This window comes from Strix uralensis, chromosome 4 (assembly GCF_047716275.1).
Source record: "Strix uralensis isolate ZFMK-TIS-50842 chromosome 4, bStrUra1, whole genome shotgun sequence".
NCBI lineage: Eukaryota > Metazoa > Chordata > Aves > Strigiformes > Strigidae > Strix > Strix uralensis.
Genome location: NC_133975.1, coordinates 114,013,200 through 114,075,990, shown reverse-complemented (window position 1 = coordinate 114,075,990; position 62,791 = coordinate 114,013,200). Strand labels below are relative to the sequence as shown.

The 62,791-nt window shown below is 34.9% G+C and overlaps 1 protein-coding gene across 1 annotated transcript; it reads left to right on the top strand.

Moving 5' to 3' along the window:
* The first annotated feature begins 4,952 nt into the window (after positions 1-4,952).
* On the top strand, positions 4,953-61,644 carry EFCAB11 (EF-hand calcium binding domain 11). Its single transcript, XM_074864970.1, has 4 exons — positions 4,953-5,070; positions 8,387-8,488; positions 9,854-9,944; positions 61,545-61,644. Exons 1-4 carry the CDS (start codon positions 4,953-4,955, stop codon positions 61,642-61,644), a joined length of 411 nt encoding a protein of 136 aa, XP_074721071.1.
* The last annotated feature ends 1,147 nt before the right edge of the window (positions 61,645-62,791 follow it).

Here is a 62,791-nt window from a genome sequence, read left to right as displayed (position 1 = left end):
GCCTCTCATAATTCCTCTCTATATAATGACTTAGCTGAGAATTAATGATGCCCAATGTTTTTTCAAGAAAAAAATTCAAGATCTTGCAGAAACAAATTTAGTGTAATTTGCTTTCTAGAAGTCTGTACCATATATTCTAAGTTTACAAAAAGACTTTTCATAATAAGCACTCAAAACATAGAAGTAGGAAAAATTGAAATGAATGCAGTCCATTTTCAGCTACTGTAACAGAGTAGATGAACAGAGTTCTGACAAATGCAACTAATCTTCAATAGTTGTTTTCAACAGCATAGTTTATTCAGCAAGTGCCTATTTTATTTTTCCCATAACAGTTACTCAAAGTAAAAAATATTAGGTCAGGTTTGTTGTTTTTTAATGCAAATCACTTGGTTTCTATAGATTTTTGAAGCGTGTGATGAAGATAACAAAGGCTATTGAAACAGAGAGGATTTTAAAGTTGCTGTAGTAATGTTGTTTGGTTATAAACTTTCAAAGGTATTTCTTTTTCATTTATGTTCTGAAGACTCAGCTTATATAGATGTCTCACTATTGAGACTCTGTGTACTGACTGGTACACACTAATTGGAGTGGATTACTGTAGGTTTGGTAAACAGAAATACCTACAGATTCTTAGTCATTTTGTTATGTGGGGGTATTTATTTCAAAAGAAAATAATCAAACCCCTGCCTTTCCTGCTGCAGACTGTGATGGGCGGAAGGATGCATTGTATTTCATAAGTGCACAAGATGTGTGAAATAAGTGACTTACTGAGCTTGTTATTGATCAGTTATTGGTTTTATTAGTGGTACACCCCACTTCTTTACTCAGTGGTTTCAGTAGATGTGAAACTACAGCATGTCCTAAAAATAAACATGTATTCTCAAAAATCTAGCTATTTTTGGTTTCAAGTAGCAGTTGGGCATTTTTAGTTTTGACTAATATAATTCTGTAGCTGTTCAAAAATCTTAACAAAAGAAAGTTTATTGGGAGAAATCCTGCGTTGTACTCACAGGCAGATACAGGACAAATTGTATGGCTTAATGTAGTTCTGTGTTTCTATTCTAGTACGCAAGTGGTCTCAAAAAGAGTATGGAGAACACACATGTAGGATTTCAGAATAAATACACCTGTGTCTGTGAGTCTGTCTTTCTCAAGGCATGTTGATACAAGCTTGACCAATATACTATAAAGTATATTTAGCGTAGAAATGATGATTCATCTTTCTTCTCTGGTTCGAGCAATCTTCTTCCCCAAGGACCACTTGTGACTATTTTTTTTTACTTAAATACATATTTTAGGAAAGTAGTCTTAACAAGGTGATAAACAAAATTTCGTCTATGATCATTTAAAGTAAAAAAAACAGAAGTATTTTATTAAACTGTGAATGCAGTCATCTCTGATACATTTCAGCTGTGGGTAAACATTTTCTCAATGAACTAGGGCCAGATCTGAAAATAATTTAGACTTCTAAAGTGAGTCTTAACTGCTAAATTATGAGTCCGAAGATGCTCAGCTTCCCCTTATCTATCTTCTCCTATTTTTTCTTTTACCTTTATGTAAAAATTAGCTGTTCTGTTAAATTCCCTGAATGTTTCTTCCAGTAGGAGTACTCAAAACATGCTCAAGGCATTCAAACAAGAGCAGGTTCTGTGTATAAGTCACTGATGGCTCCTTCTTGGAAAGAGAATAGAAGTGGAGGACTCTCGGGTAGAAAGGAGGTGCAGGTTTAGTTATTTCTTTCTGAAAAGGTGCCAAGTCACACCTGCTGGGTCTCTAGGCAGTGCCGTGACCACCTGGCTGTAGACCATTTTGTCTGTGCAGCTGCACAAAAATTAATTAAAAACTTTTGTTCCAGGACTGATTCTGTCATCTAGTGGTTTTGCTAGCTGCTTAAGTGGGCCCAGTTCTAGCAACTGTTGGTCTTTACCCGGTGACTGCTCATTGTGAAGTACTAAAAGATCCCTTGGTAGACAGATACTTTTCTTTGTGCCTTTGCTAACATGCATTATCTATGGTTTATGGCACAGCCACACCTTTTGCTTTTGTTGATAGTTATGCCTTGTAAGTGTTCCTTTCAACATTCTGATAGTACTTAATTTAGTTCTGAGAAACACAACTTTCTCTGTGCACCAAACACAGAAGTTACAATACTAAAAGTTGAGTGTTAGGATCCAGTTCTTGGACATGTTATCGTGCATTTTGCTTTGTTGTCAAAATGATTAAAATCATTTAGTAACAGCCCTTGTATTTCTTTGGAAGTCACGAAGAACAGCTCTGGCAAGGAGAATACTTTTCCAAGAAATAGGGAATGGTATGCACGCTACCTCTTAAGGTGAAACTGTTTCCTCAACTACACTGCATACTAACATAACTTTTCAGTAGAAATGGCAGTTACTTAGCATCATCAACTGCAATCAAGCAACTGCATTTTCAGTAAATTGTTGCTGCATCTTTTTTTTTGGTCGTTTTCATTTATTCTATAAATTAAAAGTAATACTAACTTTACCCACTAGATGTCATTAACGAACTCTTCACTGGACAAGGTGGGCCCTAGGAATTTAAATCACATTCCTACTCGCTTTTTCAAAATTCGTTATGGCAATTCTATATTATTTTTAATAAAATATTTTTGTGTGGCTATTAAGAGAGATTCTGAACTTACTACTGTTTAAAATTAAGCCTTCTGAAACAAATAACTGGGAAACATGAAAAGAGATATTAACCAGATTGTTGGACTGATATATGTGTATATTTGATATTAGCATATAAAAACCATAATTTCTGGGAACTAGCAGCATTGTGGGAATCATGTTTTTGAGACACGCTTTTTTTCTCTGAAGGCTTGGTTCAGTGATCCTCTTTTCCCCCAAATTATTTGCATCGATCTAAAATGCTCTCATAATTCAACAAAAATGTTCAGCTACCTAACTGCACATTCAGGTGTTAAGTATTTCAAATGAAAAGGGTATGCAGGAATACTAGTAGTCATGAAAATAGGTTGTTTCCACAGCTGAAGTTTCATTCCTGGTAGTGTTACATTTAGATCTAATTAAAAGCACTCTCTATACTGTGCCTTGGAGGCCAGGCCCCCCAAAATGTCCAGTGTTTTCCCTGACCCAACTCTGTACCTTCACATCAGGACACTGATGGTCAGCATCTGCTGCTGAACAAGATGCCAATAGCAGGGCACCCTGACACCCAGAGTACGCAAGGGCAGTCTGAGCTCAGGGCTGCTTACAACTTCCAGCTGCTCTTCTGGCACATCTTACCAAAGCTTTCTAAAAGGGACTCCCTAGTCTATTTGTATGCCTGTCACAGTCTATGTGAAAAGTGTTGCAGGCCAAACGGAACATACAGTCTTAGGTTAACTAGTCACTGCATGTTTGGCTTGTCCGTTCTGCAGAATGGAGTACACTTAGGTTGCACTAGAAGCTGCTAACATGTCATCTCCTCTCATGTGAGTTGTCTCAGTGCTGCAACTGTCGTCCCCAAATCTGTGTCTTTCACCTGGTGTGCAATGAGCTGAAAAACACAGAGAGTCGAGATATATGTTTAATCCATATCTGCACAGAGATGGGTGCTAGGTGGTAATTCCACAAAGGCAGCACACCGCACACAGGGAAGTGATGTATTTATACACTTCAAACTACACAAATAGGTGTTTAATGTGATGACCGATTAGTTTCTTATCATTTTGTTCCTCACTGGTTAACAACCTGCCTCGTCTCAATTTTATTATTCTGTGCAAACTTGAAGGGTGGGGGTCTTATCTGAGTAGGGGACTTTTTCTCATCAAGAGGTGTGGTTTTCACATTATAATGAGCTAAATTAATCTAAAGGACACAACTTGGGCAGTCTTTATGGTATCTCTGAGCACATGACCAAGGGAGGTTTCCTTGTTCCTGAATTCAAGGTTCTGTCCTTTTATCTCTTCATTTTGCAAAGCTCTACTATCTTTGAGCCTATTATCCCCTCCCAAGGCCTTGTCCTATGCAATGTTTCTTTTTGTTTTAATCTTTAATCTTTCATCACAACTATGTGCAGTCTTGTATTCTAATAACATAGACGCGAAAGTTTGGACTCTGCACACTCAGTCATGCTAAAAGGCTGTATAAATATAGCCCAAAGTGGACCTCTGTGCTTTCTTGGATATACACTCCCTTTCTGTTCAGTACATTGTTCAAAGATCTTTTCCAGTGATCTCTTGGTCACCTCCTAATTCAGTTCTGAAAAGTCAATTTTCTTTTTTGTTTTCATCATGTTACTTAGCTTTTTATTTTGTACTATTAATGAATATTGGTAACAAACTAATATTAGTGAGTATTAGTGAATCTTGGTAAAACACTAATCAACATGTAAGTATGAATCCTGTGTTCCTATCAGATAAAATTGTGAGGTAAGATCCTATTGAAAGACAATAAAGGAGATACATAGTACATAAAATGAGACAGTAGTGGGTTGGTTTCAGGATAATTGTAGAAGCTGGATGATGCAAAGAGATTTTTTAATTTCCTACTATTTTTTTTATTCTCTACCTTTTTATTAAAGTTTTTATGTTAGACAGGTTTACCAAATGAATTTTGATCAATCTAGGTTTCAGGAAATAGTTGGTCTCCAATTGAAACAGAAAGTTCTTTCCTTGTTTAAAGGAAATGACAAATTTGAGGGCTGATGCTCCAAAAGTTAATTTTGAATATTACAGTTCCTTTGTGCGTAGTTGAACTCCAATCTGTATAAAGTTAAGCATGTTTGTTTAAGCTTACTTAGTTTAAGATTAGAATATTGATTAGAATTCTATTAGGACTACATATATACTTAGTTTACTGGATGAAAAAGAGGTGGGGTTTTTTTAATTAGAATAAAATACTTTCTTATGCCCCAGATGTTACTGTTGTGTAATATCTATTATTATGAGATCAGTATTTAGTGAAATCACATACTATTGATATAAAATGGAAATTGTACAGGAGTTCAGATTTATCAGTTCTGTAGAAAACCATTGTGGCATATATTCTGTGTTCCAAGTGGAGGTGGGTTCAGTAATGTCTTCTGTGAGACCACAAAATTCAGGTACTATGCAAACACCTACCAGGCCATGATTTCTACTCCTTTTTCATTCATAAATTTAAAAAATCTCAATCTTAGACTCTCAAGAGTTTTGAAGAACCCAGTGAAGACTAATGATAATGTATGCAGCTGATAATAAGATTCAACAAGGCTATGTGCTGGGTCCTGCACTTGGGTCACAACAACCCCATGCAACCCTACAGACCTGGGGAAGAGGGCCTGGAAAGCTGCCTGGCGGAAAAGACCCTGGGGGGTGTTGGTTGACAGCCGGCTCAGTACAAGCCAGCAGTGTGTCCAGGTGGCCAAGAAGGCCAATAGCATCCTGGCTTGTGTCAGGAATAGTGTGGCCAGAAGGACTAGGGAAGTGATCGTCTCCCTGGCACTGGTGAGGCCGCACCTCGATTACTGTGTGCAGTTTTGGGCCCCTCACTGCAAAAGGGACATTGAATTACTCGAGTGTGTCCAAAGAAGGGCAACGAAGCTGGTGAAGGGTCTGGAGCACACGTTGTACAAGGAGCGGCTGAGGGAACTGGGGTTGTTTAGTCTGGAGAAAAGGAGGCTCAGGGGAGACCTTATCACTCTCTAACAACTACTTGAAAGGAGACTGTAGCAAGGTGGGTGTTGGTCTCTTCTCCCAGGAAACCCAGCAAATGAGTGAAAGGACAAGAGGAAATGGCCTCAAGTTACACCAGGGGAGGTTTAGACTGGATATTAGGAAAAATTCCTCCACTGAGAAAGGACTGTCAAGCATTGGAACAGGCTGCCCAGGGAAGTGATTGAGTCACCATCCCTGGAGGTATTTAGAAGAGGTGCAGATGTGGCACTTAGGGACATAATTTGGTGGTGGACTTGGCAGTGTCAGGTTAATGGTTGGACTCAATGATCTTAAAGGTCTTCTCCAACCTGAATGATTCTATTATTTTACTCTATGATTCTATAAATGAGCTGACCACAGCTATTAAAGGGGATCATATTATTTCATTAAGTTTTGTGGTATTTTTAGTGCTTGTATGTTACATTTCGCTTGAACTTATTCTTGCTTCTCAAAGAGGCATTTCTTAATAACATTATATAGATTAGTGATAGAGAAAAGTAATTAGTAAATTTTGGTGTTCAAATTGGTAAGTGATGAAAAAGATTCTATCAATTTTTTTATACTGTTCCACTGTTTACTTGGGTAAATACTGCAGTCTTATACTACAGTTCAATAAATATCTCCTTTGGTAACAAGCCTTTCATTTATATAGTTCTGCTTGGTTTTTTCTTGTCCTTGACCTTATCAATTATGCCAATACATTTGTGGGGTCATGTGGCAAGTCTTATTGAAGAACTGATTCATATGAAAAATGAAGTGGCAAAAAATTGTGATTGCTTTTATCAATAAGTTCCCTCATCCCTTTCGCCACATGGCCCCACAAGTGTTTGTATCAATACATTCAAAGGGCATTGTGGAGGCTTGTTCTGTTTATTCTAGCATTGATGCCAAAACCCATGTTCATTAAACCACACCACAACAAATACAAAATAAAGATTTTACTCAGATCTCTTTTCAAGAGAACAACCACATATGAATACCTGAACCAAAAATAGTGAACTAAGATATAAAGATAGATTATGGATTTGATAATACCTAATTGGCTTGAATATTTTTTTAAGATGACCTTTTTGTGTGTTGAGGTAGCTTTACAACCTGTTCTAGTAGCACATAAATTGCCAACTCTCAAGATCAATGAATAGGTGGCACTCTATTATAGGAGTCATTCTATAAATGGAAAATCATATACTATAATTTTCTGGGTTTGTATGTTAGTCTGAAAGAGAAAAAATAAATGGATGGAAAGCTTATGTTGCTTTTTATGGTTTAACTTCCATAGTTATCCAATTGAATAATCCAATTTAAACATAAAGAGTTTAGATTTAGATTACATATAAGGAAGAAATTCTTTACTGTGAGGGTGGTGAGACACTGGAACAGGTTGCCCAGAGAAGCTGAGGATGCCCCCAGCCTGGAAGTGTTCAAGGCCAGGTTGGACGGGGCTTTGAGCAACCTGGTCTAGTGGAAGGTGTCCCTGCCCATGGCAGGGGCGTTGAAACTGGATGATCTTTAAGGTCCCTTCCAACCCAAACCAATCTATGATTCTGTGAATGGAAAGCTGTTCAAGCAGACAAGTTCAGTACGTTTAGGTAACCTCTGTTAAAGAAATTGAGCATGTACAGAACCTAGCAGTTGAAAGCAGCAAGCCTTTGTAATCCTGGAAACTGAGACTGTAACAGTTGTTAATAGATGATTTTTCAAGAAGAAATAAGGAAAAAAAACACTGGAAATCTGTAAACTTGGAGTTTAAGATTTGTATTGAGACAGCAGGTGGAGCTGAAGGAGTTGTGCTTTTGAACCACTGCATAAAGAATAGGATATGAATGAATCAAAAGAAAAAGAAGTGCAGAGCTTTTGTTATATTATTTGATAAAGAAAAATTCCTGCAGGATACAGTCATGTTGCCTTCTAAAGAAAACTAAATCGTTTAAAATGAGCAGAAAGCATATATTAGAAAGTTATGAGAAAAGAATATTTGTCTGTGTTTAAATATTCAACTGAAGTGGGAATTTTTGCGAAAAAAATATCTGCAGAATTTTTATATCAAGATTTCTGCATGTTTCATGGGGAGGCCTGAAGTTTTGGGGGTCAGATTTTTGTTTCTTAATTTTTACGTTTTACTTTGATTTTAGAAGAAATGGTCAACTAAGAACTTACAAACTAGGTTTGCATTTCAATTTCCTTCATTTTCAGTTCATTAAAAGGATAAGATAAATGTACAAGTAAAGACTTCCATATAGTATACATGAGGAATAACCAATCCAGTTTTACATTCAATTTTATTATGAATTTCATGGGAATCTAAATCTGAGGTTATGGATTATTTCAGAGTTCTCTCACTGCTGGGGATGATGCCAGATAGATTGTTTGTACAGCGTGGACCTTTATTCATGGCATGCAAGTGCTATTGACTTAGAAAAGCCCATGTTTCTCTCCAGTGCAAAGAAACATGAGATGGCAGGTAACAAGAAGAAAAAAGTGGAAGTAAACAGAAGCATTATATTCAAGTATAGAAAAGATGTGAGAAAATTTAAGCAGTGTTGATATGTTTGCATTATTATCATCTGACTTTGAAGGCTGTTATTACAGTTTTATTTTTATATTTATTTATATAATTAAAATTAGTAAATAAATAATTAATAGACTACAGTCACATATATTTTTAAGGAGAAAAAAACCTGACTTTTTTTTGCAGGGACATTATTTGTTTTTACATTTTTCTAGGTGTATTATTTGAGAAGTGTTTATATCTTATGAGTGCAAAGAAGGCTGCACAGTTATACAGTAATGAAACAAGGAAAATGTTTACAGCTTTTGATGTGCAAGGTAAGTTTTTTCTCCTAAATATTTTGAGTATTAATTTAATTCTGAAACAGTTAAGCAAAACAGAACACCTGGAGGAAATAAAAAGAAGTTAAGATGAGGTGTTCTGGATGCTTCAAAGTTAAGTACAACAGCACCAGACTAACAAAGGTCTTGATGGTGTTACTAAAAATAAAGCCAGGGTCCCTAGGCTACGGCGTTCTAGATGGTAGCTCTGTATTGTCTGCTGTACTATGAGCTCCTCCAGCTGTTAAAAGAAATCTCTAGCCATTCACCCTACTACTTGCTGTTACTGCCTCTTGTTATTTCTCTGTTACTCATACTCATGTATATCCACTCATTTATGCCACATATTTTACGGATTTCTGTCCCTGGTGATGGCTATAGATATTTTTTACTTCTCATGGTAGGCCAAGAAAGGGAAACCAAATCAACAAGAATTTTTTCTTGTTCTTGTTGGGAAGTAGATGTGGTGATTCTTTTTTGTTCCTGCTAGACAGCAGAGGATCTCCCATCACCAAACTGAAAAAACGAAAGCTTCATCAGGAGCCTATGAACTGATGAGCATTCAGATGATTCTTTGCCTTTTTCTTCCTGACCTGGGATAGGACTACGGTCCTTGAAAAAAGGGAAAGTGAAACATATGGGAGATCAGATGTTGGGATTATCAGACAAGCATCCACTCAGCTTTTTGCCATGAACTAAAAGTAGCTTTTGAAGTGTTATTTTTAGTGAGTTATTTCAAAGAACTTAACTGTTTCAAGCACTGTGCTTTCGTTTGTCTTGCTATTTGCTGCACACAATCTGCAATAGCCCTGTTTGAGATGCTTTATTTTCCAGTTGGATCTGGAAATTAATTCATAACCCAAGTGATTGATCAGTTGATATTATTCTGATATAATATATTCACGACCTTAAGTCTGCAGCAGCATTAAACTCAAGGAGAATTTTTTTATGAAAGAACATTTTTGAAACACAATGCTCAGTGTAACAAAGATGTCAATGAAAACGATAGATTTGAAATGTAATTTTGCATATTTTAGAGTCTATGTTTTCAAAGTTTTACAAATCTGAAATTTTCAATTCAAAATGTCTACTTTTAAAATTAAAACTTAAATAAGAGTTGTAGAAGTAGGCACAGTAACAGAGTTCACGGTGGCAAAAAGGAATTGTCAGTATAAAATCTTTCGTAGGCTCTTCATCTATATAATGTAGCTATCCTAAAATGTTTTGTGAATAACTTAAAAAGTGTATCATCATTTCAGAAATGTGAATTGATTGGCTCACATGCAAACATAATTGTACTAAGTAGTTTAAAAAAACCCTTAATTTATATTATTTTTCTCTTGCATAATCTTGATTTAAAAGATAGAAGATTTTTGACTTTTGAAGACTTCAAGAGAGCCTTCAGTTCTGTTTCTCCGAAGTTATCTGAAAAAATCAGAGTTGAAGTCTTCAGGTAAGATTAACAAAGAGATCGTTATTCCTGGATAGCAGGCTTTTTGTTGCATATATTTCAGTTAATTGAAATTATTAGATTCTATCATGCAGCTGAAGATACAAGCTTCAGCACACTACTGTTTCAGTGCCTTTAATGATAAATATTATCAATATAGATAGTATGTGTAAATAATATAATAATTAATATATTACTATACAATGAATAGACATTGTAGAAATAGAAATACTAAAAATAACTATAATTAAAATATTAAATATTATCTGATACAGAAAGTAATTTGTTGCCTGTACTGTTTCTTAAGAAGCCTAAAATTATTTACTTTTACATTTTCCTCTTATGATCAGGAAATCGACATTCAAGAGCTGTATCTTGAAAAATTCAGTTAAACTGTAGTGCATATTGCAAGGCAGTAGTTGTGAGGTTTCTTGCGAGATTGGCTTAGAAGTGAAAGGGTAAAATTTTAAGTGTAATTTGCAGATCATAAAAACTTGATCTTACCTGTGGAGTTGCCAGTAAATATTATTTTAAAAATGTTTTTGAAAACATTGCATTTCAAAGTGTAAAACTTTCTTTTCGGATGTGAATGATTTGACTGGATGTAGCTGAGTCATTGAGGGAAGTCCTTCACTTCGGAAGACATGGCATCAGATACCCTGCTGAGCACCATCTTTAAAATGTGGTGTTGGATTTTGGATTGTTTTTCTTTTTTGCAGTTATCTGGAGTCATGGCAGACTCCAAGCATTATAACAGAACAGGAATTGGTCTGTACATCTTTCAAGCAGCTGCCATGCAATAACAAAATCAAAGTGTAGAGTGACTAATGTCTTAGATGATGCTCTTGTGTTTTTGCACTAAAGATGCAATATATTTGGGGGAGAGTAATTAATTTAAGAATGCCTGTAAAGTTATGTGTTATATTTTTCTTAATGTCCAAGTGATTTACTATCACTGTTGGTATATTTTCAAGAAATTAATAGGAGAATGTGGGTAGAATAACTTGAGGTGTTATCCTTTTAAAATATTTTATTTTAAGGACTACTATGAAGGGCCTAACGTCCAATTTTTATGTCCAGTGATTAAAATGTTTTTCTTGAATATTAATGCTTTCTAGGTCAGAAAAGCATATGTAGTTGCTGTTCATATTGTTTTATTTTGCATTTTTACATATATTTTTTCATTATCTTTCTAATTTGAAAAATTGTCAGGCAAGTTCAGATTTAGCTTTACATTGTAAAATAGTTCTGAAAACTTTTGGCCCATCTTTCTGTCAATGAACTCCCTAATTTCAAACTTAAATTATAATCATGATGAAGGAAAGTTCAACCAAATGTTATGGTATACTATGCATCTAGTAAAGAAGACATGTCACAGGCAACACTAGCTCTAATGCTAGCATATTAGTCTATAAATATCACAGTCCGGCAAATGAAACTTGTAATTGCATTTTTATGAATGAGGTATGGAACCTGAAGAGAAACATAGAAAAATTTCATTTTTCAGGAAGTTTAGATATTTCTTTGCCTACTCTTGAAATAAATTGCACAATAGAATTGTGTAATACAGATTTGTTTTACAACTGAACAGGCCAAATCTGCATGGAACTCCTCAGAATTGTAATTTGAAATCAAAGTCCTAAATCCTCTTTTAGGTGCACATCGTTTTTGGATATTTCTTTTAGCTCTTGTTATATATGTTGAACTTTATGTAGGGAAACAGAGCTAAGACTTTTGTCCTAAATTGAACTGTACAATTGGATTAAAACCATATGACAAGAAAGCCTGAGGAAATATTTTGGACATAGCTATTTGTCAGAAGCTTCAATGTATTTGTGACACAAAATCTGTATTACAATGTATTGCTAAAACAAATAGTATATAATTTCATATTTGTAGATATATTTCTTGTTCTTCCCTCTTTTTAGTACAGAAATCAAAAATAAGTTTGGGGACTGAACATAGTTTTAAAATATTTCTTTTGTGTAAAGTAAAATAATTTACAATGCATATACATGTAAGATGTTTAGAATCTTTAGGTCTGATGACTCTGATCAAGTGTGAGTTCCAAAACTACATCTATATTAGCAATTAATACAGCACATAGGGCTCAGGTCTGTAGACCAAGAAGTTTATGCTGGGGACCCAATATCTGTATGACATGCATTGAGGGAGTTACTTGGACTAATTCTAATCTGGTCAACAGATTGAATGATCACTAGAAATTGGAGTGCTTTGGGTGCATGCCAGGAGCACATCTTCCAGTTTAATTTCATCTGGAAGGAATGCAGTTTGTATATTGTGACCACTGTGATGTTACCCATAGTACAATCAGTGGGAGAGACTGGGAGATTCAACTAAAAAGAGCATTCCAAATCTTAAGTAAAACATAGTGATATATTAAGACAAGGGAAAAAAAAAGCTCAACTGATATATTTCAGAGCTTTATGAAATTGTTATCTGAAAAGGGTTTTTTATGTTTATTTATAACATTTTTACTTTGGTAGAAATGCTATCTCCAAACCATGTCAAGTACTGGTGGGTTCCTTTAATTTGGAAGGTTGCATGTATATATTCATGTATATATTTTCTTATACTTTAAATGTAGTAAAATGTTACAGAATAAGGTAGGTCTGGTTAGTGTCACAAAGGCTAAAAGGAAAGGGAAGGGAAGAAAAAAGAAGGGAAGTAGGAAAAATAGTTAAAGGCACATACATAAAGGCACATACAATAGCTTTGCTACTTACCATGCAGAGCAGGGAATTATTTTCTGCTATAGAGTGTAACTCTCAACATATTCTTAGACATAAAAATGAAAACAAGGGTATTCAAGCTACAGAGAACGCAAGAAAGAAAGAATATGAGTAACTGATTTACATTAAGAATGAAGGGCCCCACTAAAGTAATTTAGCTTTCAAATCAAGTAGACTTGATTTGTAGGTGTGCAAAATGCTCATAATGAGGCATCCATACATGTTGAACTGGTTTTAACAAACTTAAGTCTTGTCAATGGAATTCTTGTATTTATCATTCATATATTCTATTAATATTAAAATAGTCTTAAAATGTTTAATATAATATAGTAAGAAGCTAAGGAATAATGGATTATTTTTCTAACCTACCTGTAAACGACTGTCATGCTCAGAATCTTTTTATGGCTACAAAGGAGACACACCCGATACATAAAGCCAATATTTATTCGTACTGTATACTGAAATCTTAGCAGTCTAGTGAAAGAATTATTAGTACAGTTTTAATAACTGCAAAAAAAAAAAAAAGAAGGAAAAGTAAAATAAATAATACTATGCTACAAAAAGTCTCAGTAGAGTTAAATATGTTCTACACCTCCTAACACCTACCTCTTTTGCCACTGTTATTCTCAGCCTTCCATTGTCCCCCTCAGTCCTGAGGTTGACAGGTTCAATGCAGGCATGGTAGGGTGAATTGCCATTATCCTGACTTCTTCACCAGAAGGAGTATGATATCCATATTGATGTTTTCTTCTCTCTCACTCTAGCATCCACTTGGGTCATTTTTATGTGTTTTCCAACACAATTTGCACCTTCCTCTTTCTTCACTGGTCTGCAAGCCCACATTGCATCCAAATTTACTATATATGGCAGATATTACGTATTTTAGATACTCATTCTTTGCTCTCTTCGTCATCCATAAAACCACTTTTGTCCAGCTCCTGTGTCTGCATTTCTTTAACTGACCACTGATGAGTTTTTTATAGTCTTGGTCCTCCAGTGTTAGTCTGTGCCCTGTATCTTAACATCCCATGCCTGTACTCCTCTACTCTATATGCTGTGTCTTTACATCTGAAGGCCTCTGCTATCATGCCAGATCTATATTTCTCTACATCATTATCTTAAACTCGTAAGTATTTCATTTTACATAGAAGAAATTCTTGTTACTACTGTATGTATAAAGCTATGTTTATACTGTATAAAGATAAGAAGAACAAATTAGACATAGCCACCTGGTCCTTAAAAGAACTGCTGTTACAGATAAACCAAGTAAAATCTCCAGGCAGGTCAAGCAAGTTCAGACAGTCTGACAAGCCTCAGTCCTCAAGACCTTGCAAACTCAGTACAAACTCAGTTTGTGGCCTGTTATTAACACTGGCTGTACTGTATTAGCTGGAATACAGGGATATGAAACATACAGTTAATATCTCTGCTTTACTTTAACATTGTATATTCTTTTATAAATGTGTAAAGATGTAGTGAAATAATTTGAATTGTTAATAGAGCTTCAGGATGGAGTGGTGATGTTAAATGCTCTATTTTATGAAAGAATAAAGATACATCATTCAGTAGTGTTTCTAAGTATAGTAAGTGGGTGGCTTGTTTGTTTTTTATTTTTTAAATTCCGTGGGAATAAGACCAAACATAAATATATTTTCATCTCATACTGATAAAATAATATTTAATGTGGACGTTCTTTCTCCCAAGGGATTGTTTTCTTACAAATGTCAGTTATATACTGCACTTAGCTGATGCTAAAGTTTGCAAAATGTGGGTGAGTTTTCAGTTTATATTTGATTGTATTAACTGACCATACTCTTGCCTGAACAGTAGCGTAATATTTTTGTTTCTGAGCTAATATTGCAGTTATATTGAACAAAATGCTCAAGTGCTTATGATGCACCTGGTGTGCACCTGATTAAACTGCCATCGTACCATAAAACTCAACATTCTTGACACAGGAGTTGCAGAAGTACCTGCTAACGTAAATGGTGTGATGATGTGTTCCTTCATGATGGGGTTCTTTGTAATGGGTAGCACACACAAGAATTTCTTTATAATAGTGCTGCTGTTCTGCATGTAGCTGCATGGATATGAAATATGACAAGGCCTTTGCAATAATAATTTGTGATAAATGTCTGTTTGTAAGCAAACATGTTGTCCTTTAAAGTGGGATTCAAATTCCTAAAAAAAATATTTCAAGTACTGTTTTCCTTATTTCTTGTGAATATGAATGTCATATTCAAATTATACAATATTATTAATTACTGCTGCTGAGAAAATATTTGTCTTAGCTGTACCATTTGTTTAGAAAAAATAGGTTATTTGTATGCTAAATCCTTAGACCATGATAATGGAAATAGTGACAGAAGTAAGCTGAAAACCAATCACATGTGAATGTGTGTGAACCTATAAATGATGAAAAATGACTTACAAACCAAAAGTGGACAGAAAAGTCTCATACAGTTTTTAAAGCTAGCAAGCATAAATCAGATCTTCAGGAAGAAAAGAAGGCGTTCATGATCTGCATTTTATGCTGCTGTGCCTTTAGATTGATAGGATCACACACTAGATGTATATTAGTACTTTTGTATGTATTGGTACTTTCCATACAAAAAATGACCTAATTGTCTCGTATTTCTTTCATGTAATTATCTAGTAATGAGAAAATAACCTGTTTTTCAGAGTCACCCCATGGAAGAAATCTTATGCTCTTTTATGCAAGTTTGATTTATAGACATGTACTGCAGAGCACAGTGAATATGAGACATTCATCTTCTTATGGCTAGTTGCCATGGAAACATAGTACACAGTACAATGTCATTCCAGCTCTGGTGATGCCTGCAGTAGTTTATTCCTTTGTTGTTCTTGTTTCTTAAGCAACTGTCTTGCAGCCTTTCATATTATCACACTTCATCACCTATAAAAGTCTTTTTCCTTATCTCTTGAGAGCCATCTCTAATAGAAAAGATACATTTTTTTGTCTATCCATGCATATCAGTATATGTACTTTTTTTTTCAAATCATGGGTTAAAAGCTTGTACCATGCCAACAAATAATATACCATTGCCCTAAAGCTGGTAAAAAAAGATGGTAAACCAGACTGAACATCAAAGTGTAAAGGACTGCCTCAGCATCTTTATTTACTATCTCCTATCAGGGACTGGAGTTAAAAATGTTTTGCTGTAACCAGTATCTCACTCCAGGAAGACGGAAAGTAAAAATAATGCAACAGATTCTCCTACCTGTCCTTAGCTGGCATTTGTGAAGCCGACAAAAATCCCATAGTGGTCTTATAATACGGACTCTGTTTCACCCTTGTGAGATAAGAAATGAGAGGAACTGAAAAAAAAAAAAAAAAAGAAAATGAGATCCTCATAATTAATCCAAAAAAGTATTAAGGGTGTTCAGGGGGAAAAGAGTCAGATTGAATGATTTTTATATTGAGAAGCTGTACCCTAACACAAGTTCTTCTTTTTCAAGACAGTACCTATTTCATGATTTGTTGTACAGATACACAATTAAGGCTGTATGTGTCCCAGGTTTTACATAAGTGTGGTGATTGCGAGAAAACATTATGGTTGAAATCATTTTGTAGAGAACCTTGAGTTAACACCTGAAGATAGGTGTATCGTTTGGGTAATACTAATAGTCTGGTTTGTTTTTTCTATCTGTAACTCTGTTACCAATTTTGAAATCCAATTATTTTAACAAAATACTTTGCTACTTGTGGTGGGTTCACCCTGGCCAGCAATTAAGCACCCACCCAGTCACTCACTACCTGCCCCTATAGTGGGGTGGGGGAGAATATCAGAAGAGCAAGACCAAGAAAACTCATGGGTTGAGATAAGGACACTTTAATAAGTGAAGCAAAGCTGCGCATGCAAGCAAAACAGAATATGGAATTTATTCACTGCTTCTCATCATCAGGCAGATGTTTAGCCACTTCCTGGAAAGCTGCATGCCTAATGGTTAGTTGGGGTGATAAACACCATAACCACAAACATCCCCTCCTTCCTCGTCCTTTTCCCAAGCTTTTATTGCTTAGCATGATGTCATAGAATCATAGAATGGTTTGGGTTGGAAGGGACCTTTAAAGATCCTCTAGTCCAATCTCCCTGCCATGGCCAGGGACATCTTTCACTAGATCAGGTTGTTCAAAGACCCATCCAACCTGACCTTGAACTCTTCCAATGATGGGGCGTGAACAACTTCTCTGGGCAACGTGTTCCAGTGTCTCACCACCCTCATTGTAAAAAAATTTCTTCCTTATAGCCAATCTAAATCTACCCTCTTTCATTTTAAAACTACTGCCTGTCACTACAGGCCTTGGTGAAAAGCCTCTCTCCATCTTTATATAAAGCCCCTTTTATATACTGCAAGGCCACAGAAAGGTCTCCCTGGAGCCTTCTATTCTCCAGGCTGAATGACCTCAACTCTCTCAGCCTTTCTTTTATTGCAATAACAGGTGATATCACAAGTCTCTTTACAGGATGAGCAACAAATTTCATATGGTATGGAACATCCCTTTGTTCAGTCTGGGTAAGATGTCCCATCTGCATCCCCTCCTAAATTCTTGCCCACCTCCAGCCTACTCACAAGGGGAACAGAGTAGGAAAAAGAAAGCCTGGAGGCTGTGCAAGCACTGCTCAGCAGTAGCCAAAACACTGGTGTGTTATCGACACTGTTGGAGTCACAGATCCCAAACACAGCACCATTTGTGCTACTGTGGAGAAAATTAACTCCATCCCAGCCAGACCTTGTACACTACTGCAAATTAAAATTAGTCATTCGCTCTAACACTTTTCTAATAAAAAACATCACTAGCTAAATCCTGAAGGAACTGGGCATACTGTTCCTATGGAGCAGCAGGCCGTTATACATCTATTTCACATCTAGTAAAAGCATGGAGCTTTCACTATAAATAAATCTGACAGCAAATCATCCTAATAAAAATTTTAAATAGAATTTCTAGCAGATATGACACAGGTCTATCTATTTTCCCAATCCCACAGAAAATTCATTTAAAATTTTGAACTTTTTTGTGTATCACTTTATCTGAAGAGAAAGGTACTGCTAAAACAATTGACATAAGTACACATATAAATTTTTGCAGAGCAAAACCTAGCATGCAAATGTGATACAATATGCCACACATTTACATGCTCATGGCTTCTAAATTGTTCATCATGCTTTTTTCTAATTTGGGAAAAAATATTACATTAAATAAATCTTAAAGTATTTTTAAAAGTTAGTAATTTAAATTTAAGTTCATTTAAAAATCTATGCTTTTTCTATTTTTGAGGATATGTCCAAACAAGTATTTGCAATTATGTTAACAAATTTAAATAAGACACTGGTTTATGCCTCTTAGTTGTCACTCCTGCCATTCACACTGACCTTCTTTCATTGGTCCTTGAAGTGCAGGTAAATTGTTTTAACATAAAACATTCTTAGTTCACATGAATCCATTTTATTTTGCATTGCCATGGAGTAGGGATATGCACGTGGTCAGTTACCATAATACATCCATGGTAATATAACTTATTAAAATGCGTTAATGCCACAATAAGTGCTTAGCTGGTCATATCCTCAGGGCTCTCTTTTAAAGACAGTTTCTTTCAGATGGGATAAAACTGTGACATATAATTAAAAATATTAGAATGTGGCAGCTATAAAATAGACCAAATTCACAACATAAAAAATTAATATTTTTTTATTATGAATGACACCTGGGATAATAGCAGCACAGATATCTTTTTTTCTCACCTACCAATATGCCTCAAATGTGAATCAGTTCTTTTAGCAGTAACTTATATTTATTCATGGAGGTAGGGACTACCTACACAGATGCTGATTATTTTTTAATTACACTGGATGAGAGAAACTGGGAAAAAGACTGACCCCACCAAACTAATTTCAAATAAACTATTAAACAGCCATTAGATGACAACAGTTCTTGTTCATTTTCATCCAAAGCTGAACCTCTGCCCTGAAGGGGAAAATGTTCCTTAAGCTCTTTCAGAGCATATTTTTTATCAAAAGTAGATTTTTCCCCAGTGTTAAAAATAAAAGGTGTTTTTTTTTTTCAAATAAACTGCATCTTCTATTTGAAGTGTAATTTGTGATGTATGCTGATAGACTGAAAACCAGATATGTTTGGATTTATTTTACTTTAATCGATAGAATAGAATAGAATAGAATAGAATAGAATAGAATAGAATAGAATAGAATAGAATAGAATAGAATAGAGTAGAATTTTTCAGTTGGAAGGGACCTACAATGATCATCTAGTCCAACTGCCTGACCAATTTGGGGATGACCAAAAGTTAAAGTATGTTTTTACAGGCTGTGTCCAAATGCCTCTTCAACACTGAGAGGCTTGGGGTATCAACCACCTTTCTATGAAGCCTATTCTGGTGTTTGATCACCCTCTTGGTAAAGAAATGCTTCCTAAAGTCCAGTCTAAACCTCCACTGGTGCAGCTTTGAACCATTCCCACATGTCCTGTCACTGGATCCCAGGGAGAAGAGCTCAGCACCTCCCTCTCCAGTTGCCCACCTCAGAAAGCTGTAGAGAGCAATGAGGTCACCCCTCAGCCTCACTTTCTCCAAATTAGACAAGCCCAAAGTCCTTAGCCACTCCTCATAGGACATTCCTTCCACCCCTTTCACCAGCTTTGTTGCTCTCCTCTGGACACCTTCAAGGACCTTCACCTCCTTCTCACATTGTGGGGTCCAGAACTACACACAGTAGTCAAGGTGAGGCCTCAACGATGCTGAATATAGCAGAGTAATCACCTCTTCTGACCAGCTGGTTATGCTGTGTTTGATGCACCCCACCAAAGATTGTCTAGTGTGACTATTTGGTGGTGCAACAATATAGCTAAAAGAGTGACTGAGAGCATTTCACTGATGTGCTCTGGATAAAATTCCAAAGTGTTGAATTGTTGGTAATTTGTATCAACAGGTTTTGTTAACTTCATAACCAGTTCTTTTAATGAACTCTTTCTATGGATTTGTGGTCTGTATGCCTTTCCTTGCTTTTTTCCCTTACGAATACAGTGCTTCTAAATGTAAGAAAGAGCATATGTGGCTTTCACACAGAACTTCAGTACAATTTCCAGGGAGTTGGTACAGAGAAAGCTCTATTCAATCCATTGATTCAGTGGAGTCAAGAGGATTCCATTTCCTGTCATTGTGGTCAATTTTTAGATATTCCAAATAAAATGCTGTCCATTTAGGATCCTTTGTTAATATGATCCTTGAGTGCTCACAGTACTTACCTGCCATATATTCTGGAGGAACATACCCTTTTGTGTTATTATTTTGTTTGAATAGAGCTTTCTGTGAAAAGGCTTTAATTGCCCCACTCTAGACTTCCTTCTCTCAGACACGACCAGAAATTGTGGCTTCTGATTTCTTCACTCTGTGTTTGCATACTGCAGCAGTTGTAGGAAAGGTAATTGATTCACACTAAATTCTCTTTTCCTTTGCAAAAAGATCTTTCATGGCAGTTTCTCACCCCATTGGTCTTTGGTTTCTAGACTCTTAAACTCCTATAATTTCTAATTCTTTCATCCCATCCCACCTCATCCCTATGAATTCATAGCCATTTTTTCCCTATTTTCTTTCTTTGTCTATGTTGGTTATTAACTAGGAATAGGAAAAAATCTTGTTAATGAGTAAAGTGCTCCATAATTATTCTTTATTTGTAGCATCTGACGATGCCCACTGTGATAGGCAGGTAATGGGGGAGAAAACTGTTTATTTGTCAGATATGCTGTTGTTATTCACGTATTTCTGTAGAACAACATTCTTTTTCCTAGGAATCATGTCATACTTTTTAGAAACTTTTCAATAATTCAAACTATTAGTTTCCCATATGAAACTCATAGTTCCATTTCAACAAGGAACTCTCCCTGTCCAGGTTCTGTATCCTAGAGTTGTATAACAGCTGTAATTGCATTCTCTGCATCGTACATAGACTCTCCTAATCAATTCTTTTTATTTATTTATTTTCATAGCCTAGACAAGGCTGTTGAAGGTTTAAGTTTTCAATTCTATCATCACTTGATATAGCATCTGAGTAACCTGATGTCACCTCTTCTCATTATTATTTATATTTGTATCCAGACAGATATTAACAAGACGAATGAAGCAGAAGTCTTCTGTCAAAATCTGATGTACCCCCAATGCTCTATATCCTCTGTTAGGACTAGTTGGCATGACATAATCTTTCTATCTTGATAAGGGAAATGTATGTATATGCTGTATGAGTATCGTGGCTGTATTCAACCTACTCCCAATTCTTACATGTGTTTAACAAACACTAAATGTCTGAGAAATTCATTCAGCAATTTTGATCATGGTTGTTTCTCTTTCAGGATGTTTTCCTCCAAGTTAATAATCAAGTACTGGTAGGCTTTAGAGCTTTAAAGCACATTGCTGATGTCTAGACTCTTGGTTAGCTCAGAAGCAGAAATTCCTCTCCTCTTTACCTTCCCCAACTCCAAATTTCTGCTAACAATCTAGAATTCACCAAGACTTCCTAGCTAGATAGGGTTGGGGTTTTTATCCACTGGGGAGTGGATACAGTTAAAGTGCTTTCTTTATGGAGTTTGATTAAACATTTGAATCTTATAGGAATTATGAAAGAATTGTTTTGGAAAGTGCAAACCAACTCCAAAAAACCAAAAGTTTTTCTGGGTTATGATGTTTCAATCAGTCACTTGAGTGACTGCCTACTGAAAGTCTGTTGTCTGAATTATGTAAGTAGAAGGCATCAGAATACGTGTTCACTTTGCAAGGAGTAGTTTACATTCCTGGGGTTGCTCAGACACATGCGGAGGTCATATTTCTTACACTCAAAAAAGCATAGGAAAACAAATTCAGATCTTCCTATCAAGGTAACCCATCACTCCATTTTGCCAAGTAGCCTGCAGAAACAGGTAAAGAAATTATTTCAAGTCCTCATGATTTGAAGTCTTATTCTCCAAGCTAGTTATGAGTCTCTGCTGAAAGTAAGCCAGATTCCATACTTAGAATGCAGTTTTACTGTTGAGAAATTGATCAATGATCTCTGTAAATTTAACTGGTAAGTACATTTGGCAAAGCAAAAATAACAATCCTTTTATAACTATTTTGTATTAAGTATTTTTAAATTTTTTAAAGTATCTTCCTAGTCAGCCTGTCTACTGTGTTTTATGTGTATGTCTTTGTCCCCTGATTATAAACTTCTAGCATTGTTGATTTCTTTTGGAATCAAATAATTTTAGAGAATGAGTGAATGAACAATCCTTGTTCTCTCGAGAGATAGTGTTGATTTGTCTTGTCTACTGTAACTGACAGTGTCTCTTGCTTCATCTAATAAATACTAAGCTGTCTGTCTTACACATCTAAATCACAAACTTGGCAGCAAATTCTCTTCTTCCTTCTATTGGTCTTTATCTGTTGTTTTTTTCTCCCATGAGTAACATTAACACGGTGTATGCACTACAATGCCAAATGCAGTGTTAATTCTTTACCTAAGTTAGTGAATATAAATACGTAGTGGCATTGTCTTCTGCTTATGCATAAATATACATAATATGCTGTGACTAGAATTTCTGAGCAAGAGTGTTATTCCAATTCAAGAACCTAATAAATTTTTCCTTATATTAATTCTATAGTAAAAAATAATACTTCTGAAAAAAATTAAACAGTTTATTGTAATTTTAAAGGGCATATCAAATTGTATTTGAAAGAATTATATTAACTATTTACTCTTTTCCTCCTGGCTTCTTAAGTTGGAAGGTTAATAAATTCTTCAGCCTAACTTTTTCATGCTGACAAACTGTGCTTCATAAACACTTCAAATAGAGTTTTGTCTGGAGTTATCTAGTAATAAAGGTCAGTAAGGAGTCACTGATGCATTTAATTAACAAGACTGTAATTAACTAACTTTTTCTCCAGCTCTCACCTTAGTGTTGTCCTTTTTTCTGAAGATTGATTTTAGTAAATGTGTTACGCTTATTTTCATATATGTATATAGACAGCCATTCTGGTTTACAGACTCATTCCTCTGATTTTCATACTTTTAAAATCCTGACAGCTTGGGACTTGAAGCTTTTCACAGTTGGCCCCTTCTGGTAGTGAATTTCCTTTTGCATTTTCTGATGTCCTTCATTTAGAAGAAAGTCATACATCACATATGCCTAAAGATAACTGAGGAGGGTATGAATTTTAGTGACTATAGCTTCTGAACTGAAGTGACTAATATTACTGGTGTTCAGAGATCATTGGTTTCCCCCAAGCAGTGTCAGTAGTTAGAATTTAATGAGTTTGGAAAATACTGTTCTTACACATCAACTGTTCTCAGTAGTAATGGCTTGTAACAGTTTGGACATTTTTGTCTTCTATATTTTTTTATACTTTCACTTTTAGGGGTGGAAAACCTAAGCGTCTACACAGAAGTTGGAAATAACTTTTTTCTGTTCCTCCATTAATAATACCTCTGACAGTGCTTGAAGATAGTTTTGATTTAAGAGGTCAGTCTTTATTGTATAGTTCAGTGCAAAGTTAGAGGCCTTTTGAAGGTATCGTGTATATGCCAACATGTAGAAGAAAAACAAGAACGAGTAGCTGAAGTGAATTACAACATGCTGCCTACTCTGGAGTAGGGAGACACCTTGACTTTTCATTCTATATAGTGACTTTTGATCAATACTTCCTCTGGTTTTTATCTCATTATATACCATTCTGGTTTTCTAGGGAAGTCAGTCTTATGCATTCACACTTTCTGTCTGTCCTACCTTATTTATTTTTAATACATTGACTAGTTTCAACCGAACTGGAGACAAATAGAAATCTAAACCATCCTAAGTTTCTAGAACTTAAAATTTTAGTAACATGTGTTGTTTTCCAGCTGAGGCAGAAAACGTGCTATTTATTCATTCTGAGAAATAGATTATCTCTTAAGCCTGTATTTACTAATTTCTTACATATATGGAGTTTTTAAACATACACAAAGTTTCAGTCAGTTGTGGCATATACTGCTGCTTACACAGCCAAAAAACAAGGAAAAGGAAAAGGGTGAGAAGCATGAAGAGCACTGGAAGTACTGTAAAGTGAGAAGTCACTGAAGAATCAGGTTATTGTGGAAGGTAGATGAAGCAAATCTATCAAAGGCTAGATTCATTATTTCTCTACTCATTAAACATCTTTTTTCTGTTCCTCTAATTTTTTTTTAAAGAGAAAATTGGATTGATGCTGACAGCATCTGTTATTTGGCAAGGCTAATTCCTTAGGACATTATTAACCCCTTTCTACCCTGCCATAACCCTGTCTGGCTTTTTGAAGAGAATTTATTATAATATTCCATGACTCTGACACAATGTAAGAGAACCAAAATTAATAGAGTTAGGGGAGGCTGAAGGACAGCAGGTGGTTGAATTTCTTTCATATTCTATAATAGTTTATAACCAAGTTTTTTCAATTTTTAGTGTTAATATGAACCCTTAAAAGTAAACACATGTGATGTCTATATAGTAAGTCTTAAAAATCTTTCAGAGGAAGCTTACTAAAGTTAACCTGTTTGCGATTCTGTGTAGGTTTCAAGAAACATACAGGACCAAAGTCTCCCATTTCCCAGTTGCTGAAGTAATCGGTTTATCCAAGACATTCTGCATTTTAAGTCCTACATTTTCTCCTCTTCACTACATCGAATTTACACTTTTCTTTACCTCCAAGACCCAGCATGTTTGTGAAACAAGGTCCACCTTAGATGCTAACTCATGTTGTCTTTTGCCCTTCCTGCAGGTCCATTTTTGGTAGCCTCTCTCTCTCTTTTATTCTTGATTTCATGCCTCTGCTCAAGCTAACAGATACATTTCTTCGTACAGAATATTTCCTGTATCATCTTTTTTTTTTTTAATTGTATAAAGATAAAAATGAAAAAAGAGCATCAACGTTGAGTATTACAACTATAGTGGCTGTTTAGGAATTTTTTTTTAAATTGTATAGATATTTTTAGGCAAGTTACTCCGAAGAAGGTGTGAAAAAAAGTGGAAATCAACAGCAACATTGAATGGGATAAAGTATTGTAAATGAATGACACAAATAGAAAGTAGGATGTGTTCACAGATAAATGAATGTATGTCCTGATGTTATGCATGTTGCTTAGCAACAGGCAGTAAAAGTGTGGATGAACAAGTAAGTACAAAAAGTAATTAAAGGAAGGAGGCATGCGCATGGCATGGTACAGTATAATAACCAGGAATACAAAAATGATGAGAAAATCAAAGATGGAGAAAAACAGATTTAAAGAATATTAAGAGTAATATTGAAACTTTTTTTATTCTTTGTAGACTGATTTTTTCCCTGTAACATTAGCTAAAAAAAAAATAGGCAGAAACTTCCTCTGTAATAATGCCTTAACATAATATAGCTTACCCTAAGGAAACACAAATTTAAAAATGTGAATTGACTATAAAGAAAAATGTAAAAAAACCACCACAAAATAATAAATTTAAAATATAAGAAAAGTTCATTCTGCAACGTAGAATTAACACAGATTTTTAATTATTTCCCTTACTTAGTAAATGAGCATTTGAAATAATACCATTCCCTTTAGCAAGAATCCTATTTGCCCACAGGTTCTGCCTCTGAATCACTTCTCAAAAGAATGTGTTCATGTCGTTGCTTTTAAAGCTTCATTTTCTAATGCTTAGACAAAGTTCTTTATAGTACAGTTTTTCACTTAACTGTCTTCAAATATGGTTTGGAATTTATGAATAATTTTTAATAAAAATCTATCAAAATAAATATTAGGCTTTTTTTTTTTCTCTGCTCCATTGAATTAGAAGGTTATGCTAAGGGTGTCTAACATAGATCAATGGATGTGTTTAGAATGGTTGTCTTGTAAGAGGAGTGAGAGGATCTGTGGCTTATGTACCTGCCAAAGGTTATTGCATACTCTTCTGCAAATTGCTGTGCCTCAGTTCCTCAGTTTTTTCATCACAAAATGGCATTTCTTACCAGCCACACTGAGCACATTAATATCACAGTCATAAATGCTTTTATAAAGTTTCACTAGTCGTACAGTGATCATGTCATAATGGAGGACTGCAAAATATTATTGTAATGTATGCCTGAATATACATACTCAGTGACAATTATTGAAAAATGAACTACTCAACAATAGAGATCAGACTAAATTAAGTTCTGGTCTGTTGTTCAGATGTAGCTTTTTATATTTGTTATGGCTATAATAATTTGAATGATGAGTTGAATAAAGTGAGGGGCTGAAATCTAAAATTGATAGGAAGGACTCTACAGAAGACATTTGGAAATCGGCACCCAAAAATATGGGATAATTTGGAATCCCAAGAACATTGAGATTCTATTCTCCTACTCAGCAGGAAATTGTGACATCATTACAGTGCTCCAATTTCATATACAAGGATAAAAGTTGTTAATAGATGTAAATATATATACACATATATATGTATATCCTGTTAGTGATTGTAGGATAGATTCCAACTCTAATCACAAGCTATTTGAATACTATTATACCTGTACTTAATTCTTTTGAAAATCTGGAAAAACTATGTTTACAAAGTTTGTATTAAAAGAGTATTAAAGTTGCAGAATCAAGCAATCGAAGATGGATTTGCTGCATGGTTTTGTCTGAGCCACTTGGAGATTATGCATTTTGAAGGGTCTTCAGTTATGTGACTACATATTGCTTTCTTTTCTTTTTTAAAGAAAGCATTCCTGTTTCATTGTTTCATTCAGAGTCATCAAGTGAGAATGTTCAATTAATGAGTACCTACTCAGTGTTATTGCTGAGTGCATGGCCTTGTGCCTCATTTAATCCATACCATTCAGACTCTACAAAAGTTAATTCAGGTGTGATTAATCAAACTGTACATCCATTTTCATATTTCTGTATCCTCTGGTACTGCACCACCAGTAAGCATTAAGACTTCCAGAGTCATAGACTGTGTTTCTTGAGAGTGTAATCTTTAAAAAAAAAAACAGCTAGGTGATAGAAGCTTCTTTGTGACAGCAAAAGATAGGAGAGTTAATTTATCTTTAAAGGTATGTAATAGAAGGATATTCAGGTCTAAACTTGCAAGAAGATCCCACTGTCAACTAGGCTTTTTAAAAACCTAGTCCCACATTGCATATGAAATTTATTTGATAGCTTCTGGTGGCTGTTCCAGTGGTTTCTTCGCTCCATTGTTTACCTTTGCCTCACTGTCTGTCTTCCACTTAGCTAGGTCACAGTGAACAGCAATATATACAGTTTTCCGGAGTACCAATGTACAAGAAAGTCTCAGGGCTCTTAGGATATGACAGATTTAAATGTGAAGCAGAACACTTTAAGCAGAACAGTCATATTATTATTTGATTTTATTGGATATAACTTAACGTGCTGTGTTACTGACACTGAAATGAAAATCTACTTTAACTAAAATCAGCAATAAACTATGTAATACTATACTAAACTAAGTTGGCCATTGGTCTTTAAGTACTCTGTGTAAAAAGGAATGCCCCCAAAAGATCAGTGAAAAAACCAAATTATTCCTCTTATCCAGGACACAATATTACCTAAAACCAAAAGAAAATCCTTTGTCAGTAGTAATACTTCTTGCTTTCCTTTCTCAGTCTTGATACTGTTTGCAAGCCACTGGTGATTCCAGTTCTGTGATTAAAACCAGGTCCTGAAATCCTGTTTGTAAGTACTTGCATATATCTCTGCTACCTCTTTGCACATGGAACACCTGTTCCTAAACCTGTCAGGAACAGGAACAGTTCAGCAACAGCAAGGTTATTGTTCCTCTTTTCAGCCATGAAAGCAAAAGAGTAACGAATGGAAGACCAAACTGAAGAAGATCTAAGACTCTCTGGTCACAGTTCACAGCTAGTTTATAGTGAGAAAAGAAAGATTTAAATGAACATTTAAAACTGATTGAAGTTCTCCAATGTTTATCAGTGTTCTAACAAAAACATTATGAACATGTATATCAGTATCAACTTCTGCTGGGAGCCAAAAGTAAGTAATAAGTATCTTTCCTCTTACTGTTTCTGTTGGCCTTTTTAAAGGTGCAATATCAGTGAGTAAGTGTCATTTTCCTTCATATTTTATAATTGGTTCCTATGAGGAAAATCGACTACTTTGTGTGGCATGTGCTTTAAAAGTAGAAGTGTAAAGTACTTATATTCTTACAACATGTAGGTCTGCCTTGATTCAGCAGCAGTGAAATAAACAAAATGAATACTTTAATCAATCTGACTTGCTGAGCACTTGAAACAATGAACTCTGTATATAAACATAGCACCAATAAGTCTCCCAGAGGAGGCAGCTCAAGTCTGTAGAATAACTGTATGAGAATGTTTAGAAAACAGAAAAATTAGATCCAGTAGGTTCCAAAATACTTTCAATCCAAAAATTGTTAAATTCTGTACCAAGATGATGCTGAGATTAATCTTAGCTTGTACATCTCCATTTTTATTTTTTTGTAGATTTTTTTTTTAATTAGAAAATTATTTTCAATGTGCAACTTGCCTTTAATGAAGATGCTATTTAAATGGTGGTGGAAAGACAACAAAACACTTTTTTACTGTAAGGGTGGTCAAACCCTGGAACAGGTTGCCCAGAGAGTTTGTGGAGTCTCCATCTGTAGAGATATTCAGGAACAAACTTGAGATGATCCTGGACAACCTAGCTGTCAAGGAGGTTGGACTAGATGATCTCAAGAGGTCCTTTCCAACCTTAATGATTCTGTGGTGACATTGAATTAAAAGATAGGTGTGTCTGTTCTCAAGAAAGATTCTGGTTCCAAAGTACTCCATAAATATTAACTGAAGTCAAGCTTCCAAGATTTTTGAAGGCTTTTTAGAATAACCTTTTGGAGAAACTTCAACAATGTTAGCTATCAGTTAAGATGTATTTCTGTACAATGGTGAATGAGAATAAAAGAGTAAGAAAAATTAGGCCATTTTTAATTTTCAAAAGGCTTGTAAGGAAATGCCTAAGGGTTTTAAAATCCAGTATCAGAGATGAACAATCAAGTAGCAATACTTACAAATGACATAATGTTATTTACTTTAGTTATTCACAGACAAAGTTTTGAGCAGTCAGAGGCTGCCAGTAAAGCTAGGAGGAATGACTGATAATTGCCCAATGGTTGATAAGAGCTATGTTCCACAATAAAGCTAATACAAATTAGAATGTATAATTCTTGGGTTTCAAATATCTTTTATCAAATTAAGAGAAGTGCTAATGTTGAGTTTTCACTGGAAATGTGAAATTAATTTCAAAGACCACTGAAATATTCAATAAGACTGGGATAGAAAAAATACCAAGTATAGAAATGTGTGAATCAAAGGCTATGTTCTGCCTTTGAACACTAGCTTTCTCCAGCTTAAAAAGAACTTAAGGAGACAGGAGCAAACCAGGTTAGACTTCCACATGAGAGGAGACTGCAAAGTTGGGGACTCTAGTTTAGGAAGCAGGTAAGTATTAGAATACATAGTACCAGTTCCTATTATGGATGTAAAATGTTATCATTCCATTTTACATCTGATGAGGGTAGTAAAGCAAAGGGATAGTAATAGAACACAATGAAAGAAATTAATTTTTCTGAAAGGATATAGTTTTTGATACTTGTTTTGTCTCAGGCCAGAGAATAGTTGTCTAAAGAATGCATTCCATGAGCGATAACCCAAAGTCTAAAGCTTAGCTGTATTCAAGAAGTTGAGACAGTTATATGAATAGTAAGATTATTTGCAGTTACATTAGTTATTGGCAGTTACATTGACAGAGGCAGCTTCACAGCCACCAAGCAAGAACTGGCAAAAGCAAGCTAGGGGAAGAGTGTCTGGAAAGCTGCCCAGTGGAAAAGGACCTGGGGATGTTGGTCAACAGCCGGCTCAATATGAGCCAGCAGTGTGCCCAGGTGGCCAAGAAGACCAATAGTGTGGCCAGCAGGACTAAGGAAGTGATCATCCCCCTGTACTTGGCACTGGTGAGGCCGCACCTCAAATACTGTGTTCAGTTTTGGACCCCTCACTACAAGAAAGACATTGAGGTTCTCGAGTGTGTCCAAAAAGGGCAACAAAGCTGGTGAAGGGTCTGGAGCACAAGTCTTGTGAGGAGCAGCTGAGGGAACTGGGGTTGTTTAGCCTGGAGAAAAGGAGGCTCAGGGGAGACCTCATCGTTCTCTAAAACTACCTGAAAGGAGGTTGTAGCGAGGGGGGTGTCGGTCTCTTCTCCCAGGTAACAAGTGATAGGATGATAGGACGAGAGGAAATGGCCTCAAGTTACACCAGGGAAGGTTTAGATTGGATGTTAGGAAAAATTCCTCCACTGAGAAAGGACTGTCAAGCATTGGAACAGGCTGCCCAGGGAAGTGATTGAGTCACCATCACTGGAGGTATTTAGAAGAGGTGCAGATGTGGCACTTAGGGACATAATTTAGTGGTGGAGTTAGCAGTGTTACGTTTACAGCTGGACTTGATGACCTTAAAGGTCTTTTCCAACCTAAACGATTCTATAATTATACATGTTATAATTATAGATTTCAGAAAATCATTGGGAAATTATCATTGAATTGAGGTGTTTCCTTTTAGGTTTTGCAGTTATTAATTCAAGGCTTCATTTTATTAAATATTTTTGTGATTTGTCAGTGCTGGTACAGTATGTCAATGACACTAAGATGGGCAAAATAACAAAGAACAATGGTGAAAAGGCAGTTAGAGGGTGACCATCGTAACAAATTATCAAGAAAAATAGTGAACTACCTGTTATTTTAAAATAAATATTGGTTACTTTAACTACATAGAGGTTAATTGACTCAATGCAGCCAATTAAAAAATAAAATTGAGTCACTGTAGTACCTGAAGTCACACTAGATTTGCTAATGATTGCTTTTAACTTTAAATTGTATTAATCTGTGAAAAACTATCTAAATAACCATTAGTCATATTACCTGTTCAAATAGCAGAAGACAACTAATTCTGTTTGTATTGCTTTTAGGACCATTTGTGATCAGTTGGATTAGCTCTATGAGAACCCTCAGACAGCCTATATGGGTACCCGTAATAATGTACCAAGCTACTAAGCACATCCATATGCATACCTCACCATTCTCAGAGAATGTCTTCAGGCTGCTCCTAAGGCTGTTGTTGCAGGCTCACAGGATGATGTAGACATACATAGCCAAGACCTCTACTAGCAGCAGCACTGTAAATGACGCTAGTGTGTCAGTCCAGTGAGATGCAGAATGTATCATTTCTAGATCTGGGTCAAAACCAACCATCTGCTTTAAATTCAAGGTCCCATACCAACAATGAGGCATAATTGCCACTGAGAGTTCACATCTCATCTAGCATGGACAAAAGGAGTGAAATTTAATTATAGTTTTAATAATGCTGTTTGCTTAATGAGTTTCTGAAGTGTCTGGTGTTCTTGTTTGGCTCGAAACTGAGCTTTCTAAAGCATTACAACATGCTGCTAGGGTTTCTTTGTAAATTACAGTAAAGACCATGCTTTTTACAGCTACCATTTAGAGTCAATCTGAACTACCAGACAATATATCCAGGCTCTTCACATTCTCAAACGGAATTATGCCAGAGCTGAGGGAAATGGGAAGTGAAATAAATATGGGCTTTAGTTCTCAATTGAGAGATCAAAAGCTGAATCACGGAAATGAGACATATAGAAGATAACACAGAAAATCTGTAGGTGAAACAGAAACTGAACACAAAGTTTATGGCTGTAGGTGGGTATAGTGATCCCAAAGTCATTCTCCTTTCCTTGGACAGGTCTTTTTTCCCCCTCATTTCTGTTGCAACTATTTTATGAACCGTTTCAACTTCCATTTTCTAATATTGTGAAGAAGACATTCAGTATCATAGTTCTGTTACTGAATGTGCATGGGTCTATGTTCTTTAGCAAAAGAAAACAAATTCAGACCTACTGCATGGCTACTGCCATCTTTCTGAAATAATTACATGGTTTTTATATTTTGCCTCAGGTTCTCTGTGTGCCTCACCTTCATTAACTCTGCTCAGAAAGCAAAGTAAAGTGCAAACTGAAATTACTGCACCATAGCTGCTAAAGTTAGGCAAAGTTTGCAATTTTGTCATTGGAGACCAGTTACTAGCCTGCAGTTAGTCTTGCTATCCAGTTACATATAGGTGAGCACTGAACAAACACAGAAACACCGAAGACCAGAGTAAAACTAAATAATTACCTGCTTGTTATGCTAACATTGAAGAAGTAGAGTTAAAGCTAGCCTCTTTCTCCTTCCATCTCTCAACACCAATTAGTAATAAAACATGGTTCTCTCCAGGGAGTCCTGAGTCTTAAAACATGCTTTGGCAGGGTTATAGGTGATATGGTAATTATTTAAAGATGAATCAATTATGGACACTGGGGCTGTAGGCAACACATCACTTTGACTCATACTTCAGTATTTGCCCAATTTTAATTAAAACAATTGGTCATATAATGCCCATGATATGAATAGATTCCAGAGTTTTTTAACAAGAAGTAAAACTGAGATAACTTGATCTTTGAGCTCTAGAGGTCAAAAATGTAACCTTTTTGTAGAGCTCATTAAAATGAACATGATAGATATGTGCAACTATGTAAGAAGTTCGGAAGACTGTCAGTAAAGAGACTTTCTTTAAATAGAAGCCCCTACCTACCCTATATGTGTATTTTTTTATGATTACCAGCCAATACTAATTATCTTACCCACCTCTTCTCTTTACTAAAGATATATAAGCAGCAGTAGGAGTTTTGCAAGATACCTGAGAAAAAGAGGGAGCCTGAAGCAGTTTCTTTTACATGTGCTGGATATGACTGAGGATCTTGAGTTTAATATGTGAAATTTCTAGTCCATGTAAGTCCATCGATATCTTGCATTTATGCTTTTTTTTTTCCTGTAAAATAAATATTGTGAATGTTAAGGTTCCCCAGAAGCATTACCGTTGAAATCTTTAAACGGTTAAAATTGAAGAACTTGTATGGAATCTGCAGACCCTGATAATGACTAAAAATCTGTGCTCTGGTTTTGAAAATTAAAAACATAATGCTATTAAAGATCAAAAGAATGTCAGTGTTTCACAACCATGGTAGTATACTTTTCCATAGATGCTGGTAATATGCAAAAGTTTACTGAATAATAGCTTAAATCGAGTAATATTTTATTGTAGGAATGGGTCATACAAATCAAGGAAAATAATTCACAGCTCTTGTTTCTTTGTAATCAAATTCAATATTCCAAAATAATTCCATAATCTCAAATTAGCCAAACTCAGGCATCTCCTTATCTTAGATATTCAAGATTTTGCATGAACATACAGAGAGATCATATTTATATGAACATATAGAGAGATTGTATTTAAAATAAGATGAAATCAGGTTTGATTCAACTGAATGATGTACTATAGATTCCACTGTATGCTGTTCTACGCTGCATATTTCTTGTGCCTCAAGCCTAGGCTGGAGGAGCCCACTGTAGCAGTGAGAAAATCATGCCAATTTTACCACTTGATTCCTGTGTTTTCATAGCTTTCAACCCCTAGTTTCTTTGCTGAGACTGCCATTGAAGTTGTAGGTGGTAGGTTTTTGGCAGAATCACTAGTCTGTAGGGAACTAGACTAACACTATCACTGGGTAATCACTGGTTTTAACAATTTTAAGAATTTATAGAGCTTATATCAGATGTGATCTGGTAAATTGAAGGCGAAGTCCTCTGTCCAATTATAAATCTCTTCCAAGTCAGTCCAGTTCCCCAAAATATACAATTATTCAAAGTACTTACTGGTACGAAGCATGGAAAAAAAGACAGAAATTCCATACCCCATATTCTATTTTAACATGATCACCTAATATTTGTTACATGTGAAGGAACATGTGTGCATGTTCTCTTTGAGCTTGTATTATGTTTTCAGAAGTGATTGCACTGAAGTGTTTTATATTTGATGCTGTTTCACCTTAGTAGAGGTAAATGTAAAATTAAAACAGTAAAGAAAATTACAAATTGCACAATGTTCACATTTTGAATTAAACATATGTATACTTCAGGAGATTTTAAATATTGTTTTTTAAGGATATATATGGATACTCTTCTTGAAACATTACTGTATTCAAAATATTGTAGTATTTTTAATCTCCTCCCCACCCCAACCAACATCTACAGAAATTGAGATCAACATAGTAGGTGGGTTATTTTATAAATCAGTTCAGTTCTTCAACTTCAGAAAACAGCAGTTTTCAAGTTAATGCTTTCCTCATATAACCTATTATATTAATCCAAAATCTTGAATTTTATGTAAATAGTAAACACCATTACTGGCCTAGGTTTATAGCAGTCTGAGGCATACTCATGTTTTCTTAAAATACCAAGTTTTTAAATGTGTTTGTTAGGATCTCTATTGCTGACTAACCTTAACAAATAGTAACAATAAATAATAGGAGCTGTTCAGCATTGCTTCTCTTCGTTCACCAAAAATGTCAGCTCTAAGAATAAATATACCAGGGAGATGTCTGCCTGTAGCATTTCTGTCCAGCAGACTTAATCATCAACATGTACATACGCTCAGATAAATGGTTGACTCCATGACAATTATGAATTCCTGTTGGCTCTGTGGGACAGGATTTCATCCAAAGAGATGAAATGGAGTTCTAATTTGGTCACTTGTGTTCTCAGCAACATCTCTTTAACCTGGAAAGATCTCTCCCAATTTATTTTTGTTTTAATTTCTGTGGCAGTTTCTAATGCTTCAGAGGTCAGCAGACAAGAAGGTCTTTCATGCAGGAAATGCTTTCTCCAATTGTTAAATCATGATTAGTGGAGGCAAAAATTAGCATGTTCTCAACAGAGTCTCTCAGGTGGTTTTTTTGGACTTCTTTTGCCAAAAATGGAAATGACATTTTGTAAAGTACTTCCTTTTGGTGCAAGTTCCAGTTAGACATTTCATTATGTAAGTCCAGATTAATAAAAGAATACTACATATTTTTACTATATAGTTCCAATTGGTCGGTCTAGTTTCTGCCACCTTTTACTCCCTTCCTGCTCTATTATTTACTTTTATTCACTTACTCCCATAGCTTGCTTGAGATTTAACAGGTTTCTTCCTCGCAAATTAATCCTAACTGTTATTGTATCTTCTTACTGAGTGGTCTTCTGTCAATGTACCTAGCTCCAAAGAGCTAAGAATATATGCCTACAAAAATAGATTTGCCTATCCTTCTCTTCAAAAGCAAGAGACTCCTTAACATGCTTACCACATCTATAAAAAAGGATCCACAAAACAGGTCCATTCAACTATTGCTGCATTCTGTTTCTTCCTTGATTTGACATTTCTCTATGTCCTCCAATTTGTAAAAGCCAAACAATGGATTTATATATCATAATGACTAAGGTAATCTATTTAAATGCTTTTCCTAAAAAGCTGCCTCATTAATGGTTAAAACCAGGAAACCTGTCGGTGCACATGCAGTTCGGCAGCATTCCTAAAATCTTACTGAAAGTATTGCTTTGCTAAAATTGTTTACTATAAAATCAGTGAACTCATGTTTCTGGTGAAGCACAGCTATCTAAATATAAATAGACTGGCATGTGGTTTATATAGATATGCTACAATTTGATTCTGTTCCTGAAGAAGCTGTCAATATTAATATCCTCAGAATTTACATAAACAGATACAAGAGTTCTAGATCTTATCCCTGCATGTGTAATCTTGATTATTTTTTTCTGTTATTTCAAATGCGTATAAGAAAGCAATATTGAAGTGTTCATTTTATTTGTGTGGAGGTAACTCAAAAACTAAGCTGGCATTTAGTTTTTGATATGTTAGTAACTTGAAATTATTTATGTTTAAAAAATCTTATGAAGATTTGAACATGTGATTCATTGCCAGTAGACCACTGTTGTTCTTTGTGAAACTGTTTTTTTACATATTCTGTTACACACATGAAATATATTTTTCAGATGTGTGATTATTGCAGCACACTTCTTTCCATGCCTTCCTTATATTTACATCAAAAGTTTCCCCTCACTTGGGTGTATCAGGCATTTATGACTAGGATTGGTTGTTTTTTTTTTTACTTAGTTGAAAATGCAAGCAACATGTTTCTCCTAGAAAACATATTTAGTGAAATTACAGTCTTGTTTGCCATATGGTGATTCATACAGATGGATGATTATTATGCAAATCTTTTGATTAGTGAGTTTCTGCTATTCTAGGAATCATTTGCTTTGTATGTGTTGGCTTTGTACACATTTAGTTCCATTCTTAGGATGATCTGGAACTGTGCCAAATCTTTGATAATCTTGGTGATACTGTTTTTCACAACTTTAAACTTTTTCTTGACTTTATGGCTTATTCCATTTTCTTTTTTCATCAGGCAAAAGAATTAGCTTTTACTTCAATTTACCATATGAGATATATAATGCAACAAGCATCACTCCATGCTGAATGAAATCAGTAGCAAAATTTGCATCTTTCCATCATATATTCTGCCTCCATGTTATAGGCATGTAAGATTGGTGAGGGGACCTGTCAAATAAAATAGTTCATTTCATATGCAATGTTTCGTATGCAAACAGGATCTAGTCTGATGTTTCCTACCAGCTTCTCTCCAAATAGCAAGTTTTGTGGTTGAGCACTGGACAGATTGATATATAATGCTACCGGGTTTTTTTATTTCTACATGGTTCATAAAGATTTTGGATAGGAACTGTATCTTCAGCTCTTCCTTATGAACATGGAACTTGAAAACTGTATGTGAAAAGAAAATGCTACTTTTTGTAGCTAGCCATTCTGTTAACTTTAGATTCCGTAGATACAGGGGGCTAAGGTCTGTGAGTGATGGAAAGCATTCAGTGTATGTTTAAGTAAGTCCCTTATGTATATTACATAATATACTCTGTATTCTGATTTGTTCAGGCTCACATAAAAATCAGCGTTTTTTCCACTGCCTCGAGCAGGCTTAATATTAATAAAAATTAAAGTATTCCTAAATGATATAGTTGAGGTGCATGGACAGGAGCATCAGACCTCTTATTTCTTCAGAGAGCTGAGATCCAAGGAGATAAGAGAGATGTCATTTAGGCTCTCCCACAGGATGATAATGCTGCATATCATAGTATGTGTTCCAGGAGTCGATTTTTGTAAATTAAGCTAATCTTTTATCTTTGCCACAAAACATTCTAATGAAGGAGTCTACTAAACCAAAATTTAGGTTTTTAAATGTTTTATTTCCACAATATTTTGATGTTGTGAAAATATTTCAGACACAAACAGAATAAAATTATACTGTTTTAATTTAACAGTATAAAATGTTATAAAGTGATATTCCTTAACTATATAATTCAAGGTTATAGTGAAGGAGATGGTTTCCAAGAGTAAAATAATATTTTATGATCAAAGCTGTTGCCTTTCATCCATTTATCTAAATCAGCTCATTAAAACGTGTAATGAATATATAGATACCTATCCCATACAAAGCAGCTCTTCTTCAAAGGTTATTGAAAATAAAGCAGTTTTATCTATATCTAAGGTAAAAACCTAAATTGTCTAACTGTAAAGCCGAGCTGAGTAATTTACTTCATCAGAGGCATTACTGGTTGGAAATTTTGGCGCCCGTTATGCGTCAAGGAAGACTAGATGGTTATAGCAAGCCATTTTAGATTTAATCCCTTTAATCTGTTAATCATCTGTCTGTAATCAGTTGAATTTTAGATTTTTTTAAGCCACTACAAGGTAAAAGAACAATTTCACTGTTGTCAGATGGAGAATCATTTGAAACACTATGTTTCTGTATTTTGAAAAAATGTTTTTTTCTTTTCACTAGTTAAGACTTTGATACAGTAAGAAATGTTTTTTGCTACGTGTAAACCATTATACCTATATGAAATAATGCTCTTAATTAACTTTTGAAAATGTGTTTAAATGCATGGTAATCTAAATAGTGGAAATGTTCCAGAAGTGGTTCCTACTTTGAGAAACAACAGAGACATCTTTGGACCTTCTTTTTCAGTCTGACTTTGTATGTGAAGAATTTCATTGTTTAATACTAAATATTTAACTCTTTGCTCTCTCTCTCTCTCTTGAATTTTTCACTGTATCAAAATGAGATGTTTGCTTTAGTAAAGACCTTCTAAATGGCCTGTCCACAACAGTAAGCAGATAGGGCAACAGCTGACAAATAAAGAAACCAAATCACTTGCCGAAGTGTTCACTATCAAATCAGTTAGAATTCAGAGAATTTCTTTGGTAGGAAAGTACAGAGGCTGGGTGACTTAGTTTCTCAGTTTCCTGTCGAAACCTTTTAAAGACATGATTCCTTATCCCTCCTCATTGCAAGTCTCAGTTCTGCTGTCAGTTTCTCTTTAATCTGCTTGACAGTCCTATCTGTGAGGGTTATAACCCTCAATTCTGGCATAGCACCTGTCCTACACTGAAATATTATAGAACTGTTCTCTAGTTCTTGCCAGGACTTACGTATAATATCGTGTAGTAAGTGTTCATTGTGTGTTAATGATTGCTACAAATCGCATTAGTAACTGCTAATTTTCCCAGTATTATTAAAATCCTTATAAAAATATCCTTCATCAGAATCATCTGATATGGAAATATCCAGTTTGTATTGCTCCTATAGGACTTTACTTGGAATAGTATTCTTATCAATCCATCTAAACTTTTGCAATTTCTTACCACCCTCCAAAGACAGTGATAAAGAAACTGTATGTCTGAAATGTTCATCACGTGACTTACACAATTTAACTATAATTATTTGCCATCCAGTACATTGCTAATTTAACAACATCATAATTTTCTAATATGTTTTCAACTGGAGTAACAAGGAAAAGTGCATATAGTTGGTACTGTTCCTGAATAAACTCTTACATTTTATTACAAACTTGGGAAGGAGATGGTAAGAAAGAAAGAGACTAATAAAGGGGAATGTGTTTTCTTTAACAGCATTGAGGATTTAAGCAATAGTAGGAAAGGTAGGGTAGTCTGGAAATATTAATATGAATTTAGAAACATGAGTTTAGAGAAAGGAAAAAATTCAAGAATGATAACAGGGTAATTAATTAGGCTGCAAATGCCACTGTCTTAATAGAGGAGAAGCAGGTAGCATATAGATTCAAACTATGTTGAGACATTAAACTGATTTCTTCTTTTTTTATTAGTTTGCATATCTTCTTTCTGACCAATTCACATGTGAGAAAGATTGTTTTTCTTTCTCTAAAACAGTTAAGACAAAAAAATTGATATTAAAACAATGTTATCTCCACAGAAGTATTCAATAAGTAATCACTGGAAAATGTGGTGAACTTATGACCTGTGAACAGTCTGCTAATCGGTAAAGTCATAATAAATGATTAACAGTATTTTGTACCTTTCAGAACTATATTCTCTTTGTGGATATGTTAAGACTGTATGTGAATTTGGTTTTATTGTTCTCTTTCATAGTTATGAGGTTAAATCTGTATTGTGATGCCTCTATCATTAAAATTTCAATAGGCAGAAATAGTCCTTCATTACAAACAAATTTATTGCTTCGTTGGTTTGTATAGTAAAAATGTGAGGAGCTACAAATTAAAAGCATGACTCTCCTCCATAACAGAAAAATGGTTGGATGGAAGGAAGGTAAATAGTATTTACTACAAATGTGTAATGTTTGTCTTGCATAATTACTTGCCAGAATTCATAGACAGATATACACATTTCAGCACTTAACTTTAATATTTTCTTTATTGGACTGATGATGACTGAAAGTGTAATTTCTAAAACACTAAATGCACTATGTTCTGCACAAATGGATAAAGCTGGTCAGATGCAATGAAGAAAATTACTTTAGAGAAAGATGGTCAGCAAAAATTTTTCCTTCTAAAATCTCACCACTATTGTCAGATATTGACAAAATAAAAAAATCAAATGTAATTTCTTCATAGAAATTGTGAATTAATATCTTCACTACCTCTAGTAAGAGTTGAATAAGCCAGATATAGTCAATCTTTTAACATTTAGACCATTATTTCTCATTGTTTTTCACTGTAGCTAAGAAATTTGTGTACCTTATCTGTTTAGATGTCATACATAAAAGAACTTTCAGTGGTGGCCTCCAAATGTGCCGAAATCTATCATGTGCTATTTTTGTTTTTAAAAATTCTTGGATTTGTTAAAACTCCCTTTATCTTACTTCCATTTCAATTATAATATTGTATTTAATGTATCAATTCATTTAAAAGAAACAAGATTTGAAAAACCTGTATGCTTGAAATCTTGCCTGATTTATCCAGTTGTCTAGTGAAAGTTATTACCTCTTCCCACAAGTTTTTCAATTCTTGGACTATCTATCTCAGTTGTGACAACTTTACATTGATTTTATCATAACTGATATTCTGAAACGAAAAAGTTCTTTGTCTTACAGAAACCGGATGTTGGAGTTCAAAATTAAGGAACTATTTGCTCATTTGGAAATGTATGGGGAGCTAGTCTTATGCAGAGACATGAAATTCCCTTCATAACATGTCTCTTACTTTCCGAAGTAAGGGAATTGAGCAGTCTCTAGATTTTCTACCTTTTTAGCAACTGATCAACAATGAAGAAAAAAGTTAGAATACATGAAAGCTGCATTAATTTTCTATAAATATCTTTCCTTTTGTCATTGCAAATAGTGATGAAAAGCTTCTTCTGTGATCACAAAAAAATTGCCTATGGAATTCAGAAAGTTAGTTTTTCTTTCATTTTTAACACTAAGATTAGGCTAATGTAGGCTATTGAGGCACAGCAGTCCTTAATGTCAGCTCTATGCGGTCATTGTCCAGCTCTGCAGCTTCTCTACTCTTGTCACAGATAGTGCTGCCTTCCAATTCTTCATCTGCCTGGATGAGACTAAACATGACTAAAACAATTCTGAAAAGAAAAAAGAGTACACTAATAGTATTAGTAGGAAGCAAGAAGAAGTACTTTAACTTAGTAATGTTTGTAAACTTCAAGGGTGGATTAGAGGAACTTTTTCTCCAAGCTGCCAAGTCAACTTTCAGACTGCAATTGTTATCCTTTTAGAATCCACAGAATTACTGGCAAAGCCAGAAAAATGCAGAAACACACATCTTTTTTTTTTTTTTTTTGGTGCATATGCAAATAAATAGAAGACTGCTTTCTGTCTTACAACATGTGGACTGTGCTACAGTGATGCTTGCCTTCGTGAACTAATGAAGATACTCGCTACAATTCCAATCTGTTAGTCTTAGCTGTAGCAATCCATGTTCCCAGATAAGCTGTTTAAGACCACCAGTCTGATGCTTCCTACACAGCAATAAAGTTTTCTGTTATACTTAGCTGAATTTGGTGGCTTAGTGTTCATATTAAAGACTTTTAACAGTATTGGTAAAAGGTGCTGAAGGTAGTGCTTCCCAAATTCCAGTAATGACTTTTCAACTCTTAAGTTCATCATGAACTACAAAGCTGAGTTTCCTCAAAGCAAGAGAAAAAACTTTAAAGCTCTTACAAGAAGAGAGATAGTCTTGCTGTCTTCAGGACCAAAATAAAAATTCCTTACTTCAACTGTTTTTCAGTAGCTGCAATGAAAAAACAGCAAAAAAAGAATGAAAACAGAGAAAAAGAAGCACAGGTAGGAATGAAAAGAGGAAAACAACTGTAGTTGTCTCATGGTTAGACTACTAAGCAGCTGTGATTTTATCTGTATTTTTGACAAAATGGGGGAAAAAGATCTTTTTGTGTTGGATATCATAATAAAATTCTGAATTACCTTAGTGATGAGTGTAGTAAATTTCTTAGGAACTTTTATATCCTCAGACTAGGATCTGAGTATGTTACAGCCACTTTTAAATTGTATAATGAGAAGTTTGGGGGGAGTAAAGGGTTGTATTCTCTCTGTGTTGTAGACAGGAAAGTTGAAGCCCAGAGTAGATGAAATGGCTTGGCTGGGGCGGAACAAATGGAAGCACCAGTAACTGAATACAGGCCTTCAGCTCTAGACTAGACCATCTGTCTGCCAGCCATATTTCTTCTTTATAATTCTGTCTATGTTTGGTTATTAAATTCATGTATCAGGTTTTTAAGTGGAATGACACATTTCAGTTTTTATGCAGTGCCTTTCCAATTGTATATGATTTCCTTCGACAAATAGAAATTTAACTTATTTACAGAGCCTTCATGGGAAAGAATATAGTATTTATATCTAAATAGTAAAATAGACATTACTTACTACTCTGCTTTCATTTGTGTTTCTGGTTTGCTTATAGAGCTGTTGAAAGTTTGCAGGATTTCAGCATAAAATAAACAGTCACATCTGATCACAGATTTTTTGTCATTGAGAAAAGTGAATTCTAATACATAAAGATAATTATAAGTAAATTTACATGTAAATTAATAATAACGTGATATAAGATCTACTAGATTTTCTAAAACATTCACCATTGCAGGCCGGCTGTCTCCTTTTTCACATGGTGTTTTTACATAATCTACACTGCTAAATAATGGGATCTCATTACTTTTCTTGGAACTCATAGGTATAGGGGATCCAGTATAACTGCTTTTATGTATTTAATTTAAATTGTTTTTTTACCTAACCTTGGGAGGTGTGAAAATAGGAGAAAAAACATGCCTACTTTTAAAAAGAGAGTTTAGGGTGGGGAAAAATATGTTTCTTTCCACAAAGACACTACACATCCTCTGGGGACCTTTTACTCTTTGTTCCATACAAACTTCCATGCTGATCAGAGCTTTGGGCACTTTCAGGATTGGGACTATGTCTGTGTCTGAAAAACAGAAAAGTACATGCATAAAATTCAGAGTAAACTGCAAATATGAGACTTGAATAGTAGGATGGCATCTGATTAAATCCTACATTTTTATATACATTTATTGACTAAAAGGGGATGGATAACAACATTACTGGTTAATAAAGAATGTCAGATTACTTATGTCGGTTGAGACTGGGTGAGTTTCTTAAGATATCTAATGAAACCTTCAATGCAAAGTAAGTTGGTAGCCCAATAGGAGATGAACACTATTACCTAAAGAATTAAGGTTATATATATAGCCAAAGGAACGGTTTGCAATAGTCATGTGCATTCTTAGTTCTAAATTAACTCAGCAACTACTCAAGGCAATGACCTGCATACAGTCATAGCCATGTCCGCTTGTATTCAGCAATAACAAAAACATATGGGGATAGTGTTGGGAAGTAAAAGGAACAAGAAAAAAAGCAATATTGGAATATTTGTAATACACCGCTGTAAACTGCTATTATTCCTTTCCTTCGGTTGCTCCATGTGATTCAGTGGAATTTGATAGTCTCGTCTCTCATCTTCTTTTAAGGATTATTTACAGGGGATGATTCATCCCACCTATCTTAGACGCCTGTGGTAGGATGGGATGCCTTGCTCTCAGGAAGTGCCTCTCTGTCTCTCCAGTGGCTAGACAAAACCCAGATAACTAGTTTCAACTAGACAGAACTTTTTGATGACAAGTTAGACCACATAAATTCTACATCCTGACTCAAAAGGGCTTTGTTTTTAATGGAAAAAAATCCAGAAATGGACAAAAAGTGTTATAGATAAGGGCAAACTTGCATGTGAGAAGAAATTGGAAAGATTGGAATCAGTTAGCTTGGATAAAAGATGAATAAGAATATGCATGATTGAAAGAAACAAGAAAGAGGATGTTAAAAAAGGCAAGGAACTCCAAACTAGGACTTATCTTCTATTGTAATAAAGCTGCAAACACCATGTGAAAAAAATACAATGAGGCTTGCATGAACCACATTATATAAATCCTAATATTCAATAGTATTCAGAAAAGGCTTAAGCCTTTTACTTCTATGAGGAGTAAAAATACAGAAAGTTATGTTCAGTAGATTTTTATTTAGGTGAGAAAATACAAACACTTAGAGTGTAAGGCAGCCACACAACAATGAGCACTGTAAGAACATTCCTCCGTGAGTGCCTGTTTCAATGCTTAGGACTATTGACAAGTTCCAGTATTTTTTTTCTGAAGTATCTCCTCCTATTGATAACTGTCAAAGGCTGGATACAAGATAAAACTAATGATTTGATCTAGTGTGGCAATTTTGGTGTTTATATTCTTTATTTCTAATGTGAAAACATAAGGTTAAAGGGAAAGCTAGTTCATTTCAAATGCTATGCAAATGGATTAGGTTTTGCATTAAATCCTTTTATGGTGTTAGAGGGTGCAGTTGTACCAGAACAGTTATCCATAAAATGTGAAGTAGTTTTCTATAGACTGCTGTAGGAATGTATAGATCTTGAAAAAATATGAAGTGCCAGTGAAAAATTATACTCTCTGAGTCTAATCAGATTCCTGTTTTGAAAGCGTCATCTTGTTATTTTTACTCTGTCCCACTACCTTCCTTATCTATTGCAGTCGTATCTCAATAACAGAGCGAAAACTATAGAACTGATTCCTGAAAAAAAAAGGAATTTTACCAGTGGGTGGAAGAATTTAAGTGTAAATTCTCTGGTTTTCTCACTTCTTTAGGGCTTTTTTAAAATTAATTAATCTGTGGATGTCCCTTACGACAGCAAGGAACATAACTTTAAATGAAACTCAGTATAGAGTACTGTATTTGTGATGTAGCATATACCTGGTTCACAGACCTCTGCTTTCAACAGTGAAAACATGCACTTCTCAGTAGTGGGGATTTGCAGAAACAAACTCTAGCTTCATAGACTAGTAAAAATCCTTCTTTTCCTTTAAGAATTTTGAATATAAATGTGTTGCTTCTCTTTCTGAGGCATAGCATATGCTAGTATTGTGCATCTTGAAATAATTTTAGTATGATATTGATAAAACTAGGCTATTCTTCCTTAGTACATCTATAAAATCTTTTTTTAATGTAAACCAAGACAGTCCAACGAAAATATGGTTTGGCCAATGTAGAATAATGGATTCTATAAAACGTTTATTTAGTAAGTTTAGTAAATAACTAGGATTTTTTTTTAATTTATGGTCTCTATAAATCCGAAAAAAAGATTTATTTACCTCTACTGTTTTCTTCTTAAACCTGTTTTTAGCATGTATTTGTATTTTTATGCTTTGATGCATATCTTTACTTCTTGTTGAATACAATACTGCTTTGTAGGAGCACACCTAATGAAACATACAGGTTTAATGATAGTTTAGTTCAATATTTAAAGTATATAGTAGTCTAGATATCTGGCCTGGTTTTCTTTAAACAAATTCTAAAAATTCCCTTTTATAAAGAAAAATTATAACTTCAGCTACTGCACATTTAAAGATTATGTTTGTATGATTCCATCTGTTTTTATCAAGGCAGCTTCTGAGGCAGTTTATGTTATCCAGCTCTATGCTACCCTTATGTGATGCTTCATAGTGAAACAGATGGTGAATCCAGTTGCTAAACAGGGAGAAAAATGAGAAGAATTAATCATAAGTCATAAATATCTGAAAACCTCAAAATGAAAAACATTTGACATACAGTTAATGCTATTTTTACCTCTATACAATGTTCTTTTCCCAATAATATTTAGTAAATAGAAAAAACAAAGCAGAAAAATTATTTCACAGTCATTGTAACTAACACTTTTTTCAGGTTCATTTTTTTTAAATAGTTTCCAAAAATCATTTCCTAAGCCCTCGCTTAATATCTAGAAAAATGTATTTTCTGTGTTCTCAAATAGAGATGAAGCTGCATAAGAAAAATGTCGGAGAAAGCAGAACACTGAAATATCAAATCTTTGAATGAAAGTATTTATTTTAAGGTGTCCATCATGTGGTGTACTCTTACTAGAGTGCACATAGCATCAGTGAAATGTGTAAGTTCATGATAGCATTTTTAGAATTTAGTGTGACATTCCAATTGATATTTCTTGAGATTTATGCCTCAAAACAAATAATTTCTACCTTGGTACTGGAAGAAAATTTATGATTTACAGAGTAGAATACAAATACTCTTAGAAACTTGCATTTCTGCATCACTTCACATTTCACAATCATATATGCAAACTTATTAATCCATCACTGGAATAAAGGCACCTCTGAGGAGAAATGTGGCAGAAATGTATGGTAATGCAAGAATCAAGTTGGAATCAATATGCAAGGCCTACCGTATGCAATTACAGAGACTTGTTTTTAGGTAGGCAGAATGTAATAATCAAAGCTATAAGGTTGACTGTGTGCTTCAGTAATTCTTATTTATCTCATGAGGGATTTATCTTTCATGTAATGCTAGTCACAGAAACCATAGTGCCTATATTTCTTAAAATACACAGAAGACCAAGGAGTCTGTTCTGGCTAATTAGTAGTATCAATAGGTGATCACAAGGAGACTTTCTGATGCAAATAAAATCAATTGAGAGATATTAATTTTTCACTAAGTGTAGAAATGTTTTAGAAAACATTCTTATTAAAAGCTGAATACACTCAAATTACAAAATCTCATATAAAAGCCACTGTTTTAAAAAGAGGTCTTGTTGACATTTTACTTTTTCCAGTAGTGCATGTAACAAAATGGTCACATTCTTCCTTTTTCTATAAAATATTATGTAAAAGTTGTGTATCTGAAGTTGATCTCAAAAACAATATTACAGTTCATGCATAGTTTAAGAAATCAGTTATGTAAATCTGAAGGTAGGAGATGCAGTGTGATAGGTTCAACCAAGTGAAGTATTAATAGAAATCTATTATAACTGTATTTCTGTGCTTCAGTAATTCCAGCTGAGGTTAACACATGGCAATATTAAGAACCAGAGCTCTATGATGTGTACTATTCCTTTTATGTAGCACAATAACTGGTAGGAGTTCCTAATTTCCATTGGTTTTGTTTTATTTTGTTCTTTAAGGAAATTGTATTGTGGTTTGAAAAGGATAGCATGTTGAATGTTGTCCTCCCTAGACCACATACAGTATTATAAAAAGAAATTAGTCATAAATGTTTGGTAACCTGTATGCAGAAAAGATCTTACAAAGCAAATTTAATGAAATGTTGCTGTGCTAATGGCTTTAGTGTTATTTTTACTAGTTTTCTTCTTCAAACTAGTCTTGTAGACTGCATGCAAATTTGATATACATCACAGTGCAATGTTAGTTCTGTGTTTACTCAGCCACTAAAGAACATCTGGTTAAAACATTTTAAAAAATTTCACCGTAATAGACAAGCTTCTTCAAAGCATTTCAAAATTGAAATTGAAAATGTTAAAGCAGTCTCAGCAAAAATGACCTGATAAGAAGGTTATACAGTCGTTTTCGTGCTCTTTTAAATACATGGTAGAAAGGGAGCTCTGTAGTGAGTTATGTCTGAGGTGGTGGTCTGCTGCTCACCCTGGGGAAGGCGGTGTCAGCGTTCCATGGGGACAACGCTAACAGTCCCTGCAGACCTCAGGACACCCCAGACATGCCTTTCTCTTGGGTTCCATCCCAGTCTGTTAGCAGCAAAGAACTCCAGTGAGTTGACAGATAGGTTGTGCTTAGTCAAACGTCCTCAAGGGGTCTGGGAAATGCCATACTTCCTTTTCCCACTGGCCAGGTCAAAGCTGCTAGGCTATTCATGACTCATCTGTCCGCACCTTCAGTTTGGGAAGCACGACTGGATTTCGTTTGAATGTATCAGTGAATGTACAGTCAGAACCATGCTGTCTCCCATCCCATCCAGTCCCATGTGCAGATATCCTCAGCACCCAGGATTGGCAAATATGTATTAATCTCTGCTACATTAGTTCTGAAGTTACAAATCCTCACCACATCTGATGATGTGAACTCGTCACTGTCAAAGACTGCATCAGCGCACTCATCTATGACACCATCTGTTAAAGTGGTCAGTTTTCCTGTATTGTTTCTTTTGTAGGACTTCCTGTTACTGTGAAAATTCTCTGTTACTGGAAACATAATTTTCCTCATCATATACTTCTTTTCTAGTTGGATCATAACACACTAGAATACTGTTGAGCACAAAGTGAAAAGCTCTTCAGAATAGCTGTTCTTAAGGGATTAAATGATTATCATCTCTGTCCCATTTCTTTCATCTTATAATCAACTTCAGGATGGTACTGGATAGCTCAGTTGAAGTGATTATATATTTGAAATAGAAATTATTTGATCTCCCTTTTGGTATCACATTAAAACAGATGGATTTCTCTCCATTAATGTTAATATATTTGTGGTTCCTTGTAACTGTCCCCTTACTTGAAGACTTGAGTGACATTTAGAGTATAAATCTGTCTAACAGGAACTGATATGCTAGATGCTAGAGATAAGATTTCAAACTCTTATTTACACTGATACAATCAAGTAATTTAGAATTGTTTCTCTACCTGAATTAGGTATAGAGAATGGGAACTTGATGCCTCAGAGAAGGCTTAACAGGAGGCAGGACCTTTCACTTGAATAATCATCTGTTTTCAAAAGCTTTTATTACATGATGATTATATAATTGTTAGTATTCTTAAGGTGCAGAACAGTTTTTGTTGGTAAAAACAATATTTTACTTAATATTATACGGCATCCATTTTGATAATTTATACAGAGACACTAAGATTAATATGTCCTTGAAGAAATTTTCATTCATATTTGTCCTTTGCTGAATAGAGTGTTTCTGGATTTTCAATCCTTTTTTAAATTCAATCTTTGCACACGAGATGTGGCATGAGAAATTCAGTTTTTTATATCACCTTAAATATATTACTGTCTAATAAAATTTAAATGGAATTATTAAAAGTGCCTAAAACACACATTACTTTCTGGGTCTGTTAGGCATTTACAATTCTGTCTCACTGTAAATAAATTACACTTTGCTCCTCAAACCTTTAAAGTGTTTTAGAAATTTTTACATTGCCTCTTAATATTTTGCCTTTGTCCTAAAGGTTTCTAAAACGCGTTGCTCCGATATATTTTTTTTAACAATTAGATTAGTTGTCACTGACATGGAATATCCTGCTTCATGTAAGACATGCAGTGCCACTACACTTGGGAAAAACAGCAAACGCTCTTCTACTCAGATATTTATACATACTTCATTATCTTTATAGCCAAGTGATTTCCAGAACAAATAAGGGTAACACTTAAGTGAGATTCTTTTTTCTTTCATTGTCTCCTATTACATCAAACAAAAACTAGTCAGATTCTTGTGAATTGATTTCAAACTGCTGAATTATTATTGCAAAAGAACTAGTTATTGAGATTAAGATCCAAAAAGTACATCTTGTACTCAATAGCCAGTGATGATGCTTTCAATGTTATGAGAATTTGTTCAACTGCTTTAGACTGTTCTCTGTCAAAGCTCTATCTACACCACAAAATAAGCTTTGTCCTTAATGGGACAGAGCTGCAGGTTCTCAGTTGATCCTTTAGGTATTCTCTTCCTAGACTATTGGACACCTTAAAGATAATGACAAAGACATAAAACTTGGCTCAGTATTTTACAGGAGCTAGTGTAGAAGATGAAAGTAGATTTGATGTGCTTATAGTACCCTGGGTTGCAGCGGAAATGTGCTGCTGTGTTCTGTACTATTTTGAGTTTCCTAAGGGCTAATGGCTTCATGCCCAGGATATTGCATTGCTGTAGTCCAGCTGAAAGGTGACAAAAGCATGTATTACAGAGGCCAAATCATCAACAGTAAAGACAGGATGAATTCTTGTACCTGTTTTAGAGTTATTGTCAGAGAGAGTAGTCCAGGATCAGTTCTAAATTATAGACTGACTTGCCTAAATGGGGTTGTGTAACATCAGCCAGTAGGTACTTCACTGTGTCACAAGCTCCTTAAAATGTTTCTTCCTGCCACCAAGTGTAACTTATCTTTTTCTCAGTTTCTGTTTCCACCTTCTGCTTTTTATCCATGAGCTCAAGTACTGAGGCAGTTTGGTGACATTGTGTTACAGTGAGCAATACAATATGATAAAAGGGTGGAATTTTGTAATGCCTACATAGTGTTTTCACTGGAGTTCATGACGCTTTTCCAGTTCATTTGGTCTCTGTGTCTGTATTTTAAATAAGGTTGAAGAAAAAGGGAACTGTGAGGTACATTTTTCTACTCCTCCTCTCTGGTTATGGCTCTCTTGAAATAAACTGTTTCAAAACAGTCAGCCTCTTTTACATATGGTTCATAGTTCATTAGCTATGTCAAATGCTGTAGAGAGTTTGAAAAAAAGGAGCAGGGATGACTATGGTGCTCATAGTATGGATTGTCTGGGAGTCATGGTAATGCTCTTTCTATGCCATGTCCTGCAATAAATTCAAATCATGACAGGTGAATGGTAGTATCCAGTTGTAAGTGTAAGCAGCAAGAATATAATAATCAAGATCTAGCAAGAACATCTTTTGAACATAACACTGGATTCAAATGTGTGCATGTGGTGCTACCACATCAAGGAGCTGTCTTAACTTGTGAAGCTCAAAGCATAAACTTTGCTGCAACATGGCAGCTGCACACAAATGACCAGATGTGCATTTGAAAGCATGAGAAACAAGCAGGCTGTTGATGAAAGATAAACATTTAAGAGTGTGAGAAAATGGCGTCATTCATCAAGGAGGACATTTGCCACTTCTTTCAAAATTTGCATCATGGGTTTGCAGCTTTGGATAAATAGGAGAGCTCAACTCACCACCTCTCAGCCTATTCATGTTTTGTCTTTTGTAGTTCCTTGTTAAATGAGACCTCAAGCCTGATTGGGGCTTTTAGGCAACAGCAGATGAATATTAATGATAAAAATTGTTAAATATGTTAGCCATGAAGTGAGGTATTTCATGTTTTCAAATCTATTCAGAAGAGATAAAAGGATGAAAATATTAAATACATTAGATATATCTAAAAACTTCATTTTTAAACTCCCTTTTTTCCTCATCTGATGAGTTAGTACTATGGAGAAAATATTAAATCTCTGAGTCAGCCTTAGTGCTTTTACTGAGTAATTAAAAGCAGAATTAGTAGCTGTAAAGTTGGGTGTTTAGTCCTCAGCAAGGATGATGATTTTAAAGCAGTTACACTTTGTAAAATGGGAAGAGATGAGGGGTTATCTGAACTTTCGACGTAAGTATAATGATTAAGACTTTTTTAAAGATACTAGCATGAATATTTGTACATTACAGCCTATATAACTTGACTCATTTTCTTCTAAACATTTTCGGTTTATTCTTCATTTTGTCTCTTCTTAGCCTTTGCCACTGGTTCTTGTTCACTAGCCCTTTGATATTAAGTATCATCTCTACAGAGGTACGCTATGGTCATGTCAACAGCATCTGATGCAAACGGGGGAACTGGAGTCCTTTGGGCAACTTCTGTTTCCAAATGATTTTTTGGCAGGTTAGGTTTCTGCATCATCTAATGTTTTATGTATTCTTTTCAAAAACTGACACCAGGGTTGAATGCAGTATTCCAGTATTGGTGTTATCCATGGCATTTTGCATCTGCAGCATAAATAACACTTCTCCCTTATTTGTGTAACTAAAAATGAGTTCACTCTTTATGTCTTGACTGCTCCTTAAAAGCTCATGCTGGGTTGCTCTTCCACTAGAATTCCAGGGCTCTTTATGATCATCTTTCTATGGTAAACCTCCCATTGGGGATATAATCTGCATTTCTTTTTCCTAGGCTTCTAGTTTTGACTCTGCAAAAGGTGATTTTGTTTGAACAGGCAAGCTTAATGCACAATTCAGTCTATTGTATCCAACTACCATGTCTTCCACATTACATACTGTTGCATCATTCTCTGAATCATCTATAAATTATATATTATTTATAATTATAATATTATATAACGTATGATTATATGATTATATTCTATATTCTACATTAAATATTACCCATTAAGTATTATATATTATATATTGTGTGGTATATATGATTATATTATTAGATACTATTATAATGCATATCACATATTATAAATTCTATTTAATTCCAAGTCAGGGATGAAAATATTTATTAATGCTATTGTTCCTCTAACTGCTCATTAAATAAATCCACCAGAAACACACATTTGGTAGTGATTCCAAATGGCAGTTCTTTCTTGAGCTCTGCAAGGCATTTCTTAATTTACTTATAAAATGTAGATCCTCATAGATTTCAGTAGATCTTTTCTAAGGGACAGAAGCTTAAGAACAAGCAGTAAAAAAGACTGACGTAAGGAAGGATCAGTTATATTCAAAAGGTAAATTATTTTTCCTAAGTGAAAGAGAGTGAGAAGATGTGAGAAGACAAGCTACAGTGGGCTGTTTGACACCAAAAAATTTGAGATGAGCTAGGAAACATACTCAGAGAAGCAGAGATTCAGAAGTTCTTTTGTGCCATTCTCCTGGTCATCAGAAAAATAAGTGATAGAGAGAAGAGTGTCTGGCGTAGTTTGCTCACTGAGAAGCATTCAGACAAATAATTTAGAGTTCAGACAAATAATTCAGAGTTACTTTACCCAAGTACCATTACTATCCCAGTGGGATCAACCATGGAATGATGACTATTTCCATTGTTCAGAGAGAAGAAAATCAGGGAAAACATACATCAATGGATAAGGAATATTGCAGGTAGAAAATTAGGCATCAAGAAGCATATTACAATTATTGAGAGCATTAGTCAGTCAGTGCACTCAAAAAAAGAGAACAGTATTTATCCCAGAGAACAAACAACTGAAGGTAGTATATTGTTGGTGCAGTTCTCCCCTCGGTTAGTAATTCATTTGTTCTCTGCTTTTACAAACAGTTTTTAAAAAAATGAACAGGTTTGAAGGCAAAGTGAAGTGCATTTCTGTCTTAATAGTAATACTATTCCATGACAATTTAAATGCATCCTTAAGCTCTCATACCTAACTGAAACTTCTGACTGCTTGTATTCCAGTAGCTTGTCCTGTTTCAGGAAGAAAAACTAGGGGTATCGTCATAATTCTTCCATGTTTACTAAAGATCAGAATGGCTTTTCTCAACACTTAGGTTTTTAAAGAAGTGAAATTAATATACACATTAGTAACAAAACAGCTGTGGATCTCTGCAGGAATCCCATCAACAAGGAAGCAAGCAGGATGAGGAGAAAGAACCAGCTGGTTAATCAGAAGAGAAGACAGCTTGTTGAAGAAGCTGTCATCCTTGAATCTTCAATTGGTGGGTCATTTTGTCCTCGGCAGGGACTCCTTGCATGAAGTATAAATTTTACTCTCACTGCTCAATCAGTATGACAGCTCTGGTTCTAAATGCAGTGAAAGTCTTGGCTCTGATTTAAATTATTCCCTGATGGTTTATTTAAAAACATCAAATAAATGTAATAGCAATAAAATTTGGATGTAAAAGATATAATCAATTTTAAACTCTGGATGTGAAAACTTTATTCTTAAACTGTTGAGATTATATACATGTGATCAATTTCTGCAGTTTCTAACAATTGTTTTCAGATTATTTGGTGGTGGTAGTATTTTTCTGCATAATTGTCAAGAAGTGAGTTTCTTATTCAGAGCAATTCAAACTGTGAAACACAAGATTTCAGCTGTTGTACACCCACAGGTCTGTATGGTCGTATAGTTTAATGCATATTCAAGTGATATTTCTGCTTACTCTCTGGAATAATATTGTAATCATATAGAATATTTTTATGAATCCCTTTCACAGGCTGATACTTTGGAAAGTCTAAGAAAAGGTTCTGTTCTTTTCATTGCTGTTATCATACACATTTTGAATAGGAGAAAAAAAAAGGGGGGCTTTTCCCAGTTAATATGACTTATTTTTCTAGCTTATGATAGTTGCCTATTGGAGCCAATATTAATTTATAAACCTGTGACCAAATAGAAGGAAAACATGTTGAACAGACCTGTATTTGTAAACTGACTTATTTTTAGGTTTTTTTAAATGTAATTCCCAAAGTAAAAAGTCAGCATTGAAGTTCTCAGTCGGATAGTGAAGACATAAAAGAAAATTCTGAGCCCCATGGTCTTAATATTTAATCTGAGGAAAAAGGCAGTAAAGCAGTCATCTCCGACTCAGGGCAACATGTTACCCTACTGATCTTTTGACATTGTTCAAGTCACAAGGACTAAGTTAAGAGGAGGACCAACAGGATGAGAGCAAAGTATCATTTACCCATGTTGCTTTGAAGCTCAGCGCCTCAAGGAGGATTGGGAGAACATTGTAACAAGTGGCTCTGTAGAGCAAATGAACATGGAGGAAAAGAATATCATATAGGATTAAATAGAATGTGCATACAGCAGACAAATATAATTTGGAAAATTATATTGCTGGGGCGCATACAATGGATGATAAAGTTTTGATGGGAACAATGGTTCCGCTGGAAATTTAATCCAGATTTTCTGACTGAGGCAGAGGAAAAGTAGTGTCAGAAATAATAGAGGAGCAGTAAAGGAAGATCCCTGGATCACAAGGTAAGTTACATTTCTTCAGTACTTCTGCTTCCTTGAAAATACAAGTTAAATCAAAATTTAACATCATTTGATATTAGTGAAAAAGGCAGTGGGGCTCTTAGGTGCCTTCTCCTTATGAAATCGCCATGGGTATCCTGTGTAGGCTGGCTCCCTATGATGTTTATATTAGATTTCCATATATAATACAATCGGAAAAGTTATTTTAACAGAAAATGGTCTTTGGATTGTCACAGCCAGGTCAGAAGAGTGAAAGTAAGACAAACATGGTTAGACCTGAATGATGCCAGAAACTTAAGCATAAAAGAGCTATGCCCAGGAATACTTGCAAAAAGGACGCCAGGCCTAAATCATTCATAGCCAGCAATCTTTTTGGTCTGAATAGGATACAGCATTCAAAATGTAGAAAATATTTAATGAGACAATAAATGTATTGTGAGAGTTGCAAGGCAGTACTGCTGAATGGCTCACAGTACTTAAAAACAGTTCAGACACAATCCAGCACGGATCCACAATCCAGACACAATCCAGGAAACAGCACTCCTTAGCACTTCTCTGAAATAATTTAAAGAAAATGCACAACTTCTCTTTACTCACAGTAATGAGATAGCAAGCAACTCTATATATATATATTTTGGAAATTTATGATAGAAATATATATGAATGCTTAATCTCATTGTATGGCTACAATAAATAGGGAAAAACCACTGCTATTCTTGATATGTCCTAAAACCAGAGAAACGTAAATTAGAGAAATCATGATTTGAAAACCCAGTCTTGTGTGCCTGGCATGGTTTTGTCTCTAATTCAGGAGGACTAGTCTGTAATATTGCTAAGTCTTTCAGTGTGGAAGAAAAAATATGTACAATTAAGAAAATCACTCTAGTTCATGGACTATTACAGAAATAAGTTACTTATAGTATATCTCATTATATCTTCATCTGCTTTGAGAAAATGATTGTTATACAGCAGTGCATAAAAGGTCACATATTATGCCTCCATAAGTAGGCATTTGATAAATTGCAACTGTGTATGGTAAGTAGGGGCCTCTGTAACTTGTTTCTCATAATACCTCAGTTAACTAGAAATGAAAAGTGTTTGGAAACAAGTATTTAAAATGCCTCAAATTTCTAAATTTATTTGTAAAATGAAAGTAGTCTTTTTATATTTACTTATGGTAACTGTTAATGATGCTTTACCCAAATGTAAATGTACCATTAACATTTTTAAGTCATACATTAGACAATAAATTATTTTGAAAGTCAAGTAACCATTTCTACCACTTTTAAAGAAATACTTTTTTTTTTTCTGAAGCAATAACCAAAGTGAACCCCTATTCATGTAGAATGCTGTGAGAAGGAACCCTGAAGTTTTCATTCTCAGTGGTATATCCCATATGCTATATTTCTCTTCCTGTATTTCTTTTATGTGATGTATCTGGTGTTTTCTCCTCACTGATCTCTATGAAAACTTCTGCCTGCATAAAATAAATTAAATGAAAACTTCCTTCCCAAGGGTTAACTTCAGTTCTTTCAAAGTGAGAACCATCCATCTTTAGTAGCATAATTAATGAACTCTAAGGATGTTTACATGGTGGAGAAATCTAAGCTAGTTTTAAAACACCTTCACTTGCACATATCTGATGTATGACCATGGCATCAGAGATCTGAGCAGAGTTTAATTTATCCCAGCTCTTATTCGACTTTTGGGGCTTGTCCTACTGAGCTAACCAGTTGAAAGCCAACTCAATGGCAGTGTCTGCTGGCTCTGCAGTGCATTCACTACTCTTTTTTTTAAGTAGTAGAAATGATTGCTTAATTCTCTGATTTATCACTTAGGACAGATACTGAATTATCTAGAGAAATACAGGGTAGAATTAAAATCTTTGATCTATAATTTTGCTTGGTTTGGATAGAAATGATGGATTAATTTTAAAAAAATATGTATAAATCAGATAGATACAGTATATTTCAAATTGTGTGCCTGCTTTAAGAGGTAGTGCTTATGTTGAGAGTCTTTCCATACAGAAAGAAGAAATATTATGGCCAAATTCTGTATTTGTGTTTTTATCTCAGGAACTACAAGGTCTGACCATATGTAAATTGTTGTGAAAAATTGTGTTAGTTGGGAAAAAGGTTAGGTGAGTTGATTAATATATACAGCTATTTATAAAATAAAAGGCTAGGCTGTATTTGCACGTGGATGCTTTTCTGATAAGTACTCATTTCAGTGAATTAATAAACATGAAACTTCAGGAGACAACTTATATTAAACATTACTCTTTTAGGTTATTCCTTTACTCTAGTCAGATTTATGGTTAAAATATTCCTGTCAGAACAAAAGTACCATTTATCTAATCCAGTTTCCTATGAAAATACACTTAGGTGATTTTGGGAGTCTTCAATTACCTAATTGTATAAGAGAATAATTTATATCTCACAGTCAGTAACTTGTGATGCTGATTATTGCTCAATTTTCAGTGAAAGATCAGACAATCTACCCGAGGCACTACATACCTTGAAATATCTATATATATTTTACTAAGAATGTTAAATGAATAGTGACCTGTGAAATAAAGATCAATATGCTGTGACATAGTATTTTCATAATCAGAAGAATGAATATATCATTTGCTTCACTAGATGAAAATTTAACACTTCAAGGCCATTTCACTTTCAGATTACTTTTGTCAAGGTTCCAAAGATCCATAACATTTAAATAAATATAGTGTTTCTTCAGGTTACAACAGCTAACTACTTACCAGTTTATGTGTCATTTATTTGTCACCCAACATATCTTGCTAATCTCTGCTTTAAGGTTGTTCAAAAAGTAATTCTTAATTCAAAGAGTCATTTAGTGGCTTTCAGGGTGCTGAACAAACAGCATGTAAAGTTGAGGGCCATTTTTCAAGAGCAGCTTCCAAACAGGCACATGTAGTGAAAATAATCATAGAACAGAATCATAGAATGGTTTGGGTTGGAAGGGACCTTAAAGATCATCTAGTTCCAACCCCCCTGCCATGGGCAGGGACACCTTCCACTAGACCAGGTTGCTCAAAACCCCGTCCAACCTGGCCTTGAATGCTTCCAGGGATGAGACATCCACAACTTCTCTGGGCAACCTGTTCTAGTGTCTCACCACCCTCACAGTGAGCAATTTCTTCCTTATACTTAATCTAAACCTACCCTCTTTCAGTTTAAAACCTTTACCCCTCACCCTACCACTACACTGCTTGATGAAGGGTCCCTCCCCAGCTTTCCTGTAGCCCCCTTCAAGGACTGGAAGGCCACTATAAGGTCTCCTCGGAGCCTTCTCTTTCTCCAGGCTGAACAACCCCAACTCTCTCAGCCTGTCCTCATAGCAGAGGTGCTTCAGCCCCCTGATCATCTTTGTGGCCTCCTCTGGACTTGCTCAAGCAGGTCCATGTCTTTCTTATGTTGTGGGCCCCAGAGCTGGACGCAGTACTCCAGGTGGGGTCTCACGAGAGTGGAGTAGAGGGGGAGAATCACCTCCCTCAACCTGCTGGCCACACTTCTCTTGATGCAGCCCAGGATACACACTGCTGGCTCAGAGTCAGCTTTCCATCCACTAATACTCATAAATCCTTCTCCACAGGGCTGCTCTCAATCCATTTTCTGCCCAGCCTGTATTTGTGCTTGGGATTGCCTGACACATGTGTAGGACCTTGCACTTTGGCCTTGTTGAAATTCATGAAGTTTGCACAGGCCCACCTCTCCAGCCTCTCCAGGTCCCTCTGGATGGCACATCCCTTCCCTCCAGCCTGTCGACTGCACCACACAGCTGGGTGTTGTCTTCAAACTTGCTGAGGGTACACTCAATCCCACTGTCCATGTTGCTGACAAAGATGTCAAACATTGCCAATCCCAATAGCAACCCCTGAGGAACGCCACTCATCACTGGTCTTCAGTAGGGCATTGAGATGTTGACCACAACTCTTTGACTGTGACCATCGAGCCAATTCCTTACTTACTGAGTGGTCCATCCATCAAATTCATATGTCTCCAATTTAGAGACAAGGATGTTGTGCAGGACGGTGTCAAATGCTTTGCACAAACCAGGTAGATGACATCAGTTGCTCTTCCCTTATCCACCAACACCGTAACCCCTTCATAGAAGGCCACTAAATTCATCAGACATAATCTGCCCTTAGTGAAGCTATTAAACATAAATCACATTGAAGATGTGATTTATGCCCATAACTCAGATATTTTGGGTGAAATCCTTGCCTCCTGAAAGTTAATGACAAAACTCCCATTAACTTCAGTTTAGCCAAATTGTCAGCACTGATTTCTAAAACACTCATACAGTGATCTTCTAGAATTAAATTCTGAGACTACATCATAATATTAAAAAAAAATATTTTGCTATTTGATTATTATACATTCTCTCAGGTATTTAAATCTGTACATTTCCTTTGAACGAACTAATTTATTTGCAAATAGCACAGGTTATAATAATAATTACTGTCATTAAAATAGCTTTGTGTTAAAAAATGTTTTAATGGTTGATCTTTAAAACAGATCCCTTTTATGCACCCTTTGATAGTATTAGTGATAGTCACTGAGAAGGGTACTTAAATTATAAGGAGTATCAAATAACTTGCAGGTTTGAAACAAATAAGAGGCAGTACTTAATCATAGAGCAGGTGTTCAAGCCATGGGCTTCACATCAGTTCAAAAAGCTGTTAGACAAATGCATGCAATAAATATGCATCATGAATAATTACATGCAGACATACATGTGTGGTTTAGGAAACTCCTGAACATACAGAGAATACACCAAGGGATGGTAAACCAAGGAAGTATCACTTCCCATATCCCTAGATAAGTTACCTCTATAACTCATCAGCCTCATTTAAAAAAAACCACCTTATTTAAGTTATAAATTTATTCTAGCTTTAGCTTCAGCTTGTGCCTTGTGCCGTGTCTTTCCTTGTAAGCTTAAAAATGTATTTACTATCCAAAATATTTTCCCTAGAGAGATTCTTATAGTCTTGATTTGATTGGATCAGTTCTCTAATCTTTTTTTGAACAGAGTATTTTAATGTCTCGTTATAAGACATGTTTTCTGGAACTTGTATAATTAATGTAGTTTCTCAATTCTTTTAAGTTCCTCAGAATCCTTTTTGAAGTGTGGCCACCAGAACATAGACACATTATTTCCTTCATAATTTTCCTAGCACTGTATTTTGAAATATAACAAGTCTTGTATTTGTTTTAGATATTATCCTGCTTCAAGGATCACATTCGCCTTCTTATATAAAACATAGCAGTAGGAGATAATCTTCATTTGATTACTTTCTATGACTTCTCAGTCCTTTTCAGTCACTGCTTTCCAGGACAGCATCTCCATTTTGTAATTATGACCTGCATTCATCCTTCACTGGTGAATAAGTTTGCATTTCTTTGTATTCTAATATGTGGTGTTTGAAAGGATCCCTTTCACCAAGAAACTGAGTGACTGGTTCATCTCCAGCTATCATGTTGCCCCTAAAGACTTGATTAAGGGTGATCATCATCTCAAACTTGTCCCTACCTGAAAAGCAATAGAATATCATCATGTTTTAGTGTTAATCTAGAACCAACAATAAACTGAAGGAATTAATTTAATTTAAATATTTCCATAATGACAGGGTGTCATTTCACATGTTTATGGCCATGTAAGGTTCATCATTGCCCCACGAGGCTTGAACTTTGTCTGACCAAGACTACTTCACAAGAGGTTAATAGCTCATTGATAGCGAAGTTAAGCACTAGTACAGATTGTTTATTGCCAAGAGATGAGAGGAATCTTAACAAATGATGTTAAAAGTTCCAAAGAAGTGGGGAGTGGTAGTCTGAGTGATTCTTGAAAAAGATGAAGATCAATAATTTTTATTAAAGGGGAGAATAATAATATTTTAATCTAAATAGTACTTCTTCAGGGAAAGAGGAATCACATATTCCAAATCAAGATGCTCTTCTGTGAAGAAAGACTCAAAGATGTAGTGTTTTTTTCAGAAGAAATCTTTTTTTAGTCCCATGATTTGATAGTCACTGCTGTCTTGAAAGCTGGACAATCTAGAGAAGCTGCTTGTAACTGAGGTAAGGATAGGCAGATGTAAGCAGTTTTCTGTTTTCTCTTATCAGTCTTTGTAATCTTTGTAACTCTGTTTCTGTATTTGAAGCTGTTGTAAATATATTACTTTCTTTTACCTTTATTAGGCTTTTCTCAAGAGTGTATTTAGAGTAAGTGCCTAACAGGACAACCTATCCCTTTGTGTAAGGCCTTCTTTAAAACTGAATTACTGTACTACTTCTTCAGGGTATAGAATTTATTTGAAATTTTCAGGGCATCCAAAGGATAATAAAATGTGTCTCTGCTAAACAGCATGGATTATTCTGGAATTTTCAATTTTGCCTATGTAGAAGATGCATCCCATTTTGCCTGCTGCAAGATGGTAGGAATATTACCATTGAACACTAATAGTGATGGCAAAGTTTGCAGCACTATAATTTTAGCAATCTTTGAGTCACCTGTAATTTTTACCAGTAATAATAATAAATTTTATTCCAGATTATGAATAAAATTATGAACTCCCCATTGGTATAAACCAATCAAATATTTTCCTAGATGATGAGTGAATGTTGAGATCCAACAATTAATCATTTTTTAAATTATTTAATTTTAACTTTTATATAAATGGTGTATTTCTAGGAAGAAAACTAAGCAGAACTAAGACAAATACTTTACAGAATACTATTTTGTCAGCCTAATTTATAACTGCATCATATAATTTTGCAAAATAAACCTAGATAAAACTTAGCCTTGTGTGTTAATGGCATTAATTGAATTGCCATCTTCTATCAGCTTATATCGTGGAAATAAATATTAACAGCTTTTACTTTTCAGAGACTTTTTTTTACTCTTGAAACATCCACTTTAGCATATACTAACACACAAATCAGCTTATTTTGTTACAACCATAAGGAAAAGGTCTTCTGTTAACATAATCTTTGTTTCAAAATAAGCTGCTTGCAGCATGTGGAAGGTCATGGGGCAATTTGGGAAATTTTGAATGTAAGTTTGTGGTATCTTAAGACCTAGAGGTCTTGGATTGCATGTAGAGTTATGGAATTTTGAGGATCTGTGCCACAAGTGATTGAATTTAGGGAATTAGGGAAGAGGTGTAAGAACTAAATTTGTGCTAAAAGTGTTAAATTTGCACAAGTTGTATTTCACCTCTTGTTGAATACACATAATGATACTTGGTTCTCTTTTTAAAAAGCTTTGAGATCCTCATATGAGATGTACTACACAAAAAGCACTTTTTAGTTGATTAATTCTTTGTACAGAATTCAAGTGGTAGGACTCAAGCTCTTCAAAAACAATATTGGTGTTGGATATCTACAGCTAAGTATAATGTCTGTTCTACATAATGTATTTTGGGTTTTAAATACCAAATCTTTTTTCTCTTACAGAGAAGTTGATCAGGATTCTGATGGCTGCATCAGCTTCAAAGAGTTTGAATCTGCAATGAAGTATGGACAAGATGAAGTATCACCAGTGTACTTTGCCTAAAGAATATTCTCTGGTGAAAAGACAAAGTGAAAACTTCAGATCTCAAGATATTTAAAAATCAATGAAACTTCATTTATTTCAGCCAGCATTTTAAGAACTTTGACTGTAAGTGTAGCTCTGAAGAACAGCCTTTGAAGCCTTACTGTTGACAAGTCGGGTGTATTAATTTACATGTGTATGTGTGTGTAGAATACTTAAAATATTTGAAATCTCAATTGATTCCCAATCACCCTAGTTAGGAATTGCAACTCTGTACTTCTTTTTGACTTAACAGATAAAAAAGGAGAAAACAGATAAAAAAGGAGAAACTCGGATTTCCAGTTACTGTGAAATTTATTTGTTCACTTTTTCAACAGCCTTTTGTCGACAGACCAAAATATCTCACATGTATAGTAACTGATTAAATTTATGGCAGATAATGCCTGTTTTTTCAAAATCAGTAGTACATTTGTCTTTTCTTTATTGTTTCATGTTCAAATATTGTTCTTTTTTATATATTACACATTATTTTTAATTTAACATTTGTTGGTTAATTAGCTACATGATTTAATTCTGAACAATTATCAAGAACTGTATATGTAAGGAAGTAAGCATAAATATTTAGCTTTTTTTTAAAAAAAAAATTGAATGGAGATACAACAGATCTTTAACGTGTACATCATTGTTGTGGTTTGAGCGCAGAGGGTAACTGAGCACCATGCAGTCACTCACTCCCCTGTTACCAAAAACCCCACCACACACACAAACCCAGGACAGTCATAGACCTCAGTCTTGCAGGCTGAAAATTCTGTGTATTCAAACCTTCAGCTGACTTTTAGAGAGGAATTTGGATATATATACTTTATCAAGAGCAGAGAATTTCCCAAGAGTTGAGGGGAAGTGTAAGGTAGAATCTGTCATTGTCTACAGAGCTATCTTCCCTTCTCTCTCTCTTATCCAGTAACTGGGAGATGTTCTTGCCTGCTGTAACTTATATAAAACCAACCCAGCTGTGTTATAGTGAGATAAATCTTTCTTATTCAATTTATTTTATCTGTGATCACTCACTTCCTACTGCTTTTGTGTGTTCATATTAATAGTAACAGATAATAGAGATTTCATTATGGGCACTGTCTCAGATCATATGGTCCACTCTACTGCTTCATCT

Bases quoted from the DNA above. Each gene is read 5' to 3' on its own strand.
- EFCAB11 (XM_074864970.1), top strand. From the start codon at position 4,953: ATGGAAATTGTACAGGAGTTCAGATTTATCAGTTCTGTAGAAAACCAT. The intron at 5,071-8,386 runs GTACTATGCAAA...ACATTTTTCTAG, and splicing joins TGTGAGACCACAAAATTCAG to GTGTATTATTTGAGAAGTGT. The intron at 9,945-61,544 runs GTAAGATTAACA...TTTCTCTTACAG, and splicing joins ATCAGAGTTGAAGTCTTCAG to AGAAGTTGATCAGGATTCTG.